At 38.9% G+C, this 72,089-nt stretch overlaps 1 pseudogene across 1 annotated transcript; it reads right to left on the bottom strand.

The window, feature by feature from the left end:
• Positions 1-50,381: 50,381 nt before the first annotated feature.
• Positions 50,382-58,489, bottom strand: LOC143590068 (leucine-rich repeat receptor protein kinase HPCA1-like; annotated as a pseudogene). The gene is made up of 7 exons (XR_013145400.1): positions 58,350-58,489; positions 57,778-58,259; positions 57,577-57,726; positions 57,043-57,185; positions 56,743-56,962; positions 51,017-51,252; positions 50,382-50,936 (listed from the first exon to the last, which is right to left on the bottom strand). The product of XR_013145400.1 is annotated as a leucine-rich repeat receptor protein kinase HPCA1-like (transcript).
• Between the last annotated feature and the right edge of the window lie 13,600 nt (positions 58,490-72,089).

Below are 72,089 nucleotides of genomic sequence, written 5' to 3'. Positions count from 1 at the left end.
CCTGCACCTTCCGGTGCATTGGGATCATCGTCTCGGTCTTCTCTTCTTTTGGTCCTCAGCTCATCTCCTCTACAGCTCATCTCCCCCTGAGATGCCAAGAACACCTTCAAGGCATCTATAATTTTCCCGTGCTCAGCCAGGAGGGATGCCTGCAGTTGATTTGCTTCCACTAGGCTTTGTATAGTCTTGGACTGCTCAGCTACAATCCGCTCTAGTGAAGTTATTCGTTCCGAGTCTGAAGTGGGCGTGACCGCAGGTGGTACCGTACCCGATAACCCTGCAGTAGTGGTGACCGTAGACTCGACAAATCGTGCTACTACCACCGATGGAGTAAGCGTTTGAGGTGGTAGAGACACAATTGCTGGAGTCGACTTCTGGACTGCCGTGATCGATGGAATGTCAGCCGACGATGTAGCCACTACGGGAACAACCGTAGCGCTTGTACTCGATACCTGCACAGAGGTAGGAACAAAGGACATACCAGACAGGGCAGGTGGAGCAAAACGTACCAACCGTGAAGTCTCTCCAGCTCCTACACCCATACCTGTCCTTTCCCTTCGTGAACGCTTTCTCACCAGCTGCACAGCCTCTTCTTCATCATCTTCCTCGTCGTCGTCGTCAACAATTCTCTTTTGTTTCCCAACCGTTCTCTCATGCGTTACCATCATCCTTCTAGCCTCTTCCATCACATCATCAAAATCAGCTTGTGGACCCGAGACTTGAATATTCTCTTGTGGATCAACTCGGTCCATATCAAACATTTCTTGGCCTCCCAACATGGCATCAAGGTCAATCTCTGCAGCTGACACAGCAGCAGATACAGCAGGCGCAGCTGATACAGCCTGGGGTGCTGCCGCCTGTTGTGGTCTTGGGTCTCTGAACTCGTCCCCTGCCGCAGGCACATACTCCGGGTTTATAAGGTACCCAAAGAGCGGAGTATGCCTGGGACGCAGCTCAGGCTTGCTTTGTGCGCTGGAAGTGCGACACTGTGCAAAGATACGTTTTGTCACACTTTCCACGTATCGAATAGGGCGTCGTTGAGGCAGCGTCAGAGCCACATGATTGAAAATCATCTGTAGGAATCGTGGATACATTGTAAACCGCTCACGCGCCACAGCCCTTCGTTGCCTATCGATCTCGTAAAAGATCATCTGGCTGAAAGAATATCTTTTATTATAAGTCAACGCAGTCATAGCAGACTGCATTGTCGCACCCATACCATCAGTGCCTGCCTTCCGTCCTGACATACATACGATCATGACGTGCATAAGGAAGCGCCACTGATCTAAAAGGAATCCCTTCCTCCGTTGAGTGTCCCCTAAGAGACCAGAATACCCCATCCTGAGGAACGCCCCATCACGGAATTGTAGGTTCAGCCGGGACCGAGACGATCCGAGCGCGTTCGAGACGGAAGGTTTGATAACCAAAGACGGATAGAAACAAACACGAAACAAACGATTTCATTGATAAAAACGAAAGATTATATGCTTGTTTAAACACTGAAATCACGATCTATGGCAGGGGGAGGTCGAGCATGGCCTCCCCCCTCATCCGGACAGCAACTGGGCTCCGGGCACGCAAAAACCTTAAACTCTTACCTGTTCACGCCTGAAAGCTGGTATTTATACCCGCTGCCATTCGGTCAGGACTCATTCGATCGAATGAGTCCTATTCGATCGAATGGCAGACTCATTCGATCGAATCAGAAACTCATTCGATAGAATGAGTATCCATTTGAAAATGCTCTTTCAAATGGATCACTTTCAGCGTGAACAACTACCTAGGTGTACAGCATACAACATAAACATTCTAAACTATTCGCCAAGCGACGGCCACACAATGTGCACCAACATATTCCCCCTTGGACGTTGCTTGCGAATTGCTGTAGACACCTCTTGCAATCTTCAGTCAAATCTTCTGCTATATCTTGATAATCACGTTGAAGAATACCATCATTGCAGCAAGATTCCCCCTTAGACTGAACTCTCGGTTAATGATGCAAAGTATTCTCCATTGCTGACATCTTCAGACAAAACAATCTGTTTAAAAACAACAAACTATAAAAATTCCCCCTCAGACGTTGGCGTGTATCCCAATATATAGACGTGTAAGCTCATATCGTCTTCCGCTGACTTAATAATGTATTGGGCAATCTTTGATGAGGCTTCCGATCCACAGCTACTCCCCCTAAACAGATTAGTTTGTATGCAGATTCATCATCGGAGACAAAGACACATCATTAACTTCGTGATTGCGAATCACCATTCTTCAACAGAATTCCCTCCACAAAGCGGAATTCTCACATGCGGAAAATAAATATTTGACGCTGATTGGCCCATTAAATAGTCAGATGCTCCTGACTACCCCACAATAACTCAAACTCAGATTCTCTCCACAAAGCAGAATCTTCAGAATGCGGAAAATAAATTATTTGACGCTGATTGGCCCATAAATAGTCAGATGCTCCTGACTACCCCACAATAACTCATCAGTAAACACTTTTCTCTGTTCTTCTGTGTTCTTATAACAATCACCACTGTAGAAGCTCAATGAACAAGGGGTTATCCATTAAACTTGTAAACGATAATTCCTTCAGGTGATTGTGCTTTGTTCATTGCCCCAATTTGCCGCTTTAACCATTAAACATTTAAACGCTCTGACTTTGCCGGCAAATATCAGTGAAAATTTCACTGTCACCAAACTTTTTCTGGAATGTAATCAACTTGTAAAGGATGTCCAGAAAAATCTTCATCACTGACCCGAAAATTAACCGAAAATTTCCCGGAAATTTTGTCGAAAAAATTTTATTTTTGCCAAACTTTTTCAGAAGACTTCCCGACTGATAAAAATGGCTTGGGCAAATTTTCGTGTAAGCGGGCGTTCCAGTTTTTTTTTTTTTGGTCTGGAACATGTTCGATTGGACCAATCGATCGAATGAGAGTCTATTCGATCGAATAAGTCTCTCGCAACACTTCTCATTCTCACAACAACTGACTCGATCGAATCGGCTCATTCGATCGATTTACTCGATCGAATAGCAACATATTCGATCGAATGAGGGAAAAACTTTGGAAAAATAAACTTTTAAACTTTTTATTCCCTGCCATCGATCGTGGTGCCTTTGAACCTGCAAGAAAACATAAACTTTTGATACTTGGTTAGTTTTCTTAGACATTTTCCGATAATGAGAGCTTAGTTCCTACAGAACATATAGATCATAAGACATTAGTAAACACACGGAAAAATATCAGGCACAACCATCTTTGGGTTTTCTTGTCACTTCTTCTTTCTTTCATGCACAGTCGGTTGCGCAGATAAACATTTAGCAACCTGCATGAAGTTTTCTGTCATTCCTACACACTGGATAAACATTTAGTAGGATCAGACAGGGATCAGACTACCTGTCACGATGATTTCTCATCGATTTTCAAACAAACAGAACTAAATAAAATGAAAAATAAATAGAAATAAGGGAGGGACAGGGATCAGACTACCTGTCACAGGATGATTTCTCATCAACATTAAAGCAGAATAAAAATAAAAATAATTCAGAATAAAAATCTTTTTGAATTTTTATAATATTCAAACTGAAATAAGTAACTGTATAAAATTTAAAATACAATATTTTTGGTTGAGAAGGATCTATAATAAGAAATCATACAGACTTATTTGACTATCTACTGAGACTTTTCGTGATTTTTCACATGTTTTTGATTTTTACTAATAAAAGAGTATACAATATTAAACTAGACATAATGAACATTCTTTTTGTGAGAAAGATCCGAACATGGGATCAGTACTGACATTGTAGCACTCAGTAAGTTCAATATAATTTCTTTTGGTCGATGCATATTACCGATGCGATTATGGGTATATTTGTCCATTTAAACTTAAACAAACATCCTCTCGTCTGTCAATGACCATTTGATAATTGCTTGTGATCACAGCTATGTATCCCACCATATTTTGATTGACTCATGTAGGACCTCACAACATATTGAACAGTCAAATCGGCGCATCTTATTTTTGACAAACGACCATAAGCTTATAGGGTCCCCTTTGTTCGCTTTTCATCAAATTTTGTTGCTTTTCTCATTCTTGCGAATTTAATTAGCAACTTGATGATTTTATCATGTTTTCACATACGTGTTCGGTATTCATCTACTTGTCCCAAAATCATTTATTTTATATTTTTTTTCAGGAGATATCCAAGTTATCAGCGCTGTCCAGGTCGAAACTTACGTATCACAGAGGGAGATAATAACTTTAGATATACCAGTATGGAAGAGCGCTGTCCAGGTCGATACTTACGTATCACAGAGGGAGATCAATCCAAAACCGGTGGAGCATAAGATATTTAATACAGATATCCAAGTTATCAGCGCTGTCCAGGTCGATACTTACGTATCACAGAGGGAGATAATAACTTTAGATATCACAGCATGGAAGAGCGCTGTCCAGGTCGATACTTACGTATCACAGAGGGAGATCATTCCAAAGCCGGTGAAGTATAAAATATTTAATACTCCTCCTTAATCAATGTTTAAAGCATTTGATTTAGAAGGGACTTTCGATGAAAGCAGACCTGCAACACGAAGATCTAACATTCTTTAAGAATTTAGCTTTTGGGGGAACCAATTTGGGCCGATGGTAATTCGTGTACGCGTGATAAGACATATCCTCAATTGATATTGGTCTTTAGACAGTGACGTCTCGTCAATTTATCTTAGATGTACACCCATAGCTGACAATCTAAATGATTTAGATAGGTCAAATCCAGACTCAATTCAGTAAGATAAGCCTACCAATATATCACATTAGTACTATGCATGACCAATTTTTCACTTTATATCTTTTTAACATTATGCTACTGTCAGTGTGCCATCACTTCCCAAAAGTTGGATACAATTTCTCATTTTCTGAATATATGAATGTTTTTGGATAAAAAAAAAATTTAAATTATTTCGCCCCGATCAAGTCAAAGTCTTCAGGTAAACGGCTATCCTGACGATCCAATGGATCAGCTGGACCGACCACATACGAGTATGTGTCCTTCTAACTAAGTATGAACGACTATTTTTCAGCGAAAGAATAAAAACACATCATAAACCGCCCCGGTCACTTTCAGTCATCTGGTTAATGGTTATCCTCATAATCTACTAGTAGAAGTAAGGACCAAACATATCCGAAGATATGTCCTTCAAACTGAAGCAACCGACATAATTCTAAGCGATAGTGACGATTTTTTTTTTTTTTTTTTTTTTTAATATAAGGAAAATGAGAATAAGCTATACAGAAATAAAAATCTTTTTGATGTCTCAGTATGATAGCGTCTGTGTACTATCATCTTTCTTGTAACAAGATCAACTTCTCAAAATTTTAAAATTTTTGATGTTTTTGGGTTTTTGTATTTTTATTGTTTTTGGTTTTTCTTGAAACCTTTCTCCCCCTAAAAATTATAAAAACAAAATCTTTTTGGATTTTTTTTAAATTTTTAAGAAAAGAAAAAATGAAAAACAATTTAAATGATATCTTCAGGAACATCATCTGATTGACGTTTAACGCCGTTGATCTCTAGCAAATATAAAAACCGTGGTTTGTCAAATGATTTAGTGAAGAGATCAGCGCGTTGTTCCTGAGTGGGGATTTTTACCACATCAATTAACTTCTTTTCGTAACAGTCACGAAGGAAGTGATATCGAATTTCGATGTGCTTCGTTTTGCTAAAATGGACAGGATTTTTGGTAATTGAAATTGCAGCAGAATTATCAATATATATGGGAGTAGTAGAACATTCAATACCGTAGTCACGCATCTGTTGCTGAATCCAAATAACTTGAGAACAGCAACTGGCAGCCGCAATATATTCCGCCTCAGCTGTTGAAGTGGAGACTGGCGTCTGCTTTTTGCATTGCCACGTTACTAAACGACTTCCAAAGAACTGACATCCTGCTGTTGTTGATTTGTAATCGAGTTTACAACCACCATAGTCCGAATCACTATACGCATGTAGATCAAAGTTATCATCATGAGGATACCAAAGACCCCAATCTGGAGTACCCTTCAGATAACGCAAAATTCTTTTGACTGCAATAAGATGGGAGACCTTCGGCTTTGACTGGTAACGTGCACAGAGACACGTAGCAAACATTATGTCCGGCCGAGAAGCAGTCAGGTACATTAGAGATCCGATGATCCCTCTATAGTGAGTTGGATTGATCAATTCACCCTTCTCGTCAGGATTAATCCCGTGATTAACCTCTAACGGAGTTCCTTGTGAAGAAGAACTCAACATCTCGAACCGTTTCAAGATGTCATTGACGTATTTTGTCTGGTGAATGAAGACACCGGAGTCTGTTTGATCAAACTGAAGTCCTAAGAAGAACTTCATCTCACCCATGAAGCTCATTTCAAATTTTTCTTGCATCACTTGTTCAAACTCCTTGCATAGTGTTTTATTCGTGGACCCGAAAATGATGTCGTCCACGTACACTTGTACCATAATGAGATCTCCTTCTTTCTCCTTTGTAAATAACGTGCAGTCGATCGTTCCTCTTCTAAACCCGTTGTTCAGAAGGTGTTTGGATAGTTCCTTGTACCAAGCTCTCGGGGCTTGGTGAAGACCGTACAAAGCCTTGTTGAGCAGGTAGGCTTTGTCCTTGTGATTTGGATCTTCAAAACCTGGAGGTTGTGCCACATATACGGTCTCTTCGATGTGACCGTACAAAAAGGCACTCTTGACGTCCATCTGATATACTTTGAATCTCTTGAAAGACGCATACGCCAAGAACATCCGGATTGCCTCCAAACGCGCAACCGGAGCATACACCTCATTGTAGTCTAGGCCTTCGATTTGCCTAAACCCTTGGACCACCAGGCGGGCTTTGTTGCGAACAATCACTCCACGATCGTCGCGTTTACATTTGAGTACCCACTTAGTGCCAATTTTCTTCTGTCCTTTGGGGAGATCCACCAGCTTCCACACACCAAGTCTCTTGAACTGTAATAATTCTTCTTGCATGGCTGAGACCCAGTTAGAGTCTTTCAGCGCATCGGTGATGCTGCGTGGTTCTTCTTGTGCTAAGAAGCATTCATGGGCATTTAGCGCAACTGATCCTGACTCCATCATTTCAGTGTAGAGGCCAAAATTCAGTTGTCGACGTGTTTTGACACCCTGTTGAATGTCCCTTATAATGTTGTCTTGTGGATGATCACGTTCAGTCCTAACCACCGGATTGTCAGGAACGACAACATTTTGTTCCAAGTTAGTTAAGTTCGGCTCAGGAACTGGAGCGTTTGGTGCCTCTGATGTAGACGTTAGAGGCTGATCTGCATTTGGCGCTTCTTGATTTGACGATGAAGGTTGTGGAGTAACCTGTGTCGGTGCCGATTGTACATCATCTGCTGGTGATTCATCTTCAGATTCAGATTCGGATGACTCTTGAACTTGCTCGCTAGACTCTGTGGAGGAAGACGATGATGGACCAGGATGAGGTGAAGATTACTGTGATTCATCAGGAGGTGCATTTTGCGCCTCATACATCATCTGAATAGCAACCTCATACAAATTGAATGACTTGAACAATTTGTCAAAATCAAACAACCAGTCTTCTCCTGACCCCTTGGCTGGTTCTGTATAGCGTTGAACGTCGACATGGTACCATTCTTCAACTAATTTTGTTGATCTGTTGAAGACACGTTTGAGAGGTACACTGTAACCCAGAAAATAGCCGTTGATGATCTTCTCCTCGAACTTATTATCGACTTGCCTTTTAAGTAACGTGCAAAGAGCTCCAAATGGTTCCAGGTGCTCTAAATTAGGTCTCCGTCGTTGAAGAAGCTCGAAGCTTGTCTTGCCGTGGCGCTTGACAATGCCTACCCGATTCAATGTGAAACAGGCGTTAGCAATTGCCTCACTCCAAAACGTGACAGGCAACACTGAGTCTGCTAACATTGTTCTAGCTGTCTCGATTAACGTTCGATTTTTCCTTTCAGCAACCCCGTTCATTTGTGGAACATACGGGGCACTGAACTCCTGAACAATACCTCTTTCTTTGCAGAAGTTTTCAACATTCGCATTCTTAAACTCTGTCCCGTTATCTGTACGCATTCTCCGAACCTTCAGATTGTACTGTGACTCAAGAGTTGTAACTAGTAGATTTATACACCCAAATGTCTCGGACTTTGCTTTCAAGAAAAACACCCAAGAGAATCTCGAATATTCATCAGTAACCACTAGACAGTATGAGTGCCCAGAGATACTTTTGAAGCTGATTGGTCCAAAAAGATCCATATGAAGGAGTTCCAATGGAATATCAATCGAGTGGAAACTCTTAGACTTGTGGGACCTTTTTACTTGCTTTCCCGCTTTGCAATGCACACACGAATCAGGGAGACGGAAACTTCTCAGATTAACTCCCTCAACTAGCCTGTTGTGCACAAGCTTGTTCATGTTCCTGACATTAATGTGTCCCATCCGTTTATGCCATATGACAGTATCACGTTCGGATGCCTTGGACACAAAACATATCGCCGTTGGAGACGATGACCCTGCCTTAGCCATATCCAGAATGTAGAGATCACTCTGGCGTGCGGCTGACATTAAAACCTTGTCTTCAGAAATGGTGAAATCCTTAGCCAAGATGTGGCAGTCTCGATCATCAAACATAACTTTGAAACCCTTGTCGCAGATTTGACTTATCGACAACAGGTTGTTCTCCAACTCCTTGATGAAATTAACCTTATCAAACGAAATTCGCCCATTAGAAACAATTCCTTGGGCCGTGATGTAACCACCTTGATTTCCTGCAAAGGAAACTGCACCTCCTTTTATCTGTCTGACACTGGATAGGAGATTCATGTTTCCAGTCATGTGCCTGGAAGCTCCTGAGTCGATGATCCACATGTTGAATCTTGGATCATACAGAGCAACCTGCACACAAAAAGCAAAAGGTTTAAATATCATTGGAAACCCAAGCCTTTATGGTCTTGGGTTTTCCATTATCATCACGAATTAACAATTCAATCCATTTACCCTCATTAACACTGTTTTCTGGTTTGACATCGTTATCAACAGTGTTGTTTTTCTTTTGTTTCCAACTGTCAGTCTTCTTCTCAACATGTTTGACATAGCTGGTTGAAGACTGACTTTCACTTGTTGAAGTGGAAACACTTGGGTTTGAGTGATTCGGTGATCTGTGTGGTGAGGTTGGCTGAGGTTTCCTAGGAGAAACCGACCGCGGTGTGTGAGACCGAGTTTGACTTTGAATGTCAACGGTCGGTCGCCTCATAGGAGATGACTTGACATACCTAGGATCCGGATACTTGTAGCAAAATCTTGCTATATGGCCAACATCTCCATATGAGAAACAGTAGTTTCTCCCCCTTTGACGTGGTGGAGAGTAATAACTTTGTTGTTGTTTGTTACCATAGTACCCCTTGGATTTGACATTTTGGGGTGAAGTTTGTCTGGGAGGGGGTTTTGGAAAATTATGTTTTTCATTAAAGTTACCCTCCTTGACAAACTGGGTACCATGTTCCACATGCACTTTCTCAGATTTATGATTAAACTTGTTCTTCTGAGAATTACTTGTTGTTGCCTTTGATTTAGATGTGGATGGGCCTGACTTAGTTGTGGAACCTAAGTCTGTGGCAACAACATTTGGTTTGGTCTCAGGAGCCGAGTCAATGACTTCTTTACCCTTGGACTTTGAAATTTGTTCTGTGTCCTCGGGTGTTTTAACATTTGAGTCATCATCTGGCACAGCTCCTGGTGTGCTCACAAATTGGTTCAGCACAGGGGGTGGGACATTGTGATATCCCACACCTCTTTCCTTTTTGCACCGGAACTCGGGGATAATGTGTTCTAGCAAATAAGAGGAATTGGAGTAACTTTTTAATTTGAAAGTCAATGATTCAAGATCAGCTTTTGTGTTCTCCATTTCCTTTTTCAAGACATTATTTTTATTGATATGAAAATTTATAGAATCTTGTTGATTTAGAACACATATCTCCAATTCCTTGTTCTGACGCTTAAGGCTATCAACTTTTTCTATAAAAGCAGACTCTTTCTGCTTCCAAGCCTTGTTTTGTGCAAGAGCGTCAGTCAGTTCAATTAAAGATCTTGAGGCTGCTTGTTTATAAGCCTCGAGATCTTCAATTCTCTCTTTCAGAGAATTAATTTCTTGTTCAGACATTTCACATTTTAAACATTTGGTATTTTCTGGTTTGGGAGTAGTAGGGTTAGAACTTACCTTGGCATCATTTGACGTCTCTGCCATGAACGCGAAGTAAAGATTCCCTGCTCTTTCCAGAAAAGATGCAGACTTTGCTTTTGACAGTACCTTGTTGACTTCTTCAACAGTAGCAGCTTCTGCAGGAATTGTTGAACTTGGACATGATTGAGGAACATTTGACTCTTTTGCTTGATCCTCCTTAATCTCCACTGATGACACTTCAGCTTCATGCTCTCCTTCATTCATTTCAGTAGCTGGCTCCTCGACAACGTATTCTTCATCAGTTGAGGAATCATCAAACCCAGATTTGAGTCTCCATCCACAATGGTGATGTCAGCCATGTTAATGCTGAAGTTCCAGGACTCGCCTTCATCACCTTGAACAGCAAGAGCAGTTTCATTGTTGATGTTTGCGTTGTTTGCTGCTGTTTGATTCTGAGGGACCAGTTGTCTCTCATTGTTGACATTTGCAGCGGCTGCAGCAGGAGTAGATGAAGTTGAAGTAGTTCGGAAGGGATATTGGTGACCTTCCCTCTTTGGTTTAGAGCACTCCTTAGCAAAATGACCAAGTTCGCCACAGTTGTAGCATTTAACTTTTGTTTTATCAAAACCAAACTTGGATTTATTGTTGATTGAAAGAGCTTGGCCTGTTTTCTTAGCCCACTTTCTAGCCCTACCGAACGCGCTGCCAAGTGCCCACATTATGTTGATGCGTTCCATATCGTCTTCATCTAGCTGTTCATAGTCATCGCTGTCCAGATGACTGTTGCCAAGTTTACCAGCCACCATTAAACTGTATGATTCAATTATTGTGCCTAACGTTGCCATATGTTCTTTGGCAACTTCCACCGTTACCTTTCCCAGGCCTTCAGTGTTTAACGTTGCCTTTTCAGTTGACTTGGGTCCGGAGTTAGAACTTGAATTTCCGGAATTTGATGTTGGTGGTGCAGAAGATCTCGTTTCGGTCCCCTTAGATTGATTTGACATTGAGGAGACAAACGCAGTCTTCATTGGAGCATGGTCATTTGAATCTGACATTGGAGAGTTTGACATGTACAGCGACTTGTCAGATGTTGCTCTGGGTTTCCTGGAGGATGCTCTTAATTCAGCGTCTTCCTGTCTGATTTCTTTTATAAAGTCAGAAAGAAGAATCGTCTCCAATTGATGACTTCTTCTCATCACAGTCAGGAAGGTGTTCCAGCTTGTTGGGAGTCCTTGAGCGAGACATCTAACCTTTTCAGTCCCTGTTGTTTTGACATTATAGGACTTTAGCTCTGACATAAGATGATAGAACCTTGACAGCAACGATTCAATGTCTTCTCCGGATTCTGGACCAAACAAATCAAATTCACGCTTTAGCTCCCGTGCGTGAATTTCTTTAAGTGACTCAGATCCTTCGCATCGTTCAACCAGTGCGTTCCAAAGTGTTGATGCTGTTGTGAACTGGTTAAACTGATGGAAGAGATCGCTGGAGAGAGCTTGAGACAGTAAGGAGAAGGCTTTCTTTTCAGCATCAAAGGCTATCTTTTGTTCTTCTGACAGCCTAAAGTAGCTCAGGCTTTCACCATCATCGTTTGTAGGATGCACCCACGTTGTCTGAACCGCTTCCCATAGTCCAGGATTCACACCTGTGATATGAATCTGAAATCTTGTCTTCCAGGTAGTAAACTCATTGAGTGCCATCAACTTTGGAGGCTTGTTGAAGCTTCCAGATTCTGAATCACTCTCAAGGATCGATTGGATCCTTTTGTTTGTACTTGAACTGGCAGACATGTTTGCTTCTTTGCTTTAATCTTTGATCTTTTAATCGAAAGTGACTGATTCGATCGAATGTATTCTTTATTCGATTGAATGTGTGTTGATTCAATCGAATGACTGACTGATTCACTGTTCTGGTCTTCCGAAGCTTATCCGATCGAATACGATCTAGTTCGATCGAATGAGGTGACAGGTTCGATCGAATGGATGTCCGGTTCGATCGAAAGGGTTCTGGCAGTCGACTAAGAAAGAGATCGAATGGGTGGATCGAATCTGAGACTTGTTCGATCGACTGGAAGCAGGTTCGATCGAAAGGATGAACTGATTCGATCGAATGGACTTGGCGCAGATCACGGCGGGAAAAACTGATTCGGTCAAAATTCAAACTGGTTCGATCGAATAAGAGGCTTATTCGATCGAATGAGTTCCAAAAATACGACTTGTTCGATCGGGATTTATGGAATTTCCAAACTTAGAAGATTTGACCTGATTTTCGGTTGTAAATTCACTAACACGAATCCTAGTTAATTTGGAAGCAAAAAATGACTCTTTTAAGTGTATTAACACTTAAACAAATAACCAACTAAACAAAAATGAATCAAACGTTTAAAAAACGAAGAACACGATGAATGTTCTTGATAAAACCCGGAATTTTAACACCAAATCTTGAGATCAAAAACCAAAATATATGACTTTTATGAGTTTTTGATAAGAACACAATGAACACCAAGAACAAAAACACTTGATTTCGAAAATTTTTCAAGCAAAATATATGATTTTCACGAGAAAAACACGAATATCACCACGAATCTTTCGTGAATCAAGAACCTAAAGCTCTGATGCCACTTTGTAGGACCGATTCGGGACTCGGTTTCCCAACGATTCACGGGGCAACGTGTTAGAGTGCGGAATCCTCTAACACGGCGATTCGGTGGTGATCAACGGGCACGTAGGTACGATTCCTAAAGGGGTTTGACGCCTATGATTGGAGGAAACGACCAAGAACACGAAGAACAGTCGAGAGAGTTTCTGTAGGCTGCTGGTTCGTGAGTGTGTATTCTGTTCTCCACCTGTGAAATTTCCCAAGTAACGTTTATATACCGAAGGCTCATTCGGTCGAATGAGATACTCATTCGATCGAATGAGATCTGGTTCGATCGAATGAGATCTGGTTCGATCGAATCAGTCACTGATTCGATCGAATCAGCTTCGTTTGACATTTTCAGTACGTTAACTTGGTTTCACGATCGTTGGCTTCATGTTGAACCAACCTGATAGAACTGGGGACATACATGTGACATTTCATGTCCTAACAGGAATGGCGCAACAAACTCCGTTGGGTCATCCCTCGTCTCTTCACCAAACTGCAACGCCACCCGTATTTGTTCAGAAGAAAACTGAACAACTTGACCGTTTACGGTGGCTCGCATAACCGGGGGCTCAACCCGGCAATCGTACTCTACCGTCTCCCAAAAGTCTTCAATATTCGGTAGGGAAATAGGCAGGGTAGTTGTTATTGCGTGATATATCCGTGAGCGCAAGAGAAAAGTAATTATCTCCCTGTAGTCCTCCACGCCCTTTGCATCTGGGTCAAGTGTTATGAACTGGTTATGAGCTGGGAAGAATTGTCTGTGATCATCACCGTCATCACCTGCACCTCCTGCACCTCCAACAGCAGCCATATCTGCACTAAACGAACCAAGTTAGATAAATGTTAAGTTGTACACAAGTTCGCTTGATTACCAGGAGCGAAGTTGTGATCAAACCTGTACAGGTGAAGTTAAAGGTGAGGCGAAGTTGGGAACAACTTCGCTTCATCTTTAAGTTCGTCTAATTAATTTCAAGTAAAATGGTCTGGGCGAAGTTAGTGATAACTTCGCCTCTTCACAACATCGCCTCAGGCGAAGATAAAGGTTAGGCGAAATTAAGTCTAAGGCGAAGTTGTAGATAACTTCGCCTCAGGCGAAATTAAGTCCCAGGCGAAGTTGTGGATAACTTCGCCTAAACCCTAACTTCGCCTGAACTGAATCGGCGACTGTTAGGATTCTAACAGCCGGAATCCGATGATTCGGCAAAGTTTGACGATCCAGGAGACTCTAACACATGATATTACGGATGGTTAGATGAAAAGATCGTCAATGAACACGTAATACAAGTTTGTAAATCTCGGTTTTGAAAGGTCACCGGACCGAGGTCACGAAACCGTTCAAAACGACCTATGAAAAGCATCACTGTCTTTGGATATACGGTGAATCGATAACACACACCTTGAATCTATGAACGAAACTGAGAAAAAGGATCGAAATCGGAAACGAATCAAGTTCGCCGTAACAGATATATGTTCGCCGGATATTTCGGATAAGTTCGCTGGAATTTCTGATGAACAGTTTTAACCCTTAAAATCCTTTATATAGAGGCTCTGTTATACAGGCGAAGTTACGGATAACTTCGCCTAGGCGAAGTTATTCACAACTTCGCCTGTTCAACAACATCGCCTAAAATTTCAAAATTTAACCCTTAAGATTTTAACCGTTGTCAATTAAGTTAAAAATTGTCATTTAAGAAATAAATAACATGATCAATTCTAAGTAACCAGTTAAAAAATCATAAAGCTATCTTAGTACAAAAACGTAATAAATTTAATGTATAAGGGATCAAATTTCAGTCTCGATAGGGACTGCTACGTTTTAGAAAAGATCCGAACAGGAATCATACTAACTACGTGACTGTCACATAGATTCGTGTTTAGCTGTATTATGACATATAGAGACAGGTTGTAAGCAGGTAATATGCTTAAGATGGTTTTCATCGTTTCTGTGATACGAGTTAGTTTCAATTAATCCTTAAAATTTAAGTGGGCAACAACTCAGAAATATTGAGCCTCCTATCTATCCCCAAAGCGTATTTGGCTTTCCCCAAGTCACCCCGAATTGACTTCGATACATAGTGTCTGATTAAACATGTAAGGACTCTTCTTCTGGTTCCCGTTCTTCTTCTTACTCTAAGATTGAGAAGTCTCGATATCTTGAACTCTCGAATGTTACAATAACTCATAAGTACTAATTTTTTTTTTTTTCAAACAAACATACTTATAGACTTCAGAGTAATAAACAACTGCAAGTCCCGAATCTGGATCACTGCAGTGTCTTGAAAAGCTTTCTTCACGGGAATCAGAAAACTTACGGGCTCGTGTATGACTGGGTAATCACTTTTCTGCCTATCATTCGGAAAGATATACATGAAGACACGCAAAACTCTTAAGGAGTTTCCACGTAAAATCAAGTAAAATTAGTTTGTATCACGTCTACTTTTACGTACCATAAAAAGTTACCATGACATACAATGATTGTCCTAAAGCCTTTTAAGCCTAATAACTTCACTAGTTAAGCACACAAAGTTAGTATATCTATCATTTTCCATGGTTGGATCAATTTTCCGTTCAACATAGCTAACTAACTACTTACGAAGTAACAGACTTGAAAAGTAATTTCATTTCCCTAGAGAAATTTTGACTTCAATCGCCCCGATCACGTCAAAGTCTTCAGGTAAACGGAAATCCTGAAGATCCAATGGATCAACTGGACCGACCACATACAAGTATGTGTCCTTCTAACTAAGTATGACCGACTAATTTTCAGCGACAGAAAGAAAACACATCATAACCGCCCCGGTCACTTTCAGTCATCTGGTTAATGGCGACCCTCATTCTCTACAAGTAGAAACGAGGACCAAAACATATCCGAGGATATGTCCATCAAACTGAGGTAACCGACTAATTTTAAGCAATAGTGACATTTTTTTTTTTTTTTTCAAATAAACACAAAAACATGGTTACTTAGGATTGATCATCCCGTTCAGCTCAACTAGGTTTTGAAATCTGGATTTATCAAACGCTTTTGTAAATAAATCAGCGAAATTTTCTAGCGTATCGACCTTTTCGACCTTAATCAGTTTCTTCTCAGCACAATCCCGTATGAAATGATGACGAATGTCAATATGTTTAGTTTTACTACGTTTCACGGGATTGTTAATTACTGAGATGGCAGCAGTGTTATCAATAAAAATAGGAGTGAGTAAGAAATTCAGACCATAGTCGCGCAATTGTTGCTGAATCCACAAAACCTGATAGCAGCAGTTGGATGCTGCCATATATTCAGCTTCGCATGTAGAAATTGCGACTGATGTCTGTTTCTTGCACTGCCAGGAAACTAATCTTCCACCGAGAAACTGACATCCTCCTGTTGTCGACTTCCGACTCTGATTGCACCCTCCATAATCAGAATCCGTATAAGCAACCAGTTCCACGTCTCCTCCCTTCGGGTACCACAACCCTAGCTTCGGCTTGCCTTTGAGATACCGCAAAATCCTCTTCACACCTTTCATGTGAGATTCCTTTGGGTTTGCCTGAAAACGAGCACAAAGACAAACAGCAAACATTATATCAGGCCTAGAAGCAGTCAAATACATCAAAGAACCTATTATATCCCGATACTGAGTTGGGTCCACATCTGCGTCACCGTCTATTTCAGCTCCCAACTTGTGGTTGACGCAAATTGGAGTGTCAAATGGAGAACAGTCCTCCATCTTGAAGCGCTTGAGGACATCATGAACATATTTTGTTTGATGAATGAACATCACATCCTTCTTTTGATCAACCTGCAAACCTAAAAAGAACGTTAGTTCACCCATGGCACTCATCTCAAATCTTTTCTTCATGACGGCCTCAAATTCCTGACGCATGGAGACTCTTGATGCAGCAAATATGATGTCATCCACGTAGACTTGAACTAGCAGGAAGTCACTTCCATCACTCTTCACAAACAGTGTGCTGTCAATCAAACCCCTTTCAAAACCATTCTCTAACAAGTAGTCCGATAACGTTGAATACCAGGCACGAGGTGCCTGATGTAATCCATACAGCGCCTTGCTCAACTTGTACACGTGATCAGGAAAGTCTGGGTCAGGAAAACCCGGAGGTTGCTCAACATACACAACCTCATCAACTTTCACATTGAGGAACGCACTCTTCACGTCCAACTGAAACACTTTCATCTTCTTAAAAGCAGCAAACGCCAAAAACAATCTTATCGCTTCCAACCTGGCCACCGGAGCGAACACTTCATTATAATCTATCCCCTCTTGCTGATTGAAACCTTTAACGACCAGCCTCGCCTTGTTTCTTATAATAATCCCCTTTTCATCTCTCTTGCAGTTAAACACCCATTTTGTGCCTATCGCATGCACATTCCTTGGTTTTTCAACCAAAGTCCAAACTTCCATCTTCTTAAATTGAGCCAACTCTTCTTGCATGGCCTCGACCCACGAGCTGTCCTTAAGAGCCATTTGATAATTTTTCGGTTCAATCTGGCTAATAAAGCATGAATACAAACATTCGTTCATTATACCCGTTTCCTTAATGCTTGTAAAAACACTGGTGTGCTCATTCAAGCTACTTCTGGTTTGTACACCGGAGGACACATCACCTATAACATTCTCCAAAGGGTGATCTATGTGAATTCTCGTGGTCGGAACAGCACCGACATGCAAATTATCTTCTAAATTAGAAGAGAGCTCATCAATGGTTGTTTCTTGCTGAGAGTGAAATGGATTAATAAAATCTTCTTCAGGAGAGACAGCAGGGGAACCGATAGAATTTGATGAGGAAGGTTGACAATCATCAAATAGCTGTCTATGAGCCAAATTTTCCTCCTCATCTAGAATCATCTTCGTAGCAACACGTTCTTCTTCTTCTGTACAAAACAAATCAAGTATGTTAAAAGACTTGAAGAGCCTATCATAGTCGAAAATCCCAGGAGGTCCGATGCTCGGTCTTGGCGATCTGTAACTCGTAATGTCGGTGTTACATACCACCTCAACCTTGCCGTTCGTTGTATTAAAGACACGCCTGTTGGGAGTCCCAACTTCATAGCCGACCAAGATTCCTTCAGCGGCTGCTTCACCAAACTTTGAATGTGCCTTTAAAATCGAACACGGGGACCCGAAAGCTTCAAGTCCACACAAATTGGGCTTTCTCCCATGCATAAGCTCGTAGCATGTTTTATTAAGTCTTTTTATCGTTAAAACTCTATTCAGTACATAGCAAGCTGTAGAAACAGCTTCAGCCCAGAACACCACCGGAAGCTTCGAATCAGCCAGCATAGTTCTGGCTCCTTCAATTAAAGTTCTATTCTTCCTTTCAGCCACTCCATTCTGTTGCGGAGTATACGGAGCACTGAATTGGTGTTCAATCCCTCTTGACAGACAGAAGATATCCATTTCAAAATTTTTAAACTCAGAACCATTGTCACTTCTGATGAACTTCACTCGTTTATCCATAATGTTCTCAACTTTGGTAATCAGATTCTTCACCATTTGAGCCATTTCGTCCTTTAATTTCAGGAAGTAAACCCACGAGTATCGTGAGTAGTCATCAGTGATCACCAAGCAATAAGTTGTACCACCTAGACTTCTTACATTCACAGGACCGAAGAGATCCATGTGAAGCAGCTCTAGTGTACTGGCAATTGAATTTACTTTCTTGGTGAGATGAGACTTCTTGTGCTGCTTTCCCTTTTTGCACGCAAGACATTTGTCTTCAAAATTGAAACTTTTTAAGGGAACACCCAACACAAGCCCATGTCTGACAATATGGTTCATCTTCCGAAGATGAATGTGCCCCATTCTCCTGTGCCACAGTTCAGATTCCGATTCGCTTGCTTTCGTCAAAAGGCACGATTCTTCCGTTGCCATTTCAGTTGAACTTAAATCCATCATATACGTATTTCGATCACGTGGAGCCTTCATTACTATCCACTCTTCTGGTATTTAAAAACCAGGCTTCAACACAATCGCATCAGTCTTCGTGAAGTGTACGGTATAATCTTTATCACAAATCTGCGACACACTCAGCAGATTGTGCTTCAGTTCTTCAACAAAGTTCACATTTTCTAACGTCATCTTCCCGTTAGTTACCGTACCCCTTCCTGTTATTTTGCCTCCACTCTCACCGGAAAAACTGACTCTTGCTCCTTGAACAGGTTTTAAATCTTGTAACAAATCCTTGTTACCAGTCATGTGCCGGGAACAGCCGCTGTCCACAACCCAAAGATTATTGGAAGCCCAGTTCAACTGTTCCTGCATAAACAAAAGAGATTATTAAAATTTGGGGACCCAAGACCTCTTGGTCTTGGGTCGATTAACCTTCTTAACAGAACTCACACACCTTGGCTGACCAAAATTAGCATTAGATAAATTTCCACGAGTCCTAACAGGATACCTCCTTGGAGACTGATAGTGAGGCCAACCAAACCGACGAACATTAAGAGAATCAAAAGAATTATAGCATTTGGTTTGGTTATTAGTAGTGTAAAAACGAGATGTGTTTCTTTGAAAACCTGTATTATCTCTCAAATTTGAATGGTTTTCATTTTTAACATTTAAACGATTACCAAAAACCTTAGTCTCAGTTTTCGAGGGCCTCACCTCTCTGAAACGCTGCTTCAGAGGGCAATGAGCAACAAGGTGCCCTGTTTGATTACATCTAAAACAACACCTATGTTCAGCTTTCTTTTCAGCAGATGTTTTAGATGTGGAGGAAGTATTACCAACCGTACGTCTCACATAAGGTGGGACATATGGGTTGAGTGGAGTACTCCTTTTAGTTGAATTAACTTTTTCTCCACTAGTGGGTACCACTTCCTTCTCTTTTGTCTTACCCGACTCGGATGACTTATCCGAATCAGATGAGACTGGACTTGAAATAGAAATTTTAACTTTTGAGACAGGCGAACTTGTTTCGCCTTTACTAATTTCCGGTACTTTACCAGTTTCCTTAGCAGGACCTGTCTGATCAGCTACAAAATTAACAGATTCATGCACACTAGGATTGAAAGTATAATTATGGTTATAAGGTGGTGGAACCTCATGGTAACCAATTCCTCCCCTCTTAGGTGAGGAACCTTGATCACACTAACGAGGTGATCAAGAATAGCAGAGGAATTTCGGAATTGCTCCAGTTTCCTATTTAGTTCCACCACTTTTACCTAGTGATCAGCAATCTGTTTTTCTTTCTCAGCGATTAACATGGTTTTCTCTTCTAAAACCTCGTAGCTTAGATCGATCACATCAATTTTTTCAGCTAATTTTGTTTTTAAACTTTTAACGTCTTTTTCACAAGCTTTAATTTTTATTTTATAATTATTTTCTCTTGTCATTGTGAAGTGATGATCTTCTTTAAAGGTTTTAAATTCGGCATCCAACTTAACATACTGATCAGTAATTGTAGCAAGCTGTTCAGACAAGTTCTCACATTTAGTACAGATAGGTTTAGTACATACCTCGGAGTTCTGGTCATTTGCCATGAAAGCTTTTTCATTTTCAGCAGCTTTCATACATTCTTCAGCTGCAACCTTCGCCATGTGTGCCTGCTCAAAGAGTTCTCCAGAGAACATGTTCCAGTTGTATTCACCAGCATCAGACATCATGGCATTATTCCCATTGTTATTTCCACTTTGCTGTGTAGTCCTCCCCTGACTACGTTCTACACGTGCATTAGTGCACTCCTTTGCAAAGTGTCCATTTTGTTGACAATTGTAACACCTTACCCTTGACTTATCAAATCCTGGCTTTCCACCTACGAACTTTCTGCCAGTCTTCTTCATGAAACGCTTCACTCTTCTGACTATCATCGCCATCTGCCACTGCAGATCCATCTCCTCCAGATCATCAGGATCGATCTGGTCATAGTCTTCTTCCAAAGCAGCAGGGTCCACAATCTTCCCTTGTATGTAGTTCTCGTAAGAAGCAATAAAAGATGCATAGAGTGCAAACCGCTCTTCAGCAGATTTGACACTCATTGGCATCTTAGTGTAGTTATTGCTTGAAGCACTGGGAGAGAAACTACTCTTGGATGCTTGAGGTTTCGAAGCACTTGATCCTCCAGCAACAAAGCAAACACCACCGTTCATGTTTACTGACACATTTCCTTCAAGAGAAGAGTTAGAACCTGACTCTCCTTTGGAGTAGTAAGCAGCAGATTCAGACTTCGAACTTGAGCCTGAGTTAACTTTGGCACCATACATACCAGGGTCTTGAACCTGATCCGTTGGTGTCTCTTTACGAACCATATTAAGCTCAAAGGTTCTGAGCTTGTTTACTGCTGTCTCCAAGTCAAAATTAGGAAAGTCTTTGTCTTCCCTCATTAGAACAATGTACATTTCCCACTTTGGTGGGAGAGCATCGAGAAGCTTCTCAACTATTTCCTCCTCTCTGTAAGCAATAGAATAGTTGTTCAGCTCTGTCATTAGATGATAATATCGGGTGATAATATCATCGAACGATTCGTTCTTCAAATACTTGAAGACAGAGAACTGGGTCTTTAACAGCTTAATCTTCGAGGCACGAATACCCACGTTCCCTTCGAATCTATTCTCAAGAGCATCCCAAAGCTCTCGTGCAGAAGTGTACTTCCGGAATGTGTGGAGAATCTCTTGAGGAAGAGCCATAGTAATTGCAGCATGGACCTTGCTCTCGGCCTCATACATCTTCTTCTCTTCTTCCTCCATCTTGCTGTACTTCTTTATCACATCCCGACCTTCGTATTCCATTGTCGGTGGAATATATCCATCCTGGATGCACACCCACATCTTTGCATCCTGGTATTTAATATACTGAATGAACCTATCCTTCCACGCCACGAAGTCGGTTCCTTTCATCAACCTTGGGGCCTTAGTAGCCGACCCCGCTTCTACTTCCATTTTGACTAACTCTGAGATGTTAATCGGTGACATCTTCTCGAAAACAAGAAAAACCCGAACAAAACAAAAAATTCTTCCAAACAGTACTATAGGCGAAGTTAAGGATAACTTCGCTTAAGTGTTAACTTCGCTGGAAAATTCTTAAATTCGCGTGACTTGGCGAAGTTGAGAATAACTTCGCTTAAGGTAAGCGAACTTAGGAGGTAAGCGAAGTTGAGGATAACTTCGCTTAGGCGAACTTATGAGGTAGGCGAAGTTGTGGTTAACTTCGCTCAACCTTATATCTTCGCCGAAACCCTACTTCCAGTGTCGGCAACTTCGCCTGAAGAACAACAACTTCGCCCGAAGAACACTGAAAATATTCAGATCTGTTTTCGACGATTTAGCAGTTTCCGGTCGGTGTGACGGCTTGAATATGACTGTATAAGGTGAGTATAACACAATATCAACGAAAACGCGTCCCGCGAATAGGTCAAACGAGACGTTTTCTACACCCGCGTGAAATCCCGAACCACACAATCGAGCCAAAGCTCTGATACCAATTGTAGGTTCCCGGATGGATCTTACACGGGATATCGCTATCTACGTAGGTGCGGAATCCCTGCGTAGGTAGTTACGAGCATAGAATACGTAAAACAATCACACGCAATACAAACGAACACGTTATATATTATAACTAGAAACACGTCTATTACAGACTCTATCTCTCGTCTATCGACTTGCTGAATCACACGTGATTAACCAAAACACTAACTAACCAACTGATTAACCTCAAACAGTTAACCCGTAAACTATTTAAATACACGACAACTTCGCCTCAGGCGAAGTTGTCAGTAACTTCGCTCGTTGAACAAGTTCGCCTAGGCGAACTTGTCGACAACTTCGCTTGTTCAACAAGTTCGCCTAAGCGAACTTGTTGACAACTTCGCTTACATACATAATCATAAACTTAAACATAATTACATTACAGACTCGATTACAAACGCTAGACCATGAACTACTTACATTTATGTACCAACATAAAAGACATTATTCATGAAGATACAAATACCATTGTCCACAAAATTTAAATCATAACCATATTGTCTTAAAAGAGAAACGAAGATAATTTTCCTAGTCAAACTAGGAGCATACAAAATGTTTTTCAAAACAACTTTCAAACCATTTGGAAGCTTCAAAATATAGTCTCCTTAGGCTTCAACATCAACATTTGCTCTGTTGCCCATGAAGAGACTTTTATCTCCTTTCTTGAAATGCTTATTTATTTTGAACTCCCACAACAAATTGCAAATATGAGTTCCACATCCGGTATCCAATACCCATGTGTTAGAAGAAATAAAATTAAGATCAATGTGGCTCATAAAAGTTGTACCCGAGGTTTGCCCCGCATCCCTCTTTGCTTTCAACTCTTTAAGATAGGTTGGACAATTCCTCATCCAATGTCCTTTCTCACCACAACCAAAGCACGGGTCCTCCGAGCTAACCTTTAGCTTCTTCTCTTTTGGTTTGGTTAGTTCCCGTTTAGCCTTTCCTTTGAACTTACCCTTGACGTGTCCCTTACCTTTTGCAATCTTTTCTTAGGTTCCGGGCGATGCCTCTTCTTATTGTCACCTTCATTGATCGTGAGAACCGGTAAAACCTTTTTACCCATTCTCGCTTCGGCCGTTTTGAGCATTGCATGAAGCTCACCAATGCTCTTGTCCCATCCATTCATGTTATAATTCATAACAAAAGTCTCAAACCTTTTGGTTAGGCCATTAAGGATCATATCCATGGCTAACTCTTTTGAGACGGGACAATTTTGCCGTTCGAGTCGATCAATGTGGCTTTTCATCTTAAGCACATAAGATGAAACCGATTGGGTTTCTTCCATACAGCATGCATGAAGTGCTCGAACCGCTTTGAAGTGTTCCACCATAGCTTGAGTAAGGAACATTTCCTTAAGTTGGGTGATCATGTCATATCCCCCATGATTTTCAAAATCCTTTTAAATCTTTGGAATCATGGTTCCTAACATCTTGGGAATCCTCGGTGTTTTTCAACCAATCGTTATAGGCATCCAAATCGCCAATATTTGGCTCATCTGGAATAGGATCTTCCAATATGTATTATTTCTTTTCTTGTTTGAGAAAAAATCTCAAATTTCAATACCAACATGTAAGGCCCCGATCCCGGTGCCCTACTTTGGTGTTGGATTTACTCATTAACACTGTTCTACAATCAGAGTTAATTAAAACATTCGCGGAATAAATAAAACTTCAGTCATTCATTAAAAACATTCCAAACTTTTCTTTAAATCATAACATAAATCATTGTGTTAGAACTTCATTTCTTTTATCTTTAGATGCCAGCCATTCAATCCATGCCTTGTGCCGTCCTCATGCTAGCTCTTTAAACATGTTTACATGCGTGCATACTGAAAGTCAGCTACGCTGAGTGAGTTCTATTTAATCAAGAAACTTACCATACAACCATTACATGCATTATATACGTGTCCGAAGACACATATTTCTCTGTTTGACCTGTTCACCTTACCGCTTAACCACTTAACTGTCCTCTACGTCTTAGCCACTTGTTATACAGGAACACATAGAGGCTTGCCCTCCCACACACTCACGTTATGCCACTTATTAACGAAGGCATGTAGAGGCTTGTCATCCCACGTACTCTCATTATGCCACTTTAAAAACAACGGCACGTATAGGCTTAGCGTACCACGTACTATCGTCATGCCTCTAGCACCCTTACTAGACCCCTTTCCACTTCTATCACACTTTACTCTACTTGTCTACAACACACTTCCTATCATTTTATCATTTATATAATAAGCAAGCTGCATCATAACATTCACACACACTAATAACCACTTGGAGATCATTCCCCTTGGAGATACGTGCAATATCCGAAGATCGTTCATACACCAACAAACATTCCTTCATAACCACTACATGATAACTAACTCGTACATCATTTATAGCATACACTTACCACTTAAGGTAAGTGTATTCACACTTCACATCGAGTATGGACACAGCCCCGCTAACGTAACAAGGAAATGGGGCTAGAAACTTTCCTGAATTTTGTTACGTTCGCCGTTAATGGTTATTCCTTTCTGTAGATGTGCGGGACTAACTGTTTAATAAACACAATATTAAATACCAATCTAGCCATCCTAACTGTTAGCTTTATTAATCTTAAGTGTCTAAGCTTGTTTTACTTCATTGAATCTTTACCCTCTTAGTTAATCGTTACTCGTTAACCTTTAAAGGTATCTTTCATAAGTTAATAAAGTCCAGGGGCTTCTATGTAATTAAATCATTCTTTTCTAAGTCCGGGGACCTTTTAGTTATTGTTTAAATCTTAATTCGTTGTATTGTTTCTTAACGAATGGAGTTTCATCGTTGCTTCTGTCTTTCATAATGAATGGACTCATTCGTTACTTCATAACGAATTGATTTTCATAACGAATTATCCCTTATAACGAATTAGTCTTTATAGCAAACTAGCCTTTATAACGAGCTGGCCTTTAACGAATGATCATAAAGAATGACCCTTAATAACGAATGAACCTTCTAACGAATGAGGGTTCATTCGTTATCTCTCTATGCCGAAGAGCATCGAATTGCTTAACGAACGAAGCTCGTTCGTTATTCTTTCTTAGCGAATGGCATAACGAATTGCTTGTTAATTCATTATTCTCCCGTTAACGAATTAGAGTTAGGTCAAAGAATTTCATAAACATTCTTTGACGTTCCCTTACCGTATACACCTTTTTCGGCGCTGTAACACCGCGCAACCGCAGCGGAAACGTAAACGGGATGCGACAGACACCTCTGATATCAACCACATTGTTTATAAAGAAAACTGAATGCATTAATATACTTCAAAATTACATTATCTCATCTTTCATTACCGTCTAGGTGATACACACATCATACAATACGATTCATAATTCTATTTGTTATAATGTATCCTAACATCCCGCACACAAATCTTACACACATCAAGCACTTAGCACGTAAGCAATCACTTCATCTAAATTGTACCTGAAAAGCATGTGAGAAAACGGGTCAACTACGAATAGTTGGTGAGTTTCACAATTTTAGTAAACCATGATAAATCCATATCATAATATAATATAATCTGGGGACACTGTTAACCCAGTACTGTACTCACTCGGGGGACACTGTTAACCCAGAAACACATCCAATAACCTCTGGGGACACTGTTAACCCAGAGACACATCAAATAACCTCTGGGGACACTGTTAACCCAGAAACACATTTAATAACCTCTGGGGACACTGTTAACCCAGAAACACATATAATAACATCTGGGGACACTGTTAACCCAGAACACTGTTTCGGGCGTTACAATGTTAGCAACTCAGACAATTACCATCTTAATACATTACCGTACGATTCCCGTACAATAAACATTATATAAATTCATTCATTTCCATGCGATCAGCATGTACTTAAACATTTTGATGGAAACATGCTTTCCGCCCCGGGAAAATATTTAAAGCAGTTCAGTAAAAAGGGGCTCGTGAAACTCACATTAGCACATGCAAGCAGGTAACAACAATCATTATCAGTTATCACGTCCAACCAGTAATATGATCCCTACGATCGTTACTATACACTCATTATTAATATAACTTTAAGCAGGTTAACCGGTACATCTGGGGACACTGTTAACCTAGCACTGTACCCGTTCTGGGGGCAAGGTTAACCCAGAAACACTTTTCTGGACTCAGATTGTGATGTCGTTTAGAGTTCAACAGTCAAATCTTCTAATAGCTTGTTTTCCCCGTTTTGCGTGCCTAGCACGGTTATCCAATTTTATATTTCAAAAATGAGTTTGGTCACACCCGAACCGAAAATAGTGGTTGTCTGATAATTTGATTTAAAATGTGAAATTATAGCTCGGTTTATACGTCCCGATTGGCCGCGGGACCCGTTTCCGTCTTTGGCGTACCGGAAACTGTTAAAATAGGTTAAAATTACTCAAATCATCCGAATTATTTTCGGATGATTTATTTTTGCTTGTTTAACTCATTTATATGAAAATAGTTCATTTTAGGGTTTTTTTATACACCAGTCAGCTCGCTTAAGCGAACTTCACCGGTTTACGCGTTTTAACTTTAAAAGTTTGATAATTAGCACGATTAATTATCCGTTTACTCTCGGATCTTGAAATTTTGCACAAATCACTTTTTAACAGTGAGGAATTTTATAAAAATATTTCCATAATTAATTTCTATATTTAAAATTTATTTATCTATTTTCAAACACCATTTAAACACTAAATATGTCGTAAATACCAAACGATCTTAGAAAAATCCCAAATTTTTCCTGGATGTCCCCTGCCATCCACATAGTCCCCTGTAATTTTTCCAGAACCAAAATCTTCTTTTACATGCCCTTTTTACTAAAACCGAGCTAGAAATCCCTAGAACTCGTTTAACCGAAAAGCCTACTTAGACTTCTCCAACGGACCTCAAATTTTGTGTGTGACTTATACATGATATGAAAAGCTTATCTGAAAGTTTCCAAAATTTTTCATGATATTTAACTATTTTTCACCATTTTTGGCAAAAACCGAGCATTAAATTCACCAAATATTCATCCTTTATCCAAAAATTCACAGAACTCATATTTTCATGTGTTTAACACCTCTGTAAAATTTCATGACCTAACTCTAAACGACCAACAATCTGTCCAAAAACACATACACCGACATAAACCGAATATACCTTTCGTTTTCCGCCACTACAAGCTACAAACTCGTCTTTCCGCCTTATCTACCACTAAAAACAGAGCCTACAAACAACATACCACAAACCAAGTAAGTTACCCTCACGATCAAGCCATTTCTTTCATGGTTTCGGTTATGATTCAAAAACAAAGATTTAAACCGTAAAAATTCGTTTTTGATTCGTTTAACTCCTTTCTTGGACCAAGATCCTTTGTATAACCCGTATACATCACTTGATCATGCAAGAATCGGTTTTCATCTTTGAAATCTCATTTTCTTGCAAACGAACTCAAGAAACAAAGATGGAAACGTGATTAACTCGGTTTTTACCTCGGTTTTCTTGCTCCAAATATCGGTTTTGAGTTTATGATCTTAAGAGAGTTGAAGATTGTGGAGAATTTGATGAGAAAAAAAGAAAATGGAATGGGGAATGACCCCCTTGGGTCCGATCGGCACACTTAGGGGGTGGGGTGGGACCCACCTCTTCATTTTAGGCCACATGTTTGGATTCTCGTAATCCGGATAATGTTTTGGATAATCTGGTTCAGTTCGTTTTTCGGTAAAACGTTTAATTCGGCTTAAAACGAGGCCAAAACGGTTGTTTTTCGGCTAAAAATGAAATTTATATAAAACCGATTTAAAAACTTTAAAAACTTAAACCATGACATTTATTAACTCAAAACATCATATTATTAATTATCGCGCATCTTTTTCGGCTTGATCGATTGTCTCTTGCTCGGTTTGGTATTAAAGGTTTCGTTTAATGTACCGTCGTACCATTAAATCGAAATTCTTTTTCTGTGCCGTACTTTTCTTATCCCGAAGAATTAATGCTTCGTAAAATCACTAAATATCATATATCTCGTCTATAATTGAACCCTCGATTCGTTCGGGTTTCAATAACTATCAATCGATTAATCGCATATTCAATACGATGAATTATTTATTCACGCACAACCAATACAGTGAACCCTGTATTCTCGTATAGCTACTATGGTAACTCATGTACCCGACATTACATATGACGTAACTAACGTCTACCGGTTAGGGTATACCTGGTTTCGTCTGAATCGTTACATTCTCCCCCCGTTAAGAAATTTCGTCCTCGAAATTTTACACGTCCACTATCTCCTTTCGAGAGAAAGGTGGGGGGTTTTTCCTTCAGAATTCACCCTCGCGTTACCAAGTATAATCTGGTCCTCGCTGTGAATTCCACTTAATCTTAATTAATAAAGCTTGGTATGTCCAAATTGTTTAGTTTTCCCGTCTACTATCTCTACGGAATTAGTTATGATATCAAGCATGTCTTCTATGAGTACCTCTATTACTAGTACTTTCGTTGCCTCATCGCTTAGGCACTTTTCAATCCGTATACATGGCAAAATATCATGTATAGTACTTAGCCCCTGGAATACTTTAATCAATAAACTAAGTGACCAATCATGGAGATAGTCTCATGAGGCCCAATATATTAAGGAGCTATTTTCGGTTTTGGCAAACCTCATATCACCTCTCTAAGGTGATGCCTTAAAAATGCCTTGTCACCTCTTTCCAATGACAATGGTTTCCTATGAATGTTGGCATAAATCCTTTGCCAATCTCGCGATGCTTTCAACTCATCTTAAATATTATAAATCCGATTGGTTGTTTCTCGAATCAATTCAAATCTTATGGCTTGATTGACGCCCATTTTCAATTTACAAATGGGTGATAATTACTTCACCCATAGAAAGCTTCAAGCTCTCGATGCTTCCTTCCCCGCCTTCCAATAATGGAAGTAGGATGACTATTTCGATCTGAGATCATTGAAAATGGTACTCCACGACGAGATACCATTTCACCATCAGGAATTTGGGCAAGAATTCATTGTGGTAATCGTCATGGTTTGGGATGAAATGCGAGGATTGGTTAATCGATCCGCGATTACCCAATTTACCTCATGCCTTTGATATATCTTGGGAATTTGCGTCCCGAAATCCATGGTAATTTATTCCCACTATCATTGGCGAATTTTCTGTCGTTGCGGAGTACCCAAGGGTTTTCGGTGTGCAGCCTTATCTCTCGCATAACTCAAATATCCTCTAATATACGTATCCATATCTTTCTCCGACTCAGCCATTAATAAGATCCTTTCAGATATTCGCATCATCAATAGTCTAATCCGATCCCAGATGTATGAAATATTTCGATTTATGCGCTTCATCCATGATTAAATCACGAAGGTCATGGAGGGTCGGGATCCAAGCCCGATTTTTGAAGTAGAGAATTTCGTCCACGCGCTGTTCGAAATTCTTCTCATTGCCGTAAAGTCCCTCCTTTTCCAATTATTTCTCTTTCAACGCCTCCCGTTGAGCGACTCGAATCAGGTCCTAAAGGTTCGACTGGACTATCATCCCCAGCACTCGCACTCGCAATGGCTTAACCCGATCTTTCTTACTCAAGGCATCGGCTACGACGTTAGCCTTGCCAGGGTGATAACGGATGTCACAGTCATAATCGCTTAACTACTCGACCCATATTCGTTGCCTCATATTCAGTTCCTTCTGATCAATTATGTGCTGCAAACTTTTATGATCGGTGAAGATGGTGCACTTCGTATCGTAGAGGCAATGTCTCCACATTTTAAGTGCGTAGATAACCGCTCCCAGTTCTAAGTCATGAGTAGTGTAATTTTTCTCGTGTATTTTTAACTGTCGGGAAGCATAGTCTATAACCTTATTATTCAGCATTAACACGCATCCTAACCCTCTATGCGATGCGTCACAATACGCGACAAAACCATCGTCTCCATCGGGGAGACTTAAAATCGGCGCTTGGCACAATTTTAATGGTTTCTATCTTATTTGGTTCTATGTGAAATCCTTGTTGTTCTACAACATGACCAAGGGATTATGCCTTCTTCATTCAAAATCACATTTCGAAAACTTCGCGTACAACTCCTCTTGCTTTAACCCTCCCACAATTTTCCTTAACCGTCGTTCGTGCTCTTCTTTACGTTGCGAATATATCAAAATATCATTAATGAATTTTATGAAAAATTTGTCAAAATAAAGTTTACAGACTCGGTTCATGAGTTCCATGAATGCTGCCGGCGCATTTGTTAGCCCGAAAGGCATAACTAAGAATTCATAATGGCCGTGGCGAATCCGAAACGCTGTTGTTGCAACGTCCTCCTCTTGGATTTTTTTCATTTGGTGATAACTATATCTAAGATCAATTTCTAAAAATAAATCGCCCCTTGCAGTTGATTAAACAGATCATTCACTTCGAAGAAGTGAGTACCTACTCTTGATCGTCCCTTTATTCAATTCTCCCTAATCAATACATATCCTAACACTTCTGTCCTTCATTTCCCAAATAACACTGGTGCACCCCATGGTGACTAACTAGGTCGTATAAAACCTTATCCAATAATTCTTGCATTTCAGTTGGTGTAAGTCGGTAAGATGCTTTAGCAACAGGGCCAGCTTGAGGTATTAAATTGATTCCGAATTTGACATGTCGGGTTGGCGGTAATCCAGGAAGTTCTTCTGGGAAAACTTGTGGAAATTCGCGTACCACCGGCATATCTTCTGTATGTTTTCTTTTAAATACTTTGGCAATCGCGTTTGTTAAATACACCACGTCTTCTTGTCGTAAATACTATAACATCTCAAAATGAGATTAGAGTGGTAACATAATACCGTACACTTTTCTCTGTATCTAATCGCTTCATCGTCCGAATGAGAGCTTCTAATCATCTTCTTTTCATAATTGATTTCAGCTTCATGTCGAGTTAGCCAGTCCATGTTAACTATTACGTCAAACTTCTTAACTTTACTGGTCGTAGGTCAATAAGGAAAGGTTAATCTTTCAGAATAATAGGACAATTCCGAACAATTTAGTTAACCATTAGGGGTTTACTGTTAGCGATTCTACAGTATAGGGTTCTATAGTTTCACTAATCGGTATCTTTCCAAATGATAGGAGGTTAACAGGAGCTAACTTCTATCGACGACCGTAAAAATATCGCTGAAGTCTATTGATTTAAAACTACAACGTACTTAATACCACTTTTGGATCATGACTTGCTTTATTTGAATTACTCCCAAAAGCACGACTCCTTGCTTGATCAGGGGTTGATGCTTGCCATGAGGTTCATCTTCCAACAACACCTTGGTTCAACTTTGGGCAATTTCTCTTGAAACGTTCTGTACTGCCACATTCATAGCAAGTACAACTGTTTGGCATAATTTGATTTCTTTGAATGGATTGTTATTGAAGTTGTTGGGTTCGGAGTGGTTGTACACAAATGGGTTGGGGTTGTCGGTTCACATGGCTTCACTTGGTTCTACAATTGTGGCATTACGTCCATCTTTACTACACCTGTGGCCTACTATCACTCGACATTCTTCTTCCTGCCGATAACCATATTTTCCACATTTAGGGAAGAACCCCTTTATGCGGTTCATGTTTTCACACCAGAACTAGTCTTAGTATAATTCTGGGTTGTAGGGCTTACCTACCTATTCAAAGGCCTATCTTGCACTATGCCTTTATCACTTCTCTTCTTTAACACCCGACGTCTCACCTAACGTCCTTCCAGTCCGCTTCCCATAGAGTTAAGTATATCGATGCTGGCTTGTGACACAACCTTTCCAAAGGTTGTATATTTTACCGGATTAACTATACTCCTTTCGATGGAGTTAGTCCCCAATATAGCGCTCACTTCGCTTAGTTTCAGGGGTAATTAGCCATGTTACCAGACATGACAATTCCTTCAAACTATTAGCGTGTTCTAAGTAATCAGCACGCAACATTTCTATTTTTCATAGCTCAGTTCCCAATCTCTGAACTTACTTACTCGAATAAAAGTGCTCTAGCACAAGAATTTTAAATTCCGACCATGTCCTCTGAGCAATAATTTTCTAACTATAATTTTGTACCATCGTGTTCCATCACGATACAACATAATCTACCTACATTTCTATAGCATATTTCACTACACAATGTTCTAGTCTCTTACCAATATCCTTAATCATTTCGATCTTTTCTATCTACTCGTTAATCTATTCCTCCCTTTACCATCAGTACCCTATTAATAATTTCCTTACCACGAACAACAACATATCCTTCATACCGGATCTAATTCATTACGACTACAATTCATGTTTAGTTTATAACTAATACTTGTAGTCATAATAGTATTCGGTGGAACATTATCACTTTTAGTAATACCACCAAGAATTGGAATATTCATATTCATGTGATTGCTCGATCTACAATCTTGCGATCACATTTGTATCAACACTAGCAGTGATCTGTGATACGACATTCGGTATCATCATCTGCTATCTTTGAGCAATCAACAGAATCTTATCAATCTCCATCATTGGAGTTACTCTTTTTATGTCATTCTGCCGTACTCATCCCGTACGCAGTAATCAATACTAATCTCACCGTATAACTCGTTACCAGTTCAATCATAACAGCAGGTACACATACACACCAAATATTATCATACATAATACACATACCAGTATCTAGTATATATGTCCCACAAGTATAATAACATATGGACTTAACCTGACGTCGGTTAACTTTTAAATACGTTTCATAACCCTTGTCACCAACTGACATAGAGATCTTCTCAACAAAGATCAATGTTTAATATGCTTGATTTCAATATCTCTCTGCATGTCAGCATAACCGATACATGCTCACCGTGAGCACCAAACGATTACATACCATGGAGTTATAATATCCGTGTTTATTCGTATATCCGGCATACACAGTATACCTCCTACGAACGAACAACCAACTATGCCATAATGATTCCAACACTTCTTTGTGTATAGGTAATCATTCTATTCGAGCATACATGGGTGTAAACATATAACGGATGTAAGGATAACATAGGGAGTTGCAAGGTTCAAGGTAATCGCGCAACATGGGTTGCCTTCAAATATTATTAATTACTATTATGGGAAATTCTATCACTTGCTCAGTCAATGTCCTCAGGCGTTCTAGGTTCGTTGAAATCGGTAATTCTCGATTTGGAGGAGGTATGACTCATATGTTTGAGAGTGAGAAATACATATATATATTTCTATACATTATTTTTTTTTATCTGCTGATTTATTATCAAATTTATTATTATTATTATTTTATTTATTTATTTACCTTAATGGAATAAGAATGGGTTCAGGTACGGATCCGTCCGTATGTGAGGGTCGACGGTTAGGGTGAACATCTGGGGTTATTAGGACATACGGTACCGGTGTTGGTAGGGTAAGGGATTCATCAATTTTGGTTGGGAGTGACGGTTACTAGATATTTCTGGTTAATGTCAAACGGAAGATCTAACTTGGTACTATCATAACTATGGCCCGATAAGTCAGACTCATTATCAACCGATGCTCTAGAAATCTCAGCATCCTCGGTACTTTTTATTATTTCCTTCCCCGGTTCCTTATCCGGGTCCCATTTCTCAATACATGTACCCACAAGATATGTATATGTATATATATATACACATTAGCACGTATAAATAATATTATATACTTTACACATATGTTGCCATTTTTACCTATTAACGTACCCCGTGACTTCCCCTGAATTCCCTCGTGCGGACAAGTCAGTTATTATGTTCCGGACCATAATAACTCACTTGTCCATCCAAGTTTATCCAGCTCTCGTCACTATATATTATTTGTTGATATTCAGATCCTATAATACTTGAGCTACTGGTTATATTTTAGGTATCTTTTAAAGACATCCTAATTCTTTATAACCAATGGCTCTGATACCAAGTTCTGTAACACCCCGCAACCGCAGCGGAAACGTAAACGGGATGCGACAGACACCTCTGATATCAACCACATTGTTTATAAAGAAAACTGAATGCATTAATATACTTCAAAATTACATTATCTCATCTTTCATTACCGTCTAGGTGATACACACATCATACAATACGATTCATAATTCTATCTGTTATAATGTATCCTAACATCCCGCACACAAATCTTACACACATCAAGCACTTAGCACGTAAGCAATCACTTCATCTAAATTGTACCTGAAAAGCATGTGAGAAAACGGGTCAACTACGAATAGTTGGTGAGTTTCACAATTTTAGTAAACCATGATAAATCCATATCATAATATAATATTATCTGGGGACACTGTTAACCCAGTACTGTACTCACTCCGGGGACACTGTTAACCCAGAAACACATCCAATAACCTCTGGGGACACTGTTAACCCAGAGACACATCAAATAACCTCTGGGGACACTGTTAACCCAGAAACACATTTAATAACCTCTGGGGACACTGTTAACCCAGAAACACATTTAATAACCTCAGGGGACACTATTAACCCAGAACACTGTTTCGGGCCTTACAATGTTAGCAACTCAGACAATTACCATCTTAATACATTACCGTACGATTCTCGTACAATAAACATTATATAAATTCATTCATTTCCATGCGATCAGCATGTACTTAAACATTTTGATGGAAACATGCTTTCCGCCCCTGGAAAATATTTAAAGCAGTTCAGTAAAAAGGGGCTCGTGAAACTCACATTAGCACATGCAAGCAGGTAACAACAATCATTATCAGTTAACACGTCCAATCTGTAATATGATCCCTACGATCGTTACTATACACTCATTATTAATATAACTTTAACCAGGTTAACCGGTACATCTGGGGACACTGTTAACCCAGCACTGTACCCGTTCTGGGGGCAAGGTTAACCCAGAAACACTTTTCCGGACTCAGATTGTGATGTCGTTTATAGTTCAACAGTCAAATCTTCTAATAGCTTGTTTTCCCTGTTTTGCGTGCCTAGCACGGTTATCCAATTTTATATTTCAAAAATGAGTTTGGTCACACCCGACCAGAAAATAGTGGTTGTCTGATAATTTAATTTAAAATGTGAAATTATAGCTCGGTTTAGACGTCCCGATTGGCCGCGGGACCCGTTTCCGTCTTTGGCGTACCGGAAACTGTTAAAATAGGTTAAAATTACTCAAATCATCCGAATTATTTTCGGATGATTTATTTTTGCTTGTTTAACTCATTTATATGAAAATAGTTCATTTTTAGGGTTTTTTTATACACCAGTCAGCTCGCTTAAGCGAACTTCACCGGTTTACGCGTTTTAACTTTAAAAGTTTGATAATTAGCACGATTAATTATCCGTTTACTCTCGGATCTTGAAATTTTGCACAAATCACTTTTTAACAGTGAGGAATTTTATAAAAATATTTCCAGAATTAATTTCTATATTTAAAATTTATTTATCTATTTTTAAACACCATTTAAACACTAAATATGTCGTAAATACCAAACGATTTTAGAAAAATCCCAAATTTTTCCTGGATGTCCCCTGCCATCCACATAGTCCCCTGTAATTTTTCCAGAACCAAAATCTTCTTTTACATGCCCTTTTTACTAAAACCGAGCTAGAAATCCCTAGAACTCGTTTAACCGAAAAGCCTACTTAGACTTCTCCAACGGACCTCAAATTTTGTGTGTGACTTATACATGATATGAAAAGCTTATCTGCAATTTTACAGAATTGTTCATGATATTTAACTATTTTTCACCATTTTTGGCCAAAATCGAGCATTAAATTCACCAAATATTCATCCTTTATCCAAAAATTACCAAAAATTCACAGAACTCATATTTTCATGTGTTTAACACCTCTGTAAAATTTCATGACTTAACTCTAAACGGCCAACAATCTGTCCAAAAACACATACACCGACATAAACCGAATATACCTTTCGTTTTCCGCCACTAAATGCTACAAACTCGTCTTTCCGCCTTATCTACCACTAAACACAGAGCCTACAAACAACATACCACAATACCAAGCAAGTTACACTCACGATCAAGCCATTTCTTTCATGGTTTCGGTTATGATTCAAAAACAAAGGTTTAAACCGTAAAAATTCGTTTTTGATTCGTTTAACTCCTTTCTTGGACCAAGATCCTTTGTATAACCCGTATACATCACTTGATCATGCAAGAATCGGTTTTCATCTTTGAAACCTCATTTTCTTGCAAACGAACTCAAGAAACAAAGATGGAAACGTGATTAACTCTGTTTTTACCTCGGTTTTCTTGCTCCAAATATCGGTTTTGAGTTTATGATCTTGAGAGAGTTGAAGATTGTGGAGAATTTGATGAGAAAAAAAAGAAAATGGAATGGGGAATGACCCCCTTGGGTCCGATCGGCACACTTAGGGGGTGGGGTGGGACCCACCTCTTCATTTTAGGCCACATGTTTGGATTCTCGTAATCCGGATAATGTTTTGGAAAATCTGGTTCAGTTCGTTTTTTGGTTAAACGTTTAATTCGGCTTAAAACGAGGCCAAAACGGTTGTTTTTCGGCTAAAAATGAAATTTATATAAAACCGATTTAAAAACTTTAAAAACTTAAACCATGACATTTATTAACTCAAAACATCATATTATTAATTATCGCGCATCTTTTTCTGCTTGATCGATTGTCTCTTGCTCGGTTTGGTATTAAAGGTTTCGTTTAATGTACCGTCGTACCATTAAATCGAAATTCTTTTTCTGTGCCGTACTTTACTTATCCCGAAGCATTAATGCTTCGTAAAATCACTAAATATCAAATATCTCGTCTATAATTGAACCCTCGATTCGTTCGGGTTTCAATAACTATCAATCGATTAATCGCATATTCAATACGATGAATTATTTATTCACGCACAACCAATACAGTGAACCCTGTATTCTCGTATAGTTACTATGGTAACTCATGTACCCGACACTACATATGACGTAACTAACGTCTACCGGTTAGGGTATACCTGGTTTCGTCGGAATCGTTACAGGCGCCGCCTTTCCGGCGCCGTCATCGCACGAAAAACGGGCGGTGGCCGGAAAAACGTATTTTCGCACTGTTTTCACCGTTATTCGTCTCGTTCAATCCAGATCTGAGCTAGGGTGACCCCGAAGCTCATGTTTTGACCGGTTTATACCCAATTCCATCCGGATCTCGTGACTTTAACGGTTGAAGGTCTCGGCTCGTCGTTTCGCGACTAGATCTACCGGGTTTGGAACCGTACAATATCATACTATCATTACCTCGGGTCGTGATCGGTTCTTCTTTTTGGTTTCGGTTAGAGAAAGGGAGAAATATGAGAGAGAGCTTAAGTGTGTGTTTTGGATGGTGTATGGAATGGATGAGAATGAGGGGTTAAAGGATAATTATGGTTTATATACTACGGAACATGGGTCATGGGTCTAAGCCCATTGTCTTTCTTACTAATCCAAGTCCATAACCCACTTTTATTATTATATTATTATTATTCCACTAACTCAATTAATTCACCCGACGTAAATAATACATTAAATATTATTCCAGAAATTACGGGATGTTACAAGTCTACCCTCCTTATAAGAGGTTTCGTCCCCGAAACCTACTTTTAAACCCTAACGGGTTACTCCCTACTCTTGCCCCTTCGTAGAGCGTCCTAACTTTCTCGCTTACCGCTTTACCTCCTGTTTTAACGATCATCGAGCTAATCATGGATCTCAGCTTTCTTAGGTAGCTTTCCATGAAGTTCCCAATGATGGTTTCATTACACGTGGAATGGTACATTACTTTAATCATTACCGTTTACCTTTGGCCCGGTAGGTCGAGACCATTGATGAATCACAAGTCATTCATATGAAATCACAAGAAAACACAAGTCATTCATAAAAACATAAATAGGAAACCATTCAAGCTTGCCAGACAAACGTAGGTTCAACCTGTAACATAAAACACCCCTTAATCAACACTAACATAAAACAACTGTGACAAGCACTTATTCTCGTGCAACCTTTTCAGTGGCTGATAAATCATCCTTTCACACGTCTCCCCATCTTCCCTCCACCGCTACGGCTTCTTCGCAATCTCTAGCTATGTGACCTGACTTACCACACTTGTAACATTTCTGGTCCTCGGTGCAATCACGAGAGATGTGTCCCTTCTTCCCGCATCGGTAGCACTGGTTTGGACCAGCCTTGCATTCTCCCAAGTGCATTTTCCCGCACACTTTGCATGTTTCCTTGCCTGCAATCTGTTGTGTCTTCTTCCTCGCATACTCCATGACATCTGCAGACTGTTTGGTTCCTTTCCCTTCTTCCTTGTCTTCCACTTCCACATCATCTGCCTCCAGATCATCATAAACCATCTCTGCTAAGTCAACTGCAGACTCAAAGGTGGCAGGAACTTGCGGACCTTCTAAGGAAGCCCCCTGACGTAGCACTTGATCCTTTTCTCCTCAGTGTGCACCATGTCAGGCACCAGCCTAGACATACGGTTGAATTCAGTGGTGTACTCACGGTGTGTCATTTTGCCCGCTTTTAGATCCAGAAACTTCATCTTGGCCCTCTCAACCTCGGCATCAGCACAGAACCTTTTCATAACTAACACCTTTAGGTCATTCCACCTCATCGTCCTAATATCTTCTCGGGTCTTCCTTTGTTCCATATTTTCCCACCAGTACATAGCCTCACCCAAATGACTGAGTGGCATAACCCACTGCTTGGTAAGGACGGCACTCGCTAATTCGGATAATCTTGTCCATTGTGGTTATCCATTGGAGAGTAGTGATTGTGTCTCCCAAACCATTTAGCTTCGGCGGGTCGCAACCTTTGAACGACTTGTAATTACACCCACCTCGGGCTGTCTTCCTGTCGTAAACTTTCACAGATCGGACTTCACTCGAGTCGCCTTTCTCTCTTTCATCATCGTTCTTACCATTCTCTCCTGACCTCTCAGCAGTTCTTGCATGGCTTCCAGCAGACTTCTCAGATTTCAAGTTCTTCACGGCAGCAGCTACAGCCTGAGCAATTGCTGCCCGAACAGTAGGGTCATGTTGATACCCTTCATTGTTGCTAGGGTTTCGTCCAGCTGCACTTCCTTCTTCTCTTGTGTTAGTTACGGATTCTACAGAAGGTTGTTGGACGATACGTGGCCTGCACCGACGTCCAATGCAACCTACTATTCCAGCAACTTTCCTAGCTCCAGCCATTGTATTCTTAAAGGGAAACACAAACGTCATCACTCAAGGAATTATTTAGCACATGACTCGTAAGGTAACTAGTTAATGATAGTGGCCAAGTGTAATTAACTCTTTACATTACTCCTCCTGTTCTACAAACTTCCCTTTATGATTTCACTTGTGCTAGTTCTACTTCTAACAATTAGACAATCAAGAAATTCATACAATCATATTCTCATATCTCTTGCATTTAATCTAACTTCCTTACACATTCTTACATTACATGTGAGATTAATCACATACTTTACCTTTACGTGGTTTGCTTGAGTGACACATGGCTTTCTTGAAATGGCATCTTGTTTCTTTTCTTACTTAAGTCTCATTCTCTATTGGAGTCTAAGCATGTAGGATGCTTAATTCTCTCGAACTTATGCTCTGATACCAACTTGTAAGGCCCCGGTCCCGGTGCCCTACTTTGGTGTTGGATTTACTTATTAACAGCGTTCTACAATCAGAGTTAATTAAAAATTTCGTGGAATAAATAAAACTTCAATCTTTCATTACAAAACATTCCAAACTTGTCTTTAAATCATAACATAAATCATCGTGTTAGAACTTTATTTCATTTATCTTTAGATGCCATCCATTCAATCCATGCCATGTGTCGTCCTCATGCTAGCTCTTTAAACATGTTTACCTGCGTGCAAACAAAAAGTCAGCTACGCTGAGTGAGTTCTAGTGAATCAAGCAATTTACCATACAACCAATACAGGCATTATATACGTGTCCAAAGACACATATTCCGATGTTTGACCTGTTCACCTTACCGCTTAACCACTTAACTGTCCTCCACGTTTTAGCCACTTGTTATACAGGATCACATAGAGGCTTGCCCTCCCACACACTCACGTTATGCCACTTATTAACGAAGGCATGTAGAGGCATGTCATCCCACGTACTCTCATTATGCCACTTTAAAAACAACGGCACGTATAGGCTTAGCGTACCATGTACTATCGTCATGCCTCTAGCACCCTTACTAGACCCCTTTCCACTTCTATCACACTTTACTCTACTTGTCTACAACACACTTCCTATCAGCTCAACATTTATATAATATGCAAGTTACATCATAACATTCACACACACTAATAACCACTTGGAGATCATTCCCCTTGGTGATACGTGCAATATCCGAAGATTGTTCACGCACCAACAAACATTCATTCATAACCTCCACATGATAACTAACTCGTACATCATTTATAGCACAAACTTACTACTTAAGGTAAGTGTATTCACACTTCACATCGAGTATGCACACAGCTCCGAAAACATAACAAGGAAATGGGGCTAGAAACTAACCTGAATCCTGTTACGTTCGTCGTTAACATTTATTCCTTTTTGTAGTTGTGCGCGACTAACTGTTTAATAAACACATTATTAAATACCACTCTAGCCATCCTAACTATTTGCTTAATTAATCTTAAGCGTCTAAGCCGGTTTTACTTCATTGAATCTTTACCGGGTTAGTTAATCGTTACTCGTTAACCTTTAAAGGTATCTTTCATAAGTTAATAATGTCCAGGGGATTCTATGTAATTAAATCATTCTTTTCTAAGTCCAGGGACCTTTCATTCATTCTTTAAGTCTTAATTCGTTATATTTTTCTTTAACGAATGGGGCTTCATTCGTTGCTTCTGTCTTTCATAACGAATTGACTCATTCGTTACTTCATAACGAATTGATTCTCATAACGAATTAACCCTTATAACGAATTGGTCTTTATAGCGAACTGGCATTTATAACGAGCTGGCCTTTAACGAATGATCATAATGAATGACCCTTTATATTGAATGAACCTTCTAACGAATGAGGGTTCATTCATTTTCTCTGTAGCGAAGAGCATAACGAATTGCTTAACGAACGAAGTTCGTTCGTTATTCTTTCTTAACGCATGGCATAACGAATAGCTTGTTAATTCATTATTATCCCTTTAACAAATTAGGGTTAGGTCAGAGAATGTCAGAAACATTCTCTAATGTTCCCTTTCCTCGTACACCTTTTTCGACGCCGCCTTTCTGGCGCCGTCATCACCGGAAAAACTTTATACTCGTTGTAAAGGGTTACGCTGATGTGAGTTTCCAAACTGATCGAGATTATTCTCGATCACAATCGGGATATGTTTTCGCTTTAAATGGTGGGGCTATTTCTTGGAAGAGCGCAAAACAAGATGCGGTACCATTGTCCACCACTGAATCGGAATACATCGTTGCCTCAGTAGCAGCTCAAGAAGCTACGTGGATTAGAGAGTTCATTGCCGATCTAGGGATAGTTCGTACCATTCAGGATCCTCTAGAGATCTTTTATGAGAACGAGGGTGCGATTGCTCAAATCAAGGAACCCCGTGCACATCAAAAGACAAGGCATATTGAGCGAAGATTCAACTACATAAGGGATGAAGTTGAAAAAGGAAAGATATGTATTCACAAAGTTCACACTGATTAAAACATTGCGGATCCACTCACGAAGCTTCTAGAATGGCCAAAGCATGAAGTTCATACTTGTGCCTTAAGGCTTTGAAATTCTAGTGATTGGATTTGATCATAATTTTGTATTTGGATATCGGATCAATTGTTATTTTGACTCAATCATATGATTATGGTTTATGATTATGACTTTTGAGTTATGTTCCATTTTAGCATGTTTAGACCCATTAATAAGTTAATTATTCTAAATGTCCGTAGTCGATCATATTTGTGGGAACAAATATGAAGGAAAGACTATCATGAACTTGGGTTGGTAGATATTCGTAAGGCATGAATATAGCAAGGTTTTGCCGCCAAGGTTCATAGATATTTATGGGATAAATATTGGACTGACCCGCCCTCAAATCATACTGCATTGAATCTTTTTGATTTTTGGTCATAAGTAAATTTGAGTAAAGGCGAACATCATAGTATCGTCCGACCTGAGACTCATATTGGATCTTGATATTCACCAAATATTATACTTTAACTTAGTTCTTCGCTACTCTGAAACATGACAGTACATAAGGCTAAGCTCAAGTATAGTACAAGGTGATAGTGAGAGACGTGTGTAGTCTAAAAGGGATTCGTCCCTCTTTTTCGTTGAGAGTTAGATGTCTAAGGCCTGATAAGTTAAATCAACAGAGAATGATCACTCTGTGTCTCTGGATTTGACATGACAACTGTGGCAAAAGGATAAATGATAGATTCACCTATATCATTTCAAGTAAGGGACTTGAAGGGGATGATGTTATTGAATGGCACTTCGTCATACGTATTAGGGATAGTAAACCGTTGTTAGGCGGTATTTGCTATTTGCATCAATCTTCTATGTATCTTGTGCAAGTGGGAGATTGTTGGAATCGATTTGCCCAAGACAAATATTTGAGTTGATGTGGCTAGTACGTATGATCCAAGTCGGGTTATACCCAATAACAAGCTAGACAAACACCATGATATTTGTTATTAGATATGATCTAACTAATAAATATCTACACTTATAATATTTGGAAAAAGGGTTTCCTAACTATTTTCACCTGTGTAATAAATAAATTATATGGATAATTTATATTTTGAGAGTTTTTATTTAAAATGGTAATAAACATATTGCATGTTACCTATGTTATGTTATGTTTAATTTTACAAAATGTAACATGAGATAATTGTAAGTATAGTAAAAAAAACAAGGTTTTGAATTTTGGGAGGGAACACCCAAAAGGGGCCGGCCACCTATTCCCCTCTCTCTCCTTCTCACCTCTTTATTATCTAACATGCATGTGACTTGATTGGGTTGGATCTTTGAACCATTCTCTCTCACACACACAAGGTGAAAGGAAACAACTCTTTCTTCCTCTCTTCCTTTTTCTTTTTCGGCAGAACAAAAGAAGAAGAAAAAAAAGAGATTTTGCAAGTGTTAAATCCTAGAAAGAAGGTGTTTGTTGGAAGGCTTAAAGGTTATACAAGCTTGAGGATCTTCTCCATTAAATACTCATCATTCACAACATCATTCCCTTCTATTTTCTGGAAACTTGAAGGTATGTAACCAAACACCCTATGGTTCTTTTGAAAGCATGTAAATTGTATTTGGATCCTGGTTTTGGGTTTTATATAAAATCAGTTTTATATATACTTTGGTAAACAAGATTTAAAACTAAAATTTCCGTTGCGTTTTACATATAAAAGGGTTTATATGTTCTTTGATAATATTTTGAAAACCCAACAGGATATACTCAAAACAGAGTTCTGAATTCAAAGTTAATTAAAACATCCGCAGAATATAAAAACTTCAACCATTCATTATTACAAATCATTCAAATCTCTTTCAAACGAACATTGAACATGTCTTTTAAAAATAATGAAAACATAACAGATTCTTTTTTCTTCTGATGCCAACTTCTTATTCTTCAATGTCATGTGTGCTCCTCCTCAACCTATTTGCATGCATGAATACTTAAATTCATCTAAGCTGAGTGATTTATAGTTTAAACAAGTCACAAGGTATTCTTACACATGGATACATACATACATACATACATACATACGAGTTCATATCTAAAGATAGTATTCTTACATACAACATGTACTTACATTCTTAATTCTTTCTTATTCTTACATTTATTCTTACACACTTGCATAGATATTAGAAATGTTTGCCACCCTAGTTCTTGCAAGGATATTATGGGGTCTGCCACTCTAATTCTTTCTCATATGTTACAGAGTCTGCCACTCTAATTCTTACACATATATTATAAGGGTTTTCCACCCTAATTCTTGGACAAATATTATGATTGTTTGTCGCCCTCGTTCTTGCACATATATTGTAAAGGTCTGCCACCCTAACTCTTGCATTCTATCCATTCTCCAACTCTTACAATCATATATGTAATAAAGAAATAAAAAAATACGACATATTATACCATCACAAATACAATGTATATATAAACACTTTTCTTGTGGGTATGCACACGACCCCAAAACGTTAAACAAGAAAGGGGCTAGAAACTTACCTAGATTTTGTTACGTTCTGAATTGATTGGAATCTCTTTATTTAACTGAGCATTACTTATTGTTTAACATGAGCACACATTAATTAACCATATAACGGACTAACAGAACTAACCAAGTTGGTTAACTAAACAAACTTACTTAACGGAGTTAACTAGGCTAACTTGATAACTAAACTTGTTAGTTGATTCTTACAGATCTAATGGGGTCTCTTTAATTAACAGGATTAGTTAAATGAACTTAACCAGGTTAACGAGGTTTACTAGGCTTACTTTAGGTAACGGATCATGCTAATCTAACCTATTTAACAATAAGTCATTTTAGCAGACTTAAGTGATCCTTCACTAACTGAAATAAAGGGGTTAGTTAATTTGTTTCAATAGAATTAGGTATTAACAGTCAAGGTGTTAGGTAGTTCCGTTAAGTCCAGTTTGATCAGGTCTGGCCCAATTCGTATTTCGCAATTCGCAACCTAGCCCAATTCGCAATTTGGGTGCAGATCCAAATTTAGTGGCTTGTTGTTGCAAAATGGAAAATCTCTGTTGGGGTTGGCTTCAAACATGGGACCTTAGGGTCCCCAAACCACGCCTTAACCATATGAGCTGCTAAGGATCTTGTTTAAGTTTGTTAATCTTAATATTTATTTTCCTCCGGCGCTGATTGTTTCCTTTTTCTTCTTTCTTCTTTTTTTCTTATAATTCAAGACGGTAACTTTAATTATTATAACATCTAGATTAACCTCCTACAACTTTTCAAGACAAACCGAGATCAAATGAACCATTTTTATCTAAAAACGTACCCTTTAACGAAATCCGGTTTCAAGGTCTTGATTTTTGCATGAGCTATAACTTTATTGATTTCTTGTTTATACTTATAGTAGATCACAATACGAGCTAAGATTCTTTCTTTGTTAAACTGGGAATAGATGGAAAGGAGTGTCTGTGTGTTTTATGATGTAAGCGAAAGGATGGAAATGGGGATAGGCTTTAAAGAAAGTGGTTTAGGAGTTTATATACCCTTAATCCCATGTCCGTTCTAAATCCATGTTTCTATTTCCAACTCAACTACGCGTCATATTATTATATAGAACAAATAAATATTAACATAGTGGTAGAAAACCTGCGCGATGTTACGGCTATGACAATATATTTGAACAAATTTTAAAAAGTTACAGTGTTTTAAACATATTGTATTATGCGGTGCTTTTTAAATAATGAATGTTGTTTTTTATGCGTTACAATTATTAAACAAATACTAAGCAGCTAGTTTTATACTCGTGCCCTGTTAGTTTAATGTCATAATGACATATCTACCTTTCTTAACCATAAATTTCATGTTGATAACATTGCACGATTGATTGAAAAATTGGATGTCATTTCACTCAAAAGCATGCTCTGATACCAAATGTAATATCCCGACCTTGGGCGTAATATGTCAGGGCGGAATATGTTGGGGCGGTGGGTACAGATTGATCACAACCTCATGACACTATTAAAGTGACAAATATAATTATTTCATTTTATTAAATCATAAGTACACAATTTGGCATGAATCAAGTAACAATAAAAGCACTTTGATTTCAATATGATATATTCTAATAACTTAATGGCCCAATTATATAGTCTTCAACCCTCAGATTAAACTTTGACTCGCAGTACGTTTAAAATAATTACATTGTTAACAATAATATTGATGAGAATTCATAAGTGTGTGTGTGTGTGTGTTTGTGAAACATGTAATTCACTAATCATAATGCAATATATATTCCAACAAAAAGTAAATGAAAGCAAATAATTTTATCCTCTCGTTCCTTTGTCCAAAACCGAAGTAATAGGGGAAATGAGAACCACCATGCATAAAAACCAAAGTTGAAGTGTTAGGAAACGCATATAAATCACGTCGGTCCCTCATACTACATGTATGTGTTTGCGTATGCGTCTCTGATGTATATAAAAATATACATCATTTTAGCATCAAAAAATCCCTAAAATCTACAACTTCTACCAAATAATATAGCTCAAATAGTTACTTATCATATTAAAATGTATTTTCAGGTAAACCCAAGCCTTAAACGAAGAAACAAAGGAAAAGCCAAAGAAAAATGAAAGAACCCAAGAAAACACTTGAACATGCCCCCATGCCCCCCTGGGCACGCCCCATGCTTCTCTATGCAAGAAAAGACAAAAATCTGCAACAAAGGACAAAATACTGGACACTTGGGCACGGGGCCGTGTCTCAGGAAGCAAGGGGCCGTGGTCACCTTTTAGAAAAAACAAAAGAAATATAACACAGATCACCAAAAGCACGGGGTCGTGCCTCAGGAAGCAAGCCCTCGTGCTGAGTCACCATGTACGATCTGACAAAGCATTTAATGTGACTGGACACGGGGGCGTGCCACATGGAGCACGGGGCCGTGCCTGCCTCTCCAGAATGCCTATAAATAGAGGATCATGTTGCATTTATCAAGTGTGTTTGAAGAAAAGTTCCATACGGGTTTCTCTTATAAAAATACTCATATTACACTCATATTGAAGATCTTGTGAAGAGTTTGAAGGCTTGGAGGTTACCATCATCCATCATCATCATCCATCACCATTTAAGAGGGAAGATTCATCCAACATCTGGTTAGATTATTCTAGGTTGATCATGTGTTTGTTAACTTCATCTCTTTAAATGTCCATAACTCTGCTCATTATGAGCTAAACTCCATTTACCATCTAAAATATATGAAGAAGCTTTGTTTTACTTGATGATTATGTTAAACATGTGATTTAGCTTGGTAAAATACATGGTTATTTTGCAATTATCCTTTGATGAAGAAATGTTTTATCACTTTAACTCAAGACATCAAGGTTGATGATTAATAATCATTCATGATCACTCATGTTCTTAGAGACTATAAATGGTAAAAGGATTACCTTGATAACTTATTCAAGATAAAACATGTATCCTTATATTGTACTTAGAAATGATGAGATATAGGTTATGATCTAGTTCTCTAGTCTTGATAATTCTAAAATAACATTGTTAACACGATTGCTTAGGTTATCATGCTAGTTAAAGAAATCATATGTTAATAGAATGTGTAACTATAACCTAATTAAATCAACCAAGGGGAGGTTGCGTGAGTTAACTACAATCACCCGAATTTGTTAGGATTGGTATTTAAGAAATCGAAGTCAATCCTAATCGTTCTACTTTACCAAACTACTTGTCTACTTAAATTAACATTTTCGTGGTAGTATGAGATTAAGCAAGGATGGACTTGAAAATACGCATGCTACTTTCTTTTATGTCATAGAATATGTTCACTTAGAAATGAGGGACTATTCTATTATGCATTATTAAGGCAAGTTTATCACATGTTTACTTAATAATCATCAAGGAAGAATGGAGTGGATTCTTGATCTTAGATGGTAACCTTCACATAATTGAATTACTCGTTTAGAATTTCTCTTCTTGTAACCTATATATTATATATAAGTATTTCTATTTTATAAAAAAAAGGTTTAAAAATCAACCCCAATATGATTAAAACTCTCCGATTGAACTAAAACAAAGATTTATTAACAGAAACATTTGTGTTCACTGATCGATAATTGGTTCTTACCAATACTATTCCACATATAAGATAGGTACATTTTCCTATTTTGTGTGTGTTTAGTCTTAGTAGAAATCACTTTTACAAATTTAAAACATTATCTTGTGCAAAAGCTAAAATCTCCAATCCCTTATATTTTAACCACATGCACGACAAACATCAGTCTCTTCCACCAAAACAACAGTAAACACATTGCACATAGTTCACTTATGTATCATAAACAATATGAGTGAATAATATTAACACGAATGATAAATTGCGAATAAGTTTGTAAAAAAGTGCATAACTAACAAGATAAAAATTGTGGTGTGCTACACCCCAAAAAAGTTAACACGTTAAAAAAGCGGTTATGAAAATAAAAACTCAACTTGAAAATGAGGATCATAGTTTGAAGGAGTCGAACAAATGAGGCTAAGAATCACTGTAGATTATCCTAAACAGGTAAATACGTGTGCTATATTTTAACGAGTCTAGACGGAAGGGAAAAAACGACAAATTGGGACTTAGGAATTCTTTTATTTATAAGGAGTTTAACAAAAATGAATTAAAGTTTATATAAATTATTTTTATATTTATTATTTGAAGAATGAATTGTAGATGAATGATTATAACTTATTAATATAAGCTTAAATAACAAATTAAAAACAATTTATGGTTAAACATTTTTATTCGAGTAACACATTTAATTAATTTACTAATTAATTAACTTAAAGGCTTTACATGAATTATTTTAAAGAAATTATACATATTAGTTTATGTTAAAGAAAAACAAAAAAAATTGATTTACTCAATTATATATATAAAAATATTTATATTAATTCAATTATAAGATATATTTAAATTAAACCATTTTGTATATATAATCATATTTAAAAGAAAAAAGTTATAAGTTTATGATGATTAACATATCATAAGATTCAGATAAATATTTATGTTTGTTATTACAAAATAACTAGATTTGATCCAATATTTAGAAAATCAAAGTATTTATCTTTGATATTCATAATCATTATGATTCTTAAAATTCAAATATAAGATTTTTATTATAAATGTACTATAATCAAGAAGAAAAACTTATGAACAAGTATGCACATTCAAGATAAAATCAAAACAAAAGCTATAAATGTCTAGAATCCATCTATGATTGCTGGCTGTTTGAATTCGACGGTGGTGATGGTGGTGGACAGTGGCTGAGAGGTGGAAATCAAAGCCACAAGAATCGATGTGGTGGCGCAAGGTTGTGGCGATAGGCAGTGGCAGGGAAGCAATGTGCCGCGAGGTGGTTTCCATAGCTGGTAGTGCGGAGGAGATGTGAAGAAACCAGAGATTTCATCATCGGAGAATTGATCAATGAAAGAGAAACTGTAAGGTTTTAAGTTTTAGAGTGAAAACCATGGCGAATGAATGAAAACCATGATACATTAATAGGAGATGAGATGATTTAAGGAGAGTTGTTATGACCCGTTTAAGAGTATCTGGGTACATAAACAACTCAAAACTGGGCTAAATCAATGAGAGAGCACCATTTAAAGATAAAAAAATCTGATGACTCTATAGAGGTAAGGGTGGGGGTGACCACATCGTGACAGGTGGAATAGAGGTTTCGTTTATATATTATAGATTATTATTATATTATTGTTATTATTATTATTATAGATTAATTATATATATAAGAGCATTCTCATCCAATCCATCATCTTTAAATCCAAAATTACACTAAAAACACTACATTTTCTCTATCCTTTCTAATTAAATAATATTTTTTATACATCTATCATTATCATTTTCTTTCTTTAACTCACAACCACTTTCAACAAATTATAGGGGGTGAACAGTAGTTTTTCATATATACTAAAAAATCACCGAATTTTCTCTTTCATCTACCCTCAACACCCTAAACCAGTCTCTAAATTATAAAACCTCACTCACCAAATTTAATGGTTTGAATGTGAATGTTCTGAAACAAGACTACCTAAGAGATACATATGTTCTTCTAATGACGGTGTCATCACTTTCATCCATAGCAGTTGATCCCTTAATAATAACCCATTATAAGTAAGCATATTGTGTCGGCCCAATCGTTGGATTTCCGAACAGAAAGTATACAACCATAGTGTAAATCATATAATTGCTTCAAATAAATAATCTAACAATCTGAGTTTTTTTTACAAAATATGCCATCAAACAACAAGTTTATATAATTTCATATTTCAAAATTCACATTTTAACAATCTGAGTTTGTATATATACAATACAACAATTGCATAGTGTAAAAAGCAGCACCCCTTAAACTCACCTCCTTAGCTCTGTTTCAAATGGCACAGACAGACTGCTAGCATCCGAAACCGAATCACCATATGGATGATAAAGATCCCCAACATTTCCAGTACTTTGACTTAAGAAAGTCAAAGATGAGTCACCACCAGCGCTTAAAACTGCCAAATCTATAATGCTTTCGATCTCTCTCACAACCTCTCCCATTTTGGGCCGATCGGCTCCTGACTCTTGGACACAACTCATTGTTAAGTCAACAAACTTGGTCAAACCTCCAAGTGTTTGCAATGAACCAAGAGCCGAGTCAAGAACCGCGTAGAGTCCATTTGGATATCCTGGCCTGTCAATGGCCTCCTGAACCTCTGTCACAATGTATTTACCGTTTTTTATAGGTGATCATGCGGTTAACAGCTCTAACAGTACAATCCCAAAACTATAAACATCACTCTTTTCGGTCAACTGGTGGGTCCTAAAGTATTCAGGATCCATGTAACCCTGCAATTAGATAAGACCCGTTTACTTATTAACGGCTTGATGATTTTAGTTTCCACTAAAAGAGAGGAGCTTTCACTTACCATTGTCCCCTTCACATCAGTGGAAATATACCCCTTTGCTTCATCTCCCAATAATTTGGACAAGCCGAAATCAGCAACCTTTGCGATTAATTGAACATCAAGCAAAATATTATTTGATTTAATGTCCCTGTGTATGATTGGTGGGTTTGCAAGATCATGCAATTATGTCACACCTTTAGCAGAATCAAGAGCTATTTTTAGCCTCTTTATCCAATCTAGCCTCATTCTTGCCTCACCTGCATGAAAAGTGTAGAATGTTATAATTGCTTGCCTTCTCATTATGATAATCAATCACTTAAATACAAAAGAGAATCCCATTCCATTCGGGATTTCTCCTAACAAACTAATATTATCCATAAATACAAAATATAGTTTACAAATATACATAATGCTAATTGACCCCCGCAGTCGAAGCTGGAGGTTCTCGAAGGCTGAGACTGGCACGGAAATCTTCAAATAAGGCTTTCGGAAGACCCTTGTTAAATATATCAGCAATCTGGTACCGGGATGGCACATGAAGTACGCAGGCCAGACCTCGGTGAATTTGTTCATGAATGAAGTGAATTTCAAGCTCTATGTGTTTCGTTCTTTGATGATGGACTGGATTACCCGAAAGATAAATAGAGCTCAAATTGTCACAATAAACTAGCGAGGCCGTCACAAGAGGATGATGTAACTCTAAAAGGAGGTTACGAATCCAGTAAATTTTGGCAACCACATTAGCAAAACCCCGGTATTCTGCTCCAGCACTTGAGCGGGAGATCGTGGATTGACGTTTTGAGGACTATGCAAGTAAGTTGTTGCCGAAATACACACAGTATCCCTACGTTGAGAGACGAGTGTCGGGACAGCTTGCCCAGTCAACATCAGTGTAGGCTCGTAAGGAGCTCGATGAGAGTGGTCCGAGGGTGAGACCGAGATGAGATGGTCCCCAGAAGATAACGGATGATGCGCCGTAAATTGTCCCAATGAGGAAGACGCGGAGAATGCATGTGCATGAAAATATGCTGTACTACGTAAGAAATATTTGGTCTCGTGAACGTTAGATACTTGAGGGTTCATCTAAGCTTCTGTAAAGAGATGATCTTCAAATTCGGGTCCCGTGGCAGGAAGCTTGCCTTTGGTGTCAACCGGAGTAGCCACCGGTTTACAAGAGGTCATTCCGGATGGATTTATGATGTCGAGGGCATAACTTTGCTGAGATAGAAACATAGTATTTCACGTTCTTTTAACCGATATCCCCAAAAAATAGCTTAGTGGACCCAAATCTTTTATTGCAAACTCAGAACTAAGACGTTCCATCAGGCTAATTCGGACTTTTTCCGATGAGGTCGTAAGAATAATGTCATCCACATAAAGTAGAAAGTATGCAGTCTCTGCCCCGTGGTGAAAAATGAAAAGTGAATTGTTACTGCGACTTTGTTTAAATCCAATGGATAGAACAAAGTCGGTGAATCTTTTGTACCTAGCCCAAGGTGCCTGTTTGAGACCGTATAACGACTTTTTAAGTAAGCAAACATGATCAGGGAACATGTTGTCCCGAAACCCCATTGGTTGGTGCATATATACTATCTCGTTGAGGTTCCCGTGTAGGAATGCATTTGTGACCGCCAAGTCTGAGATAGAGCAATCGAAAGGCTGTGCGGATTGTGGCCGGTTTGATAACCGGAGTAAAAGTTTCACCGTAATCGATACCAACCTACTGACTACGACCATCACATACCAACCGCGCTTCATAGCATTCCAATGATCAATCTGATTTGAATTTATGCCTGAATAACCACATACATATGATGACATTCATGTTAGGTTGGTGTGGGACTACTCCCACGTCTTATTTTTAATAAGGCATCGTACTCGTTGGTCGTGGCGTCTCGTCATTCTTTTGGGGACAGGGCGGCTTTGGGTGACTTATGTAAAGGTTCAATGGAGGACGTATGAAGGTTGAAACGATGTTCTGGTTTGGATATTCCATCCATCGCTCGTGTACGCATAGCGCAGCTTGGAAGGGTGGGGGTGGGGGCCGGGGAGAGGTAGGAGGATTTGTTTGAGGCTGTTGATTGGGGACGGTATGGATGGGTGTGGGAGCTAGAGGTTGGGGTGGGGCTGGTGTGGTCTTGTGTCGATGAGAATAGGTTAGAATAGGTGATTTAGGATCAGAGTTAGGTTGTCCGTGAGGTGGTCCATGAGTGTTTGAAGTTGACATTGTAAAGGTGGGATTTGTGTTATTGGACTGGGACAGATTGGTAGTAACTTGTGAGGGAGGCTTGGGGAAGGTGGATTGGACGTGAGTCCAAAGTGTGGGATGAGGTGGATCCGAAAGAAACACATACGGTTCGGGTGTAGGCATCGGGGCTTTGGCGTAGGGGAAGGTATTTTCTTCAAAGATTACATGACGGGATGTAATTACTTGACGGGTTGTGAGATCGAGACATCAGGATCCCCGATGGTTCGGTGGATAAACAAGGAAAACGCAAGCATTAGATCGATGTTGAAGTTTGTGGATGGTGGTGGATGGTTTAAGTGGATAGAAAAAACATCCAAAACTCGAAGATGGGTGTATAGCGGTTGATGTTTGTAAAGGACATTGGTGGGGTTATTAAGGTTATTTGATTTTCTTTGGAGGATATTGAGAAGATAGGTGGTGGTTTCAAGAGCATAGTGCCAGTAGGTGTTAGGGATATTGGCTTGCGCAAGGAGGGTGCGAACCATGTTGTTGATGGTGCGGATTTTGCGTTCCTCTTTACCATTTTGTGAGGATATGTGAGGGCACGATAGTCGAAACATCATGCCATGTTGGGAAAAGAATTGGAGAAAGGGGTTATTGATGTATTCTTTTCCATTGTCACATTGTAATTGTTTAATGCGTTTATCAAATTGTGTATGGATTAAATTTTAAAAGTGTTGAAATATGGAAAAAACTTGGGATTTTCTACTAATAGGAAATGTCCATAGAAAATAACAAAAGTCGTCAATAAACAAAACATAATAACGGTGCCCCCCGGAGCTCAAAATTGGTGAGGTCCAAAGGTCACTGTGAACAATTTCAAAAGGTAAATAAGTATGGTTGCAAGAACTAATAAATGGGAGTTTAGCAGTTTTCCCAAAAACACACAGTTCGCAGACACGTTTATTAGACTTAGAAAAAGAAATAAAATATGACTTCTTGAGCGAGTGTAAAGTACTTGAGCCAGGGTATCCAAGATGTTGATGCCACAGTGTTTGAGGGGCCACCACATTAGCCGAATGGGAGTTGATTTTGGAAAGCATATGTGGCGTCAGGAGATATAAATCACCGGTACTGTTGCATCTGAGGATAGGGGTCCTTGTCATGAGGTCCTTCACAGAAAAACCGAAAGGATCAAATTTAATGGAAACCAAATTATCGGTAGTTAAACGTCTAACAGATAAAAGGTTATGAATTAAATTAGGGGCATAAAGGACGTTGGTTAATTTAAGTGGTGGGAAGGGTGGGGGTAAGGTTTGGTTGCCCTGTCCAAAAACGGGGACTGTAGTCCCGTTTCCAACAATAATATTACGATTAGTTCCATTATTAACGTAAGACGTGAAGTTACCTGGTTGTTTTGTCATGTGGGTGGTGGCACCGCTATCCATAGCCCATGGGGTTTCCGGGGGTTTGAGTGACATGGTATAAAGGGCAATCCCAATATCGGTAGGAACGCAACTTTGTGCATACGCTTGATTAGGTCTTGGTCCAAGAATACCCGGTACTTGACTCCCATTAGGACGAGGTGTAGTGGGGAATGGGCAAGCAGTTTGAGCAGACCATTGACCTGGTGGAGAACCATGTCCCCATGCAGGTTAAAATACCCACTGACCATTCATGTTGGAAAACGATGGTGGGGCTTGGTGTTGCTGCCCACGGCTAGGTGAGCCATGGCCACCGTATCTTCCACGGCCCCTACCTCTGGATCTTCCACGTCCGCGACCGCGTTCAGCATGAGAATTTTCTGCAGGTCGGTTGTCCAACTGATGGTTCGAATTATTGGCTTTGTGGGAGGTGGTTGCATGAAGGGTCGTTCCCGCATTCTGAGAAGCATGAAGAGACATGTTAGCTTTTATGTCGTATTCACGCATCAGTTTGGATCTTGCATCATGGAATGTGGGCATAGGTTGAAGGTTTGACAGAAGCATAACAATTCCTTCATATTGCTCATTGAGATTGGTGATAATTTGTAGGACCATTTTCGCGTCGGTGAGCAGGGCATTGACATTGGCAAGTTGATCACCTAGGACCTTGACCTCTTGACAGTAGGCTGCCACGGTGTCGAAATTGTCGAGTCGGGTGTTATTGAGCATTTGTGTGAGGTAGATGCATCGGGACGATTTGTTGTCCTGGAAGAGAGTTTCGAGGGTTACCCAAGTTTCACGAGCAGTCATGTTTGGTTTAAGGATGGTATTAATGAGGTCTTGAGAGATGGTGCCAAGATCCAATGAAGGACTATGGCATCCAATCGATCCCACAGATCAGCAGCAGCAAGGGCAGCGGCTACCTCTTCATCTTTCTGTTTTTTCGATGAAATAGAGGCAGCGGTTGATGAGGTTTTAGGTAAGAGATGGTCATAAACTTGATAGGCACGGCACTGAATCTTGAATAATTCTGACCAAGAAGTGTATTGGCCCGTCTCGTTATCGAGAGTGATCGGAATAACAGTCTTGATGTTGGAGACGGTGAGTGCGGGTGGTGTTTGGAATCCATTAGGGAAGCGAGGAGAGGAGAGGAGGATCTAAGTACCGCCGGAAAAGAAGATATCAATTGGTGGTTGGCGGCGCTAGGTTTTAGGCTAGTGATACCATGTAGAATGTTATAATTGCTTGCCTTCTCATTATGATAATCAATATCACTTAAATACAAAAGGGAATACAAAATATAGTTTACAAATATACATAATGCTAATAAAAAGTTTTAATAATTTAAAAACTAAACTGAAATATGATAGTTTACAGCAAGAAAAATGAATTTTTAAAGTTATTTGATGTTTCCATATGTAAGTAACGGAAACACGTTTTCCGTTCTATACTCATCTTATATTAGAGGTGAGCGTGTAAAAGAATCTAGCGTTAAAGAATAATCATGAACACATGTCTCGTTCATTCAGTTATGTTTGTTCGTTTATTTTCTTGAAACGTTAATTAATACTATTTACGAAGTAGCATAAACGAGCACGAGCATGTTCATTTTCTTAACGAACGAAATGCGTACAATAAAACGCCATTTGTTTGATTGATTGGTCATGTTCGATCGTTTGTTTGGTTACAGTTAAATGAACGAACACGAACATGTTTTGTGTGTGTTCCTTCGGTCCCTTTACAAACCAAATTACAGGTTGAATTATAGATGGGCTGAGCGGGTTGGGTAAATGGTCAAAATAGGTAATTTTAAAACAAGAAATGCCATTTATGTTGCATACCGTTTCTATGATTAATTACTTAGTGTTTAATATATGATTGCAAAAATTATATCAGCTTTATTAGTTATCTACTTATCTTTTTTAATAAAAAATGATTCAAGAGATTATTAGACTTAAAATACACTTTGGACAACTTGCTAAAAAACTTGACATTTTCTTTTTAGCTAAATATGTTTATCATTATTGTTTGACTTGTTACAGAAAAAGTCACAACTGGACTGGCCCGTTCTGAAGTAAATACTTTGACATTTTATTTTTAGCTAGATAAAAATGCTTGGCAACAAGTACATTTACCTGTAAGATTATCTTTTAAAGTACCATTTGAAATGAACTCATAAACCAGCATTTGTTCCCCTTGCTCATAACAAAAACCCACGAGCGCTACAACGTTTTTATGATGAATACGCGAAAGAAGCTCAATTTCAGTTTTAAATTCTTTAGCACCCTGCAATGACCCTTGTTTAGCTCTTTTAATTGCAATTACATGGCCAGTGTCAAGAGTCCCTTTGTACACCTGGCAGTTAACATCTTAACCGATTTAGAAATTTGTTCGTGAGCAAATAATAAAATAGCAAGGTTATGAAATTAATATACATTTCCATAGCCCCCCGATCCAATTACGTTATCTTCTGAGAAGTTGTTGGTGCATCTTCTTAGTTTTTCGAACGAACAGCATCTTGCGCCTTTTAGTTGAGGTACATTGCCCGCTTCATTTCCATTGTCCACCCCCCATGTTCCTGAATTATTACATGATGTGCAGATGTAAGCGCATGAGATCGTTGTGAAGACAATAATGTCCTATATGTTGGAAAATTGGGTGGGTTCACCAACAGGTCAAAACAGACTGCTTCAAGAATGCCGCAAAATGGGTCACACATATTTGTTCGAGCGACAAGCACACTTTTTTTTACCACTTTTTCTTGTTCTTGATGTGGTATATAAGACTACTCGAGATCGGCTCGCTAAAAACTCGAATCAAGCCGAGCCAAAAAATAAGTTTCTTTAATAAACAAGCCTAAACATGAGTTTCAATTACTAAGCTCGAGTTTTAGTCTCCCGGAGCTCAGGCTCGAGTCTGCTCGGTACATTTACACCCCAACATATTATCAACTTAATTAATTGTCTTACCAAAAGGAGTATTTTGTTTTGCTTTTGTTGCTTGTCTTTTCTGATAGATCCCATAGCTTATGGCCGAAGCTAGTAGCAACAGGACCACAAAACCACCAACAACACCCCCAATAATATCGCCATGACTCGATGACTTGTTTTCTATGGATACTCAAAAGTCAGAATGTTAAACTTCAAATATACTTTTTGGCGTATTTAAACTGAAAATACCAGGAAAACAGCAATAGTTTTCATCAATAAAGAACAATGGCCCATAAAATGGGAGAGGAAATAGTTGGCGGTTGATAATCGTCCCTATCGAAGCCACTGATGATCGGTTAAAATAATCTTGACTAGAGGGGAAAATATGCAATCAATATTGAAGGTAGTTAAACTCATCAAGAGTTGCATTAGAAAGAGCAATTGAGTCAACTGGAAGTTGTCTCGAATTAAAGGCTGACATTAAAGTATCATGCAAAGTTGTATAGTAGGTTGCATTATCCAAGTTTGAGAAAGAATGTGAGAAAAAATATATGGTTCCTGTGTATGGATTTGTGCAATTACAATTGGGACTAAGTATTTTAAATGAACCACATTTTAGAGGTGGACACCTATTTGTTGGTAAATTGTTTGGTATATTCGGCATTCGGGTTGTACAATATCTTCCTATTGATCCACCTTCACAAATCGGATTGGTGTCAATGCTGCAAAGTTGTACAAAAAAATCTTTTAGTAAGGTTGTGAAATACGTTTCACGTTTTCCATTTCTAGCTAGGTTTTATTTAAGCTCTTACTTTAAGCTCAAATTATATCCGGAACTTTGTACGAAGTTACTAATTGAATTGTTTTTGAGATCCACGATCAAGTCACTGCTATAGCTGTTACCAATATCAAGGGTTCCATTAAGCTTGTTGTTGCTTAGCACCCTATCAAATTATAACCAAAAACAGAATAAAAGATTATTCTGACACTAGTGTCACATTTCACAACTAGTATTGTAGACATCACATTTCACAACTAGTATTGTAGACATTTATACATGATTCTACAAACACAACATATGCCATGTTTTATTGTTTTAAATGTTTGAAATACACCCTAACGTGGCCTCAAATATTTACAATGTCTGTGTGTTTATATATAGGATTTTTCATATCAGCACCCAGGATTATATTCAGAACTGAGAGAATCGCTTAATGTATTCATACCTCGTGCTTTAAATGTGGTAGATAAGACAGTTATGAAACTTCTCATATTTCTATGTCCCATTATCTCTAAATTATATTATATGAATCAATGCATAATGTACAATTGTATTATGTCATTCTCGTGGTTCTCAACGTTGTACGAGTTCCAAAAGCATCCTAAAAGTAACAACACACACACGCACGTATGTGTGTGTGTGTAGGGAGAGAATCAAGAAAAAACCCATCCTTAGAGAGAAAACTTAAAAACTCCTAAAAACTTACTTTTAATAAAAAATAAAAAACATATTTTCAAATTTTTGTTTCTTCCATTCATCTTATGTTTAGTTACTCTTCGCCGGGAAAAAATAAAAAAATTAAAAAAAACGTTGTAATGCACACACGTATTACAGTGTGATACTGTTATATTTCACATATGTAATATTGTGTATTTATATGTTCAATATTGTTTAATTGCATATATTCAGTATTTGTGTATTTATATGTGATGCAGTGTTGTATTATATGCAAAAAAAAATATTAAAGAAAATAAAAGACGATGCAGTGCACATATGAATTAGTGTTGTAGTACACATACGTACTAATGTGTATTCGATCTATACATTAGTCTTATGTTGCGTATATACAAGAATATATACAATGGTGTGTATCAGATATGTGTAATAATGTTGTATTCTATTTAATACAACACTCTTGCATATATATAATACACACTATTGCGCATATGCAGAACACGGACGAGGGTTTTATTTTTTTGACAATATCAACATATAAGAATAATGGAAAACAAATAAACTAAAAAAAATAAAAAAGTTAAAAATAATTCTTTTAGAGTTTTTAAGTTTTCTCTTTTATACTAATTTTCATTCGATCCCACCTGAAGAAACACGAAATCCCCCTTCAGTCTATTTGCTTAGTTTAAGGGTGATGATTAAGTACATCCCACGATGGGTTAAATATTCTTCGGCGCAAATGAGCAGTTCACCTACAAAACAAAACACCGTGAGCTCGTTACGAGGGAATGTGGGCAGTCCTCTCGTAACCACCCTCCGGCGTGAGAATCAGTATTGATAGTTATAATTCAATACTTTTCTAGATAGTTATGATAAATAAAATTCTGGATCCTTTACCATTTGGAGGTAGTTTGGTATTTATAGCCGTTAGAGAGGAAAGAGAGGGTATGGCCACCTACCCTGTTAGGCAATCCAACAATCAGGTTCTTTAGACGTGCGTTAAGGATAGTTGGTGGACATCATGGTTGTCTGATGTTGACATGTCATACTATGTAGTACTATTGACTATGTGTTGTCCATTCCTCATTGGTTGGGCGTTCTTTATGATGAATATGCCTCATTTTCGCACCATGCTCATGGAGATCTTTGGCGCTCCCATTCTCGAGGTGTCAGAGAATGTTTGGGCCTGGAGATATAACATCTAGCACCATGACCTTTGCATGGCGCATGACCCAATCGCCAGCGGAGTTACGTTATGTTTATGGGTAGGTTTAGTACCCTACCTTGACAAGTCCCCCAGTCCATTGCTGCCTTCAAATGAGGGGAGTTATGGACTGAGTTGATGTTGTTGGGTGTTCTTTGAAGGTTTCCCCCGGTATATTCCACTGTGGGAGCTAATATTTCGTAAAGTAGATCCGTAGGCGGAGCCTTTTACGGTGAGAGTTTATTGTGAACATTCCTTATGAGGAGCCTTTTATGGCGGGAGGTAATTGTGAACCTTCCTTAGGCGAAGCTTTTTATGCGGCAGGTTATTGTGAACTTTCCTTAGGCGGAGCCTTTTATGGAGGGAGGTGATTGTGAACCTTCCTTAGCGCATCCTTTTATGGCGGGAGGTTATTATAAACCTTCTTTATGCGGAGCCTTTTGTCAATCATAATTGTATTGATGATTTTTAACAAGTGATGTGGTAATATTTGAAATTACACGTGTTCTTGGCGGAGAGAAATGAATTTAATAAATATCATGATAAGGGCGTGGGAGATGTGACATGTTTGACGATGGTTACATCTTGCAAGTAGTTTTTTCGTCTATGTCAGACGCGTGGGCGAGAATCCCGGTGACGCGCCCAGCTGTAACACATTTTTCTTCATTGCTTTTCACGTGCCTCACTCCTATTGGATTACCTGTCTTTTCTGCCTCGATTTTACTCCCCGGCATTAATTGCAATGGGTATAAAAGGAGGTGTTGTGTTTTAATTCTTCTCCTATTCATCTTCATTTCAATTTTCTCTCTTTTCATCTCATACTCTCCTTTTCTCTGACGAATCTTTAGGCTTTTTCATGGTTTTCTCCCTATATGACTTGTTCTTCTCAGCCGAATAAGGAGAAAGGTTCTAAGCAGCCTCATACAATGGAGTTTGTTGGGTGTTGGATTTCGCGCTCTGAATTTGACGAGGTGGTCAAGAATTTTGCATTGACCCCATTTTAGAACCGGAATTGCCGAGGAAAAACGGTTATGCAAGCTCCTGCCAGCAAGATTGTCGTGTACAAGGAGTTTGTTATTCTTGGCAACTTCCGATTGCCCATCACATGTTTCCAGTTGGAGGTTTTGAATGTGTTTGGGTTGCATCTGATGCAGCTACATCCTAAGAATGGAGCGCCTTCCCCATTTCGAGTTTACTTGTAACTGCATAGATATAACCTCTTCGGCTGACAAGTTGGTGGCTTTCTACAAGTGGTGCAACTCTTAAGGCTGTTATAGTTTGTGTACCCATTCTAGCGCCAAAGCCATCGCTCTTGGCATGCCCATGATCCTACATGAGTGGAAGAGTCTCTTCTTCTACGTTACCGAGCGCAAGGCTGGTATAATTTGTTTACCCATCCTCATGAAATGCACTTTGTTGAAGGTAAAGAGCTTCCACAACCTAAACCAGTTCCGTATACTGGTGCGGACTGGGATAATGTTTTGAAGGACAGCCTTTCTCCACTCCGTTCGTATCCGGAGCGTGCGTTGCTGTTGTTTTGAATGAGTCGCATCTGGGGCAAGACCATGATGGTGCTTTACATCTAAAATGGCTGTCAAGGTGATAACCTTTGTTATTTTTGTTGATTTTGTTATAACAGTTATTACTATTTTTCAGAGGTGGGTGATCCGTTTCTGTTGTTACAACCTTCGCCTGATGGTGTGAAGATCCTTTACCGGCGGGAGCTGGGTCCCTGGAAGGAGACGAATCTAACTAGGACGGCTCATAACTTTGTTTTTCCCCTTCCAATGAACCAAACACTGCCACCTCGGCCGCCACCACCTCCCAGCTTTGTGAAAGGGTAAGCTATTTTGACCCCATATCACTATTACTTGAACCATATAACATACTGATGCATGTATTTGTATTTTACAGGTAAAAGATCTCATATTGTGCGCGTTCCTAAATGCGGAGGGAAGGAGTTACAAGGTGATTGCAGAAGATGGTTGCCTTCTCAAAGGGCGCTAATAAAAGGCCCCTTGTAGAGGATGATGACGATGACATTGCCATCTCTTATGTGCCATTTAGCCCTCCTCTCGTGTCGTCCGCAAAGGTTCTGGATAAGTTTGGGAGTGTCGTGGACACAAATTCACTCCCAACCGCTAGCAGCCAGGTTACTAAAGGCATTATGTTGTCTTCAGTCTTTCAGCCTGTAACTATTGTGCATACTCTGGTGTCCCATGATTCCTCAGTTGGTTCCGCTGTGAATGCCGGAGCATTCATTGTCCCACCAAGCGGGGTTCACAGTGGTGGACGATGACAAGGAAGAGGAGGAAGTTCCTCTTTTCAAGAAACCCCGTCTTGACAAGTTCGTGAAGCTAAGTGGTCTGGTTAAGTCTCCATGTATTTAAGCTAGGTCCACTTCTTGCTTATTTCCCATTTCACTTGGTCTTACTCTTGTTTGCTTTTTATGGAGGCGCAGAAGGCGCTCCCGGAGAAGAAGGGAAAATGAAAGTTGTTGCGCCAAACGGTGTATCTTTGACGGCTAGCGGCGTGGTGGTTTGTTTGCCTATGAGGACGAGTGTGGGAGACTCATCTGAAGCCTTGCACATTGTTCAATCGATGACTTTGCCGATGACAACGGGTATGGTTGGCCCGTCTGTGGCCGAAAACATTGTGACGTCAGTGCCTATGACGGCGGAGTTGTTTGTTCCGCATGAGGTCGAAACTTCGGCGTCAATTTTTCAACCCGTGACGGCGACCGTATACAAGTCGCCTGAGTTTCCATCTAGGAAGTCAGTGAAGTCAGTGAGTGGTACATATGGTCCTATATCATTTACTGACTTTCTGAAGTCTATGGAGGTTTCACCGCCCAAGGACCTTGTCCTGGACGGTGATGAGGACGTTCAGTCGCCCCCTTTTCAAATTGGGGCGGTTGTGAGTGGTAAATCTTTTGATCTTCGTGACAGCAATGGAGGCGGTGCTGGCGGTGTGGTGGAGGATGTAAATGTAATCCCTCGTGATTCCATAGAAGCTGATCAAGCTTATCAGCCCAAGTGGAACATCACTTACGATTCCAATTTTGAAGATCCGGCTGTGTATGATTCATGAACAAGAAAACGTCAACCTGCGCAAGCAGGTTGAAGAATTGGCAGTCAGGAAGGTGGATGCCGGCAAGCTGGCAGACGCGATTACTACTCGTGAGTAGACCACTGAGTCATTAACTGCTCAGTGTGTTGTCGCCACCAGTGACCGCGATTAGCTGCTAAAGCAAGTCGATCGCAAGGTATATCCTCTTTTTTTTTCTTTTTTTTTTTTTCACTTTCAATATATCTATTCTTTGTATTGTTTCTTATGTATGTTTTTTTATAGTTTGCCCAACGCATCATAACAGATGATGCAATAACCTAGAGCGTTGGGCAGATTGTGACGGCTGCGCAGCAGCTGGGGCACAAGGCGGGATTCCAGGAGGCTATGACACATGTACGAGATCAACTTCCCCTGGAACTCTACACGCTCCATTGCGTTGATGTGGAGGCGAAGTATCAAGCTGTCGAGGCAAAATACGATGCCATTTCGTTTCCCATCTTGTCTGTCATCGCTCAGTAAACCAAGGAGGAAGATGGAGTGCAGAAGCTGAAGGAGTTGCTGGAGCCATCCAAGGGGGGTCCTTCTTCTGTGGCAGGTGATGGTGCTGCTTCGCATCGCAATCCAACAGAGGAGGAAGCGGAAGACATAATTGATTATGATGTTTCTCCTCGTTTAGATTAGTTTTGTATAAGTAGATTAGGATTAGTTTTGTATAGAAACCTTGTACTTGTTAGGCGGGTGTTGGTATCCGCCTTTTGGAAATATTTCCTTATGTTAATGAAAAACTTTTTGTTTAAAAAATTTCTCATATTCTTTGTTGTATTTGAATGTTATGCTTTTGCCAAACAAAAATCGTCAATCGCGGACACTGATTAACAACACATGGCCCTTGGCCCGCTTTTACATAGTAATGAAATCGATTTACATATAATACCTTCACAGCTGTGCCACGTTCCATGTTCTTGGACCCGGTGAGCAATCGAGTTGAATCCGCGCATATGCGCCTTTGCCTAGGACCTTTTCTATTTGATAAGGCCCTTACCAAGTTGATGACAACTTTCCTGGCGCATGCACCATTGATGCCTCGTTGTTGTGAAGCACATAATCTCCTGCATTGAACTTGTTGGAACTCGTATCAATAACAATTACAACTAACAGATCTCAGATCTGTATCTATACTATTAATACGTTTTCGGATCTAGCTCATGATTAACATCGATTCAGTGTTATAAATATGTGTATATATTATCAATAGATTAGTAGTATTGTATGTATAATATTAAGGTGAAGCTTGAGAGAGATCTGGACAACACTTTGTTATTTAGCTCCCAAAAACTTTTCTTAAATTGTGAACAGAAGTTCACTATATATAAAAGGTGATCTGGTTCGCTAACATCCCCTAGCGAACCAGCCTCTTCTTTGTTACGTACATTAATATAGCAAAACACCCCCTGATTTGTTAACATCCCCTAACGAATCAGGAGGGAATACATTTAATGTCTAGTTCGCTAACATCCCCTAGCGAACTAGACTATAACTTAACGAACTAGCTATTAAATAAACTAATTATTACATTAATTAATAAACAAACGTTAACGATAATACAAAGACTCTAGACGCAAAACCGTGCACTAACAGACACCCCCTCGTCTTGAGCTCTTTGTCTTTAACTTATTTGAAGCGCTTTGTCTGCCAGTCTCTGCAACTATGAATTCCATGTTCATGACACACACGAACGACTCGTTGGAATTGCACAGCCAGGTCGTAATCTTCTCGGCGCTCGATCAAAATCTGCTTCCTGTATAGCACATCATTGCCTGTCTCTGATAAATTAACCAACCACATCTGGTCGATTATCTTAATGAGTTCAGTCTTCAGTCCACTTCCAAGAACAATGACGGCCTCGCCAGTACGATTGTCATAGTACCAGCGGTTGAAAGAGAGATGCATATGTTGAGGCATCGTCTTCACATGAACCTTTTTCATCGTCTTTGGCGGCTTCACTTTCAAGACAAGTTTCTTCCAGCCGGTCCTTGGATCAATCTCGTTAATGCGCTTACGTCTTGGGACCTGGGGCTTGAAGAATTTGAAGCCATGATTGACCTCGAACAGTAAGTGTTGGTGAAACCACTCAGCTGTTCGGTAACCCCCACGATTGATAAATGGACGTCTCGCGAGGGTACGAATATCCCACCGCGGTAATATCAGAACGTCCATTATCTTCTCGTAATACTGGACACCCTTTTCCCACTTGACTATACATACTTTAAGGTCAGAATCATAGAGCCAGGAGACAATATCACCATGTACCTTAGAAACGGACTTGAAGGTGGTCACTTGATTTACTTTAACCCAAGCTGCTGTTGTGTCTTTGCGTTCTTGGTCAACAATGCGATGTGCCTTAATAATCTTACCCACAGCTTTAAACCTGAACCAACTCTTAATCTCAACAACAGTCGGATCATAAGGCTTAGCAGTATAAAAACCTTTTCCTTTGGACTTCACTTCAAGACAATCCTCAACTTCTTTAATTACTTCTTCATGAAATACCGGAGCACCTTGATCAACGTTTGCGTGTTGATACAAGTCTGGGTACTCTTCAGCAGTCACATCCTCCATCTCTACATCCTCGTTCTCATAAATAAAATCCGTATTCATCTGAATTGACGGATCAAATTCCAAACCCTCCTCATTCTCTACCTCAACATTGGGCTCAGCTTCTAAAGCATTTAGCTGATCGTCATTCAGCCCAAGCAGAATCAAAATCTGCTCCCGTGTCAAGGATCTAACCACAAACTCACAAACCTCTATCTCATCTCTGTTTACCACACTACGAACCACCCCTTATCCATCAACAAATATCATTGTGTTAGCTGCAATCATTTCAATTGGCTTGGCAGCTGTTGGATCTTGATAAATAATAATCTGTTGGCTCGAGTCTTCACCCCCACTAGTACCAGCACCAGTAGATGAACCGTGAGCTTGTTTCGGCTCACCCCCAGCACCCGACTCGTCAGGATCCTCATCATTGTTCTTGATTCGCTTCAGGGCATCATCTTTACACATCAGTTGTAGGATAATTTCCTCCTGTTCTTGTAAATCTCACGGAGGGCTTTAGTTTCCTTTTGACAGAAAGAAATGTACCCCATCATCCGTCGTTGATTCTCCATAATCTTTTCCTGGTTCTGACGGTCAGCTGCCATTTGATTTTCATAGAGGTGGAGAAGATTCAACAACATTTCAGTTTGACAACCTGGTGGCAAGTTGTATACGGACGAGTGAACAGGTTGAACAGGTCCTTGAGGCCGAGTAATTCTCATAAATGAGACATCACTAGGTAGAGGTGGAGGAGGAGGTCTCATTGATGTAGTAGGAGATACTGTAGACAATGCAGCAGGAGGTCTCGGTATCTCGGTTAACGCCATTTGAGGAATAAGACCGAGCCTCTCGTGTGACACCAACGTCGTCGTCAACGTAAGCATCGGAGTGCAAGTAGTGGGCGGAACCGCCGAGCTTTGAGGCGTTGTATGACGTGGTGGTGGGGTTCAATGATTACCCCAGCCCCAGCAGACACACGGGGCTTCTTTGATGGTTCATCAGTAGCTACAACTTTACCCTTTCTTTTTCTTTCCAGCTGAGCTTTCATGGTGGCAGCTAGAGCAGCATCGACTGCATCTTGTTGTTCTTTAAGAGCTCGTTCACCAGCTCCACCATCACCATCATTCCCATCACTATCACCATCATCATCTCCACCATCATTGTTCCCACCTTCTCCCCCTTCACGCTCAGAATCCGAATCATTGTGGATCCAGCGCTCATTAGGAGGACATACATAATTCGGATTGATTATATGACCAATCATCCATTTATCTTGTGGTTTCTCCTTTCTATAAATTAACATACGATGAACGGTATCAGCAGTTATGTGTTCTTAATGAAGTACATCATTCACTCTTGTATGATCGATATCCAAATTCGGAATCAATTCTTGAATAATAAGCTGTAGGAAATGAGGGTACATCAAGAATTTCTTCGACTGAAGAGTTTGCTGAACCTATTCCTTCAAATGATCAAATACTAAATCTGAATAATTAAACGGCTTGTTCAGAATCAAGGAAATAAAGGCCGACTGCAAACTCGGTCTACACTCATCAAAAAACCACCCCTTCGGCCACTCATACAATGAAGTAAAACGTGTAGCAGATACTTGTACGGTGCACACACCCCATTCTTATTCAACATGGACTTAAGAATATTTCCATTATAGTGCAAACGGGTGAATAGTCCTCTAACTAATGACCTGTCAAATTCACTTGGGTAATCGTCATTATCATCGAATTGAAGTACTCGGCGAATCACTGCAACATCAATTGTAATTGGAGTTTGATTGATTGTAACCCTGATGATCTGATTTTCTTCAACATATGCAGCCGTGTTCCAAAATTGTCTGATAATACTTAGATACACCTTTTGTTCTAGCAGTGATAGCATAGTGTATCATTGATCGTCGTAAGAAAGTCAACAAATCTCCAAATGTTTCCAAATCAGGTACATCTTGATCAACATAAGCACAAATGTTGTGCTTTTTATCAAACGGCAATAAGATCACTTCAGCTTGTTGATCTTGTTGATCCTGTGGAGGTTGTTCTGGTGGTGGTTGATTTTGTTGTTCTTGATCAGCCATGTTTTACTGCATAAAGAAAATCGAATATGAGAAGAGATAACAAAATATATCAACATATCTATAGATGGTGTATATACGTAATCAAAGTATATGTATAATTAATATATTTACACGTATTAGACGTTTTAAATTCTTTAATTAAATTAATTGAATATTGAAATTAAGTTAATTAATAAATGTCATTCGTTGGGAATCACACTGATTCGTTACAATAAGATAACGAATCAGGCGATTCGCTATCAAGTAAATACTTTAACGAAGTGAACATAGCGAATTATTATTTAATTTTGACGAACTAAACTCTAGTTCATTATATTTTAAGTGAATCCATATCTGATTCGTGTAACATCTTATTCTCTTAGCTAGTTCGTATATGATCTTAACGAATTGGACACGAAACAGTCCCAATTCGCTAAGATTAACGAATGGTCATGATAATTAAGACTTGTTCTTTGACCACCTTGGTCAAAGTCAAAATTAAGATGAACAACAATAGTAAACATTATAATCACAGATACAATTAGGCCATAACTATCGTCGAATCATCAAAATAATGATCTCATTGAACTCGGAATTCTACTCGTAAACTAAGATGGATGAGATTGAGACTCAGCATCACGAGATACTTAGGTTAAACAAACAGACCATAAACACCAAAAAAACCAGATACATAATTAACCCAGCAAACAACAATCAAATGATGATTAAAGTCCACCAAGGGTATTGGAATGACATTCCGATCACAATGATATCTAAATTAACAAGTTTGTCAATACAAATTAAACATAAATGGGGTTTATAAGCTCGGAAACCCTTAAACCCATAAAAGTACATAATTTAACTATCAAAACTTAACCATTTTTGACGAAAATTAGATCGCCATAAACATCTTTAACTTAGGAATCCAAAGATATCTTAGAAATGTCAAAATGTGAAGGTTGAAATTTCAGAGAAAAATTTGAATAAGATTACTTTAAGGTGAAGGAAGAAGGTGAACAGTGGAGAACTGTTCGTTTTTCTTGTCTTTTATAACCTTGCACGCAACTCGAGGTACAGCTGGCACGAAGTAGGCAATTCGTTTGAATTAACGTTAGCGAATTAGCCCATTCGATAATTAATTCGTTAACTTAGGTTAACGAATCACTTCCTGATTCGTTACATTAAATTAGCGAATCAAGATATGATTTGTAGCGTAATTCCTTAAATATGCATAACGAAGGGATGATTCGTTACAGAGTGCGGAAGCGAATTAGATGAGCGAAACAAAAGTTAGTTCGCTAAAGAATCACCTAGTTCGTTATCCATAAATAACGAATCAGATTATAATTAAAAAATCTTTTATTTAATTTTAAATTAAATAATTAAATGAGTTAAATAATTAAATAAAATAAATAAATTAGGTTATCGAGAATCTTTTTATCCCGACAACCAAATACCTTAAAAACGTTTCAGTTTTACGAAACATAACTTAAAATATTTTGAAAAGAAAAAGAGAAAAACTTTTTGGAATTTTGTAAAAAATAAAGAATAAAGAATGTATTTACAAAAGAATATCTGAATCATAAAAATAGACAATATTTTTGTGTTTTTCAATGATTTATCAAACAAAATATATTTTTGTATTTTTGTCGAGTTTGAGCAGAGAATCATATTGACCAAATTGCCCTTCCATCACAGTTTTATATTTCAGCGATATTATGACTGGCATTAAGTCTGTCATTGGTATTGTTATCCACATAAATCTAATAACACACATTCAAGTATTTTTGTGATATGATTAATTTGTTCAATTAAATGACAGAATATCAGAAACTATCAGCCTCTAATCTCGGTTCAAGCTTAATTTGATTTTTTGCCAAATCACCCCAACTTGACTTAAACCATTATATTGTTGATCAAAATTTTTTATACCAATTTTGAAATTTTGAGCAATGCATCAAGTTTCCTTTACTGTGAGTGAGTATGCACGAGTCCATCTGTCGGCTTACATACATTGTATCCCCTGGGATCCGTTTCTTATTGGTATTAAGACGCACGCAAGGGAGGAACAATTGTATGACTAGCAGCGGATTTTGATCAAGTCAGTAATTTAAATTGTACGAAGTACAGCGGTGATCAAGTTTAATAACTTTGGGTTTTCTTCTTGAAAGCGAGTGAAATATTCATGCTTATGAATACCCAGATGATTAAGCCGCATAAAGACTCACAGTGTCAAGAATCCTAACGCTTGTTATTTGCTTTATTTTATTTTTGGGTGATCAACAAATATAAGGCTTCAGTATGACTGGTTATTATATTTCTGCCATCCTCACCGAGACTTTTGCTAGAGACTAACACCTCTTTCAATTTGGCGTTTCTATATGTTTATATCACATACTTTACTCTACTGGGTTGTTTTAAGACCTACCAATGCACCAATGCAATTAAGTACACAGTCTTTTAAGCTTTGCTGGATTTGGGGTCAAGATAATCAATGTACTATCATATTCTCTTTTTGCTTCAAAAAACTCAAAATTTTGAGGAGCATAAAATAAAGAAAAGATAAATTTAATCGCCTCAGTTAACTTATGTTTATAAATAAATGGCTAACCATCAATTCACAAGTGAATAATAGTACCAAGACATGCAAGCATGCTTCACAAACTTAAATAACCGACATAATTTTCAGCGAGAAACAAATCTAAAAACGCCTGCAAAAATCTTTTTGGTTTTTCTCTATACAAACTTTAAAAAAACACAATATTTTTGTCTTTTTCGATTTTCTTATAAACAAAATAAACTTCACAATCTTTTTCGATTTTCGGATTTTTCTGTACAAAACATAAATCACATTCTTTTTGGTTTTTCAAAATTTTAAAATGTTTTTGGTTTTTCTAAATATTTAAAATAAAAACATTAAAGAACATAAATCACAATATTTTTGAATTTTGAAAATTTTTTTTAATGTTTTTGGATTTTATCTATACAAACAAAAAACACACTCTTTTTGTATTTTCTAGATTTTCCCTCCCTAAAACTAAAAGAAATTATAAAAGAAAAATATGACGGAAAATAAAGATAGTCATCCTTGTTTAAGGATATCAGCGAGGGTCTTCAATCCGTTTAAATCAAGCAAAAATTTAAAACGCGTTTTGTCAAAAGCTTTAGTAAACAGATCGGATTTCTGAAAGTCAGTATGTACTTTCTCAAGGTCAATCAACTTCTTCTCAAAGCAATCCCGTATAAAGTGATATCGAATTTCGATATGTTTTGTTTTCGAATGTTGTACGGGATTCTTTGTGATAGAAATTGCAGCAGAATTATCAATCAAAATAGGAGTAGTAAGAAACTTCAAACCGTAGTCGCGAAGATGTTGTTGTATCCACAAAACCTGGGAACAGCAACTCGAGGCTGCAACATACTCAGCTTCGGCGGTTGAAGTGGAGACCGTTGTCTGCTTCTTACACTTCCAGGAAACAAGCCGGTTTCCTAAAGATTGACATCCCGCTGTAGTAGACTTGAAATTGATCTTGCATCCACTAAAATCTGAGTCTGAGTAGGCAGTAAGATCGAAAGTATCATCCTTGGGGCACCACAACCCGATGTCTGGATTTCCCCTCAAATACTGAAGAATTCTCTTGACTGCAGCTAGGTGAGTCACTCGTGGACTTGCTTGATACCTAGCACAAAGACAAACAGCAAACATAATATCAGGGCGGGAAGCCGTTAAATACATTAAAGAACCGATCATGGCACGATAGAGGGTAGGATTAACGGAATCCTCCAATTCATCTGTGATAAATTGTGCCCTACTGGAAGAGGAGTAGAAGGGATTTTTCCAGCAGAAATCTTGAATCGGCTCAAGAAGTCGTTCACGTACTTAGTCTGGTGAATAAAAATTCCGTGAGCAGACTGGTGAACCTGCAACCCTAAAAAGAAATTCATCTCTCCCATCGAGCTCATCTCGAACTTTGTTTGCATGGACTTCTCAAATTCCTTACACAATGTTTCGTTTGTAGACCCAAAAATAATATCGTCAACATAAATCTGGACTAGGAGAAGATCGTCACCAACAGTTTTATGAAATAAAGTGCAGTCGACAATCCCTCGTTTGAAGCCATTATCAGTCAGATGGTCGGCGAGCGTGCCATACCAAGCTC

The sequence above is a fragment of the Bidens hawaiensis genome, unplaced genomic scaffold, assembly GCF_021521415.1.
Source record: "Bidens hawaiensis isolate Kalapana, Puna unplaced genomic scaffold, B.hawaiensis_p1.1 tig00038140_1, whole genome shotgun sequence".
NCBI classification, from domain to species: domain Eukaryota; kingdom Viridiplantae; phylum Streptophyta; class Magnoliopsida; order Asterales; family Asteraceae; genus Bidens; species Bidens hawaiensis.
Note: the sequence above shows the minus strand (reverse complement) of the source record. Positions and strands in the feature narration are given on the sequence as shown.